General features: G+C 41.9%; 15 non-coding genes across 15 annotated transcripts; 11 read left to right on the forward strand and 4 right to left on the reverse strand.

Annotated features, from left to right (window-relative positions):
- Nucleotides 1-7,636: 7,636 nt before the first annotated feature.
- LOC132897032 (U2 spliceosomal RNA) lies at nt 7,637-7,827 on the forward strand. The gene has a single exon (XR_009656224.1). It is a non-coding gene; the product is annotated as a U2 spliceosomal RNA (small nuclear RNA).
- Nucleotides 7,828-9,344: 1,517 nt separating this feature from the next.
- LOC132896307 (U5 spliceosomal RNA) lies at nt 9,345-9,458 on the forward strand. Its single transcript, XR_009655995.1, has one exon. It is a non-coding gene; the product is annotated as a U5 spliceosomal RNA (small nuclear RNA).
- Nucleotides 9,459-9,696: 238 nt separating this feature from the next.
- Nucleotides 9,697-9,887, reverse strand: LOC132897155 (U2 spliceosomal RNA). Its single transcript, XR_009656255.1, has one exon. It is a non-coding gene; the product is annotated as a U2 spliceosomal RNA (small nuclear RNA).
- Nucleotides 9,888-16,368: 6,481 nt separating this feature from the next.
- On the forward strand, nt 16,369-16,532 carry LOC132896801 (U1 spliceosomal RNA). Its single transcript, XR_009656173.1, has one exon. It is a non-coding gene; the product is annotated as a U1 spliceosomal RNA (small nuclear RNA).
- A 4,610-nt stretch (nt 16,533-21,142) lies between these two features.
- trnat-agu (transfer RNA threonine (anticodon AGU)) lies at nt 21,143-21,215 on the reverse strand. The gene has a single exon. It is a non-coding gene; the product is annotated as a tRNA-Thr (tRNA).
- A 9,015-nt stretch (nt 21,216-30,230) lies between these two features.
- Nucleotides 30,231-30,302, reverse strand: trnaq-uug (transfer RNA glutamine (anticodon UUG)). The gene has a single exon. It is a non-coding gene; the product is annotated as a tRNA-Gln (tRNA).
- Nucleotides 30,303-33,589: 3,287 nt separating this feature from the next.
- Nucleotides 33,590-33,777, reverse strand: LOC132898168 (U2 spliceosomal RNA). Its single transcript, XR_009656461.1, has one exon. It is a non-coding gene; the product is annotated as a U2 spliceosomal RNA (small nuclear RNA).
- Nucleotides 33,778-36,864: 3,087 nt separating this feature from the next.
- On the forward strand, nt 36,865-36,937 carry trnaf-gaa (transfer RNA phenylalanine (anticodon GAA)). The gene has a single exon. It is a non-coding gene; the product is annotated as a tRNA-Phe (tRNA).
- Nucleotides 36,938-44,191: 7,254 nt separating this feature from the next.
- Nucleotides 44,192-44,264, forward strand: trnaa-ugc (transfer RNA alanine (anticodon UGC)). The gene has a single exon. It is a non-coding gene; the product is annotated as a tRNA-Ala (tRNA).
- A 2,651-nt stretch (nt 44,265-46,915) lies between these two features.
- On the forward strand, nt 46,916-46,988 carry trnaa-ugc (transfer RNA alanine (anticodon UGC)). The gene has a single exon. It is a non-coding gene; the product is annotated as a tRNA-Ala (tRNA).
- An 835-nt stretch (nt 46,989-47,823) lies between these two features.
- Nucleotides 47,824-47,896, forward strand: trnaa-ugc (transfer RNA alanine (anticodon UGC)). The gene has a single exon. It is a non-coding gene; the product is annotated as a tRNA-Ala (tRNA).
- Nucleotides 47,897-48,731: 835 nt separating this feature from the next.
- trnaa-ugc (transfer RNA alanine (anticodon UGC)) lies at nt 48,732-48,804 on the forward strand. The gene has a single exon. It is a non-coding gene; the product is annotated as a tRNA-Ala (tRNA).
- An 835-nt stretch (nt 48,805-49,639) lies between these two features.
- trnaa-ugc (transfer RNA alanine (anticodon UGC)) lies at nt 49,640-49,712 on the forward strand. The gene has a single exon. It is a non-coding gene; the product is annotated as a tRNA-Ala (tRNA).
- Nucleotides 49,713-52,363: 2,651 nt separating this feature from the next.
- trnaa-ugc (transfer RNA alanine (anticodon UGC)) lies at nt 52,364-52,436 on the forward strand. The gene has a single exon. It is a non-coding gene; the product is annotated as a tRNA-Ala (tRNA).
- Nucleotides 52,437-55,087: 2,651 nt separating this feature from the next.
- trnaa-ugc (transfer RNA alanine (anticodon UGC)) lies at nt 55,088-55,160 on the forward strand. The gene has a single exon. It is a non-coding gene; the product is annotated as a tRNA-Ala (tRNA).
- The last annotated feature ends 16,929 nt before the right edge of the window (nt 55,161-72,089 follow it).

Genomic DNA, 72,089 nt, shown 5'->3' on the forward strand with positions numbered 1-72,089 from the left:
CCCGCCTTTCGCCCGTAGTCAGCTGGGATAGGCTCCAGCTTGCCTGTGACCCTTTAGAACAGGATAAAGCGGCTAGAGATAATGAGATGAGATGAGATGAGATGAGATGAGATGACAGAGGTGCTTGTGTCTGAAGTTGCTACAAAAAAAGTCTTCTTTTGTGAAGTTTCAAAAAATGTTGAAATAAAATCAAGATAAGTCCTGCCTCTTACCCAGTGTTTTCAGGCAAGTCTCCAGATCCACTTACTAAAGGTGAAGGAATGTACAGTCCTGTGCAAAAGTCTTAGGCCCATGTAAAGAAATGCTGTAGACCAAAAATGGCTTAAAAATAATGAAATTAAATGTTTCAACATTAAATAGATACAATAAAGAGCAGTAAGCCATAATAAATGAAACAAAGTCAATATTTGGTGTGAGACTACTCTTTGCTTAAAAAGAAAATAGTAGTCTCAGATCCAGTGAGTGCAGTTTTATAAGGAAATGAGCTGTAGGTTTTACTGAGCATCTTACAGAACCAGCCACAGTTCTTCTGGACACTTTGACTGTCACACTCACTTCTTCATTTTGCAGCAAAACCCAGCAGCCTTCATTATGTTTACTTTTTTAATCTAAAAAGTGGTCTCTTATGTAACATCTGCTCAGACACAAACTTTTCTTTTTACTGTAATATTTAATTTTGTGCTGGAAAACGAACATTTGGAACTCTAACATGTCTTTGTACTGACTTGATATAAGTCATAAAATAGAAATCTAACAAAGTTTGTATGAAAAAAATAGGGTGCCCAAGACCTTTGCACAGTACTGTACCGGTATGTAGGTGGAGATATTCAGTTATGGATGTGTGCTGTTTTTTATAATGCTTTTTAAGAGCAAAATCATGATCATGCATTAATTTCATGGATAAAATCATCATGAACTGCAATTGCTATGAAAAAAAAAATCAGATGCTTTGGGTTGATCAGCAGCAGGACTTGTTCTGTGTTGTACTGGTGACTCAGTTCACTGTCACTGATGCTGTGAAGTGATGATCTGTGCAAAGTTCTGCTACAACAGCTGCACTTCCTGGGTGTGGCCGTCTAGAGACACATGTTCCCTCATGTGTAAACCTTGTTTCAACTTCAGCTTCAGCACATACAGCACTATTATACAGAATCCTCACAGAGCTGTGCTCAGAAATGGCTCAACTATACAACTTACTGTACACAGTGAGATACATCCCACTGATTCTCACTGTAGCAACAGGTAATTAACCTTCATCAGCTCATTCACTGTATTAACTAATACTCGTGTGTGTATTAATCTATTAATTTCTTAATTTTGTAAGTCAGTATTTTGTTTACAGAAATATTTCACAGATCTATTTCTTTATATTCTTCTTTGCAAACAGGCAGTTTTGCAGATAACATTGGGCCGATGGACAAAGATACCAACATTGTGGGGAAAGAAACAGACACTGTTACTCTGAAATGTTCATATCAGTCAAGCAGCAATAACATTTGGCTTTTCTGGTACAAGCAATATCCTAACAGCGCACCACAGTTTTTACTGCTTAAAGGTGCAAAGTCAGCAAGTTCTGCTGACTACAACCCTTCTGGCCCTCGATTCAATTCAGAAACATCCTCAGACTCGACTAAACTTACTATTAAAGATCTCCAGATCTCAGATTCTGCACTCTATCACTGCGCTCTTCAAGCAGCAGCACAGTAATACAGAGTCAATGAGAGGCTGTACAAAAACCTAAAAACAGTACATACGAAGTTAAATGGTTTGGATCAAAGATACTTCCTTTACCAACTTGTTATCAGTTAACCACAGATACAAACAACATTTGTGGTAACAGATGCAGCTGAAGAAACAGAAAATAAAAATAAAGATGGAGTGTGTCAGGTGTTACTGCTGCATCCTGTTTTAAATTCAATTCATTGTAGACTACTTTGTTTCCCACTTTACCCCATGATTTATTCCCATCAATTTTCATTCATGTCTATGTACAAAAACATATGAAGAATTGTCATATATTCTACAGAAAAGGCACAATATTGTATGACTTTTTTGGAGAAATATCACCAACAATTTAGAACATTCAGAAGCGTCTGTGCTAAGAGATGTAGTATAATCTTGGGAAAGTGAATAATATGGTACAAGTTGTTATGGAGCAACATTGTTGACCATGCAGGGGTAGGTTTCTCGATAACGTTGCACTTTAGGGCTAAAGAGCAGGTTTGAAGTGTTAAAATATGTTAATATTGTATCATCATTAAGCATTGCATATATAGTGTGGTAATTAATAATTTTAACTATTTTACATTTTTGGACAATAACATATTTATTCCAAGCGTGTTTTTTTAAATTAAATTAATCTCATTATCTCTAGCTGCTTTAACCTGTTCTACAGGGTCGCAGGCAAGCTGGAGCCTATCCCAGCTGACTGACTACGGGTGAAAGGCGGGGTACACCCTGTACAAGTCGCCAGGTCATCACAGGGCTGACACATAGACACAGACAACCATTCACACTCACATTCACACCTACGGTCAATTTAGAGTCACCAGTTAACCTAACCTGCATGTCTTTGGACTGTGGGGGAAACCGGAGCACCCGGAGGAAACCCACGCGGGCACGGGGAGAACATGCAAACTCCACACAGAAAGGCCCTCGTCGGCCACGGGGCTTGAACCCGGACTTTCTTGCTGTAAGGTGACAGCGCTAACCACCGCGCCGCCCAATTAAATTAATAATAAGCTAAATAATTATATAAATGTTTTCCCTGTGCCCACTCATTTCATCATTACCCAGTCATGCAGTCGTGATTATTTCAACTGTTATGCCAAGTTGGCAATGTTCTCCTATATACAGTATATATATACACACACAATGTTACAGGTGCAGAAATTTGTCTCGTTTATGCCACTAAATTAGATAATCACTTGCCTAATTGAGTTTAATGTGATTAAATTGTGGCGATATCAAAGTAACATTATATCATATGTAATTCCATAGCTTACTGAAATATATTCATAATGTTTTGTGTATATTTATTTCTTTAATAATTAACTCAAATTACTTGCAATGTACAAGAAAAATGTAACACTGGCAGCAGATTTAACGCCACTTTACGCCCATTGATTGTGAGAGCTCTTCAGAAGCGCATGCGAATTCTGTGTTTTTGGATGCGAGAAGATGTTCTTTGTTGTGAAAGAGTGGTCCAGGTCCATCGTAAATTAAAAGCAAACTAAACTACTACTTTGATTATGACATTGTTCGGGAAAACCATGTTAGTTTAACGATGGATCTTAAGAGGCAGCTAAATATACTCTTAGCCTTTAGAGGCTTTCGGGACACCTAGCCCTGAACATTTCACATTGAGATGAGATCAGGAAACAATTTATCATATAATTGCAAATATCCAGCCCTTTACATTAAAATGATCATTTTCTATTTCTCTATCAGTATCAATTACAATTAATTATAATTATTAAAAAATCCATTACATTTTCATTACAAACGTGAGGTTAAGTGGTTAAAGGTGATTTTTGTTGTTACAACTCATTTTGGAGCAAATGAACTTGTTCTAATAATACTACCTAATTCATTCCTCCTCAAAATTCAGCGAATAACGTTGGCAATAAAAGGTTAGAGTGGCTCCTATGCAGGAAGACACTGGAGAAATCAGGTCTTCTTCTTCTCGGGTCACCACCGCAGTCTGCTACACTCTCCTGCTCCAGTACTCCGCACACGCCCTTCCGCTGGGGGTCAGAGCTTCCAGATCTTCCTTGGTGCAAGGTTCAGGCAGGAGGGGACAGACAAGAAGGTGATTCCTTATGTCAAACATTTAGCAATTTATTTTTAACCACGTTAGCTGTGGTCCCTAATATTTCAGTGACACATTTCCTCAGAGAGAGAAAATGTTTTACAAATGCTGGGGTCTGGAATAAATGGGCAAAGTTGGATCTCCTTTGATATCATATTCAAAATATGTAGTTTTATAATAGTTTGGCATGTTGTTCGTGCACTATCGACCAGAAGAAATTAACTTTCCCCAGTAAAAGAGACACAGTGTCACCCAACTTTGCATCAGACCTCTATGTGTTTCACAGAACAGACACTATGGATTGTTAACAGGCAGCAACGTGGCTGAAAAAAAGGCATAAACAAGCTACTTCAAATGACTTTACCCTTAAAGAAGTTCACTTTTTAAAGTACCTTTTTTGAGCTCCAATATCACATTTTCTATTATCTGACATGATGCTAAGTAATATCAAAAGGTATATTCACGTGACTGCAGCTGTGTGAGCTTTGAACCCTGACATTACAAAAGTATAAGTTTAGAAACACAAGCCAAATGTGACCAACATACAAATAAACAACTCAAAGCACGTTTCAATGAAGTATTAAACTTGGATGAGCCAGCAGCAATATTTCTTTAAAAATATTCTGATCACTGGACTGAAAACGGGTGGCACGGTGGTGTAGTGGTTAGCGCTGTTGCCTCACAGCAAGAAGGTCCGGGTTCGAGCCCTATGGCCGGCGAGGGCCTTTCTGTGCGGAATTTGCATGTTGTGTCTGTGTTTCCTCCGGGTGCTCTGGTTTCCCCCACAGTCCAAAGACATGCAGGTTAGGTTAACTAGTGACTCTAAATTGACTGTAGGTGTGAATGGTTGTCTATGTGTCAGCCCTGTGATGACCTGGTGACTTGTCCAGGGTGTACCCCGCCTTTCGCCCGTAGTCAGCTGGGATAGGCTACAGCTTGCCTGCGACCCTGTAGAACAGGATAAAGTGGCTAGAGATAATGAGATGAATGGACTGAAAACCAAAATAATTACTGACAACTTTTTCCTGGGGCTCAAGGCAAAAATATTCGCTTGTGCTACATCCTAAAGCAAAGTTAAATTTTATAACATTGAGAGCATCATTATTAGATCATAGATGCCTCTAAACTTTAAACTAACACTATTTGTTACTGTATCTCTAGAAATTTATTTTCATCTGCGAACGGCTGCTTATATTGTTTCTATGGTAGACTGGGTCTGTATGTGATTATATATGACACTGTAATATAGGAGACCTGACCAGTCTGATGAGTTTGTTGAACATCCCATTCCAAAACCATAAGCATGAGGTAAAGAATAACACACAACAGACCGCGCTGTTATACCACAATAATGCACACAGTGGAAAAGTAAACTGAAATCATTGGACTCTGATTATTGTAAATCTTGCATTATGTTAAGTGTCTACAATAATGTATTAGAACAAACATGTTGATATTAATATCTCATTCATATTGCAGCCAGAATTACTGTCCGAGCTCAAAATACACATTTCCTCAATATTGTAGATGAACCATTTTATTCCCCTAATCTCAGGGGATATGTACGCTTAAAATTGGGCTCAATAACCCAATTAACATGTGAATTTTCTTTCTTCATCAGCTGTATTTAGTACAACATTGATTTATTTTAGAAGCATTAGATTTTAAAGATGGTTAAAGCTTGAGAGAAATGGCTCTTTCAGTATTTCCTCTGTAGTCTCAGGGAAGTAAAGCTGGTAAACACAAACAGAAAGTGATTATATCTGATTGTGGAGAAAACATCTGAGCACCTCTACCTGAGTGTGTTTGTAGAACGTGTGTCTTGAATCCCAGTGTGCAGTGGCGATCCTAGAGTGATTTACTCCCCGGGCAAACCCCCTGCTGGCGCCCCCCGGCCCAACCCGACAACCACCTCCCACCCACCACCTAAGAAAACACTAACTTCATCCAGAACACACACGACCCCATACACAAACTCACAACAGCTATTTTCAAGAACAAATTTCCAGTTTTAATGACTAGTGCAATAAAAAATACAAAGATAAACAATAAAAGATAAACAATAAACAAAAAGACTCAATGACTTCGCATTACAGCTATCCACAGCTATTTAAGAAAGCACAACTGCACTACAGCACCACCTGATGGTCAAAATATTGCACAAGTCAGTCAGTTTTACCAACAGAGTGCACAATGAATTATCATAGAGTACCATTCACCATTATTATTAACAAGAAGACTTAAACCTCCATTAAAGTCGCACCATATAAATAACAAAAGAAGCTAAACAGTTAAACAATCACAATTACAGAATAACATGAAGTGACAAAAGATCTAAAAATACTATACATTAAAAGTGGCAAAAATGGTAAAACGCAATCATGTATCATAAATAAATGAACTAACGACAGAGAAGAGGTAAATCCTATACATATTACTGTACACATAAGAAGAAATAACATGAAGTAACAAATGAAGAAGTTAACACTCTTTAAAGTGGCAAAAATGGCAAACCATTATAATTTGTCATGAATAAGACGTGCAAAAGAAGTAAGAGGAAAACAGTCTATATACATTTAAGTGGCAATTATATTCAGGATGCAAAAGTGAGAGCACAACCTATAAGTTGGCTTTTCTGGATGCAAATTCTTCCACAATGTCTTCATATGAGATTTGTTCCCCTAAGGCAGGGGTGTCCAAACTGATCCATAAAGGGCCATGTGGCTGCAGGTTTTCATTCCAGCCATGCAGCAGCACACCTGACTTGGCTCATTCAATCAACTGAACTGTCTTCACACAGTCAAATACTTGCAGCCACACCCACCCTTGATTAAAGGGTGGGTGTGTCAGTTGATTGAATAAGCCAAATCAGGGTGCTGCTGCATGGCTGGAATGAAAACCTGCAGCCACACGGCCCTTTATGGATCACTTGGACACCCCTGCCCTAAGGCGTGGTTTATGCTGATCACAGCAAGGCCACTGAACCGTTTCTGTGACATTGTTGACCTTAGGTAAGTTTTGATCAGTTTTAGCTTCGAGAAGCTCCTCTCTGCCTGAGCCACAGTGACAGGCAGAGTGGCAGCAATTCTGAGTCCAGTCCAGAAATTGGGGTAGATCTCTGATAGCTCCTTCTCGTGCATGAATGTGATCAGCTCAAGGGGGGGTCACAGTTGCTGACGGCAAGTCAGGAAAGTTCCTGATCTCCTGCACGAGCTCTTTTTTTGGGGGGGACCGTTTTTTTTTTTTTTTTTTTCCGCGCCCGCGCTCGTGCCGCCCCCCCGCGATGGCGCCCCGGGCGGCTGCCCGGTCGGACCGCCCCCAGGACCGCCCCTGCGTGGAACAAATCCCGGATCCAGGAACATCTGCTGAAAATCTGGGCAATTTGATAGATAATTCTTTTTCAATATTCCTTACAGCAGTGGAAGAAAAAGAAATTGTTTAAGGCTCCGGATGGGTTTTACTTCCGTTTATGAGGGAAACGAACATACAACCTCCCGACAGTCAATAAAACACATTTGTAAATTGGTAGAATGAGTTAATCATCACATGCAAGATTTGCAATTAATCAAATGAATTTATTATTATTATTATTATTATTATTAATGAATTGCTACAGTTCTAAACTTCACATTTTAAAAGTCTGGGCTTTGGAGAGATGATGGATCTCTTTTGGTGGAACACAACGGAGCAGAATATTGTGACCCCCCAAGCCGATGTCTCTCTTCAAAAGGATCCAGCTGTTGGGGGCGGAGTCTAGCTGTGTTTACCTTTCTGGAGTTTAATATTTGGAAGTGGTTTATTTAAAGCTGTTCACTACAGTAAGATATCGCTTTTCGGCCTTTTGGCTAAGATCAAGTGTAGTATCTGTTCTTATCAGTTTAATATCTGATATGTTCTCTAAATGAGAATGTTATATTAAACAGATTTTTAGAACAAGGAGCTGAAATAAGGGCTTGCTCTTTCTGCTCCATGCATCAACCTGGTATTGCAGTATTTCCAGGAATGGTGCCCTTGTTTAAAAACTAAAAAAAAAAAGACAAGCTGCTTTTTTTTTTTTTTTCCAGAAAATCAATTTAATGTTTATGTTCCTGAAATAAGAGTAATAAATGCATGTTTAAAAGTATACAGCTAGAATTGGGGTTTGTTTCTTTTATTCTATGTGTCTATATAACATTATAGTAGTTCTAGAAATAGTTGCTTTGTTTAAAAGGGAGATGTATATATTTTTTTGCTTGATCTGGTCTGATTCTTCCCCCATTTCCTGGTTTTCTTCCTGCTTAACAAACAACTGGACTGCGAGTCTGTAGTAATTCTTTAACTTTTTCATGAGAGAGATCACACATCACCTATCTTTTTTCTTTTTATTTACTTGTTGGCTTATTTATTTCTCTGCCTGTTTGCAATGGCTAAGAAAGCTGTAAAGGTACAAGAGATTGGCCCAGGCCATCTGACCCTATACCAGCTTTCTGGACCTCCAATAGTGTTTTCACCAACATCACCAAAACACAAAAGTTCTGGATGTGTGCCATGTTGGTGGTTTTGATTTCCGTAAACAGTGCTTGCATTTCATCCAGGAAAAAAAAAATCACATCTTTTGTAATGGTATCGGTTAAAGAAACTTGCAATAAGAAGACAGAAGGTGCTAGAAAGCATGTACCGGTAGAAGGCCTAGAGCCCAGTGTAAGAGCCTACTATCTGGGGAAACTGCAGTTAATCAACAGCCTGGAACCATATGAAATGGGAGAGGAACTGAGTAAAGACAATGCATTGCTGCCCGCTGTAATATACCCAGACATCATCAACTATTTAATTTATTTTTTGCCAAGTCCATACACTGCTGAGGATCTGAAGTGTTTCAAGGGACTAGAAGCTTATAACCAGATGTGCTGTGACTGAGTCAGGGAATGAAAAGCACGGAAATTTGGTGACAAATGTCTGGTGAAAGCAAAGGTGTGTACTGTGTACATTACATGTACAGTGATATACTGTAGATCATGAATCACATCCCCTGTGGGCCTACCTCAGCTGACAGCAGATGGCTGATTGTGATTTTTAACTTTAGCTTACTCTCAAGAGAACATACAGAAGCACCATCACGGCTACACAGTAGAAATATGGTGTCATGCTTAATTTTAAGACATTGATTAAAACTTAAAAAAAAAAACCTCATACCTGATACAAAGTGAACTGAACACACTCTTATGTTGTGCGGATTTTTGTAGGTCAGATCCTGGTTTAGTTTGGCAAGCCAGAGATGATGACGCTCCTCTGACAATTTTCTGGTTTCCTCCCCCTGATTTTTGATTATTTAAGGTAATCGGTAGAAGTGCAAATGTTTCTCAAGATCTGAGCAATTGTGGCAACCCAAAACTGTGCAGTAATTCACCATTATTTGGTTTGTTTATCAAAAAATTCACAAAGCTTGCTTTGCTGTTCATGTGCCCAATGCCTCTTATATGGCCGACTTTCGGTTTGATGATGTCACGTGAAAATACTCTATACAGTGCCACTAGCCTGATCCAGTGTTAAGTGTAGCTCAGGTTTCTCTCCACTGACACATAAATATTTTACCTTTTACTAAAGATTTCTGTGGAGAGGAATGTTAATGAGATCAACTTATTTTTACAGGCTTTGCTCTGGGGGAGCTGAACATTTTTGGTGGTCAAAGATGAGAAATATCAAGCTTTTGGTATAGCTCCAAAACTTTTCCCCATTTCCTGGTTTTCTCCATGCTCAACAAGCAGCTGGACCATTAGCCTGCAGTAATTCTTTCCCATGCATGCCTAAAATGATGTCTCTTTTCAAAAGGATACAGCTGTAATCATCATCATTCAGAAAACACATCAAACATGAAAGTGACATAGGATTTTTTTTTTTTTTTTTCCAAGAGCAGCACTATTCCTGGAGGTACTGTAATACCAGGTTGATGCATGGAGCAGAAAGAGCAAGCTCCTATTCAAACTCTATGTTCTAAAAATCTGTTTAATATAACGTTCTCATTTAAAAAATATATCAGATATTAAACTGATAAGAACAGATACTACACTTGATCTTAGCCAAAAGGCAGAGAAGCAATAACTAGCTGCAGTTAACAGCTTTAAATGTACCACTTCCAAATATTAAAATCCAGAAAGGTAAACACAGCTGAATCCTTCTGAAGAGAGATATTATCTCAGGGGTGCACCAAATGGTTGGAGGAGATTCTTTGTAAGAAACTTGATATTTCTAATATTTGATCGCCAAAAAACATACAACTCAGCCAGAGCAGAACCTACAAAAAAAAAAAAAAAAAAACACAGTTGAACTTACTAATATGCCTCTCTCCAGCAATCTTTAAAAAACCACAAAAGCTTTATATGTTAATGAAGAGAAACCTAAGCTACCTTTAACACTGGATCAGGTTAGTGAAACTGTATTGGAGGTCCAGAAAGCTGGTATAGGGTAATTTGGCCTTGGCCAATCTCTTACACCTTTACAGCTTTATTATCCATTGCAAACAGGCAGGGAAATGTCTGACCAACGAACCTTTTTTGATAGATAGATAGATAGATAGATAGGTAACATTTTTGGTGGTCAAATATTAGAAATATTGAGCTTTTTGCATGGACCCCCCCCACACATGCCCCCAAGACAATGTCTTTTTTCAAAAGGATTCAGCTGTTGGGTAGCACAGTGGTGTAGTGGTTAGCACTGTTGTCTCACAGCAAGAAGGTCTGGGTTCGAGCCCCATGGCCGGTGAGGGCCTTTCTGTGTGGAGTTAGCATGTTCTCCCTGTGTCTGTGTGGGTTTCCCCTAAAGGTATACAGGTTAGGTTAAGTGGTGACTCTAAACTGACCGTAGGTGTGAATGGTTGTTTGTGTCTATGTGATGACCTGGTGACTTGTCCAGGGTGTACCCAGCCTTTTGCCTGTAGTCAGCTGGGATAGGCTCCAGCTTGCCTGTGACCCTGTAGAACAGGATAAAGCGGCTAGATACTGGAGGCTCTGAAATTCAAGTGCGACAAAAAACCTTCTTTGAGCACTTTTTTTTTTTTTCTTTTGCAAAGGCACACCAGCCAAAGCCTCCGTTTTCACACCAAGCACAGGCCACAAGGCCCATCAACAACCAGCTGCAGCAAGTGTCAGAAGTGGGATTCAAACACACACCTCCAGAAGAGGCTGCAACTTGAATGCAGCACCTTAGACCACTCGGCCACCCTGACTCACCACACCTAGCCTGAATCCGGCGTGGAACATGCTGAGGTCTCATGCTGCTCTCACACGTGGGCCATGCGCTTGGCTCACTATTGCAATACTCTGGGCAGTGCTTTTACAAGTTTGCAGAAAACACGGACTTTCCGGCAAACGTTTTACGACAGTACTTTGACTCGACCTGTCCGGGAGAGAAGCCCTTTCCATTCAGGACAGATACCTGGACTTGGAACCGCTCCCTCTTTTGCCGGACAAGCTCGGGTAAAAGCCGCCACAGAACAAGGCTCCGGCTGCCTTTCAACAAACCCATTTTCAGATGGCGTCGGCAGCACACTCAAAGCAGCGTGGGAGACGTCGAGCGGACGTCGAGGACATCGCTTTAACCAGGTGGCCACGACTGCACACGGGGCCTCGGGACAGCGTGGACAAATGATCAGGAGATGCTTCAGTGCACTTTGTTTCAAAACGCATGCGCTTCAGGGAGGCGAAATCCTCAGGTTGGACGTGAACGAGTCTACGGCCTAGCCTCGTTGATTCACTGGATGTACAACCGTCTATGGGCAGGGCTGCTAAATAAAACCAGGGTTGTAAAATGAAACCCTAGAATGGACTGCAATGACCAGTATTCACCCATCGTATGGCAAACAGAATCTCAAACTTACTCGTAAGCATGCTAAATTACGTAGGGAAACATCAAGGCATCCGTTTCAGCACCTTAAGATGCAAAACTGCATTTCGGCATGGTATCAGCACACCATCCCGAACATCAGTAAACAGGACGTAACAGACATCAGGACGGAGATTGAAGAATGCACCTCCGTTGGATACCGCTAGCCGAACACTGCTCCTTAGTCCGCTCGGGCACACACCAAAGCGAGACACATCGTTGACCACACGCAGATCTTGTGCTGACCACGTGAGTTGGCAATGCACTTGGGTCACTGCTCAAATACCTATGTGCGGTGATCAAAAGAAGACCGCCATCCTGTTTCACACCGAGAGCACAGGGGCTCTGGCGAAACCGATCCACCGCCAGCCAGACCGACACGGGTAGCACTTGATGCGCCTCAAGTTTCACGCTGCACGTCGACAGCAGGGTTCGAACCTGTGCGGGGAAACCCCAATGGATTTCAAGTCCGCCGCCATGACTACAGGAGGTGCCCAAATTCGTGAGCGACAAAAAAAAAAAACAAGAGACTCCGACCGCTTATTTTCGCAAAGCCACACCAGCTGAAGCCTACAATGGCCAACTCCCAGGCTGCTTGCACCAAGCACAAGCCCCATCAGCAAACCACTGCAAGAAATGTCAGAAGTGGGATTCAAACCCACAGAGGAGACTGCAACCTAAACACAGCACCTTAGACTACTCGGCCACTCTGACACAGCACACCTGCTCAGAATCCGGCGTGGAACATGCCGAGGTCTCATGTCGACCTCACGCGTGGGCCATGCGCTTCGCCAACTATTGCAATACTCTGGGCAGTGCTTTTACAAGCAACCTCTGCACACTTTTTACGACAGTGCTTTGACTCGACCTGTCCGGGAGAGAAGCCCTTTCCATTTCGGACAGATTCCTGGATTTGGAACCGCTCCGTCTTTTGCCAGACAAGCTCGGGTAAGAGCCGCCACAGAACAAGGCTCCGGCTGCCTTTCAACAAACCAAATTTCAGATGGCATCAGCAGCATACTCAAAGCAGTGTGGGAGACGTCGAGTGGACGTCGAGGACATCGCTTTAACCAGGTGGCCACGACTGCCCACTGGGCCTCGGGACAGCGTGGACAAATTATCAGGAGATGCTTCGGTGCACTTTGTTTCAAAACGCATGCGCTTCAGGGAGGCAAAATCCTCAGGTTGGACGTGAACGAGTCTACGGCCTAGCCTTGTTGATTCACTGGATGTACAACCGTCTATGGGCAGCGCTGCTAAATAAAGCCAGGGTAACCATTCCTAAATCTAGTATAATACCACATGAGCATATAGAATAAAAGAACCAAATTCCTATTTTTATTCTCTACTCTAAAAAAACCATTTATCAACTTCATTTAAAGAGTGTGTTAAATAAGGGAAAAAAAACTTTTCCTAAAACCACGGGCGATTGCTCTAAGACAACGAGGGAGGCTCAGCCTCCTCTAAAAATGACGAACATCGTGTAGGATGAATTGCGCTAGGCTTATGTTATAGCCGACCTTATAACATTGCTATTTCAGATCCAGAATCATAGAAATATATGTGCTCAACCCAACTACAGTGCAAAATCATTCCGTTATAACTTTAATGTGTGCATGGGGGGGGGTTCCCCCTCGTGACAGCGCGATGCAGCCCAACCTCAGTGGACTTCAATGGCATTTGGGAGCTATGCGCTTTTCAATCTCAAAATGCAAGACGATTATTGGACAAATACTGCAAAAACGCCCGCCCACGGAGTCTCACGGACTCCCAGCCTCAGTGGACTTCAGTGGCATTTGGGAGCGATGCGCTTTTCAATCTCAAAATGCAAGACGATTATTGGACAAATACTGCGAAAACGCCCGCCCCACGGACTCCCAGCCTCACAGTGGGAGGGACATGGCAAAGCTTTCCGCGAGGAGACTGGTGATTGGTGAAAGCGGCCGGATATTTTCTTTGATTGACAGCTCGTTTCAAATATAGACAGGCAGCGGTGAATTTCAGTTCAGTCCCATGCGGATTTGCAAGTGCTGTGGTGTATTGTAAGAGATCAGCTTACATTTTGATTTCATTCATTACATACGGTTTCTACCAGCTTTTTTAGTTTGTATATATTTTCATTGTAAATAAAGTGTAAATATAGTGTTGTCAAGTTTGCTATCTTAGTTCCAGAAATTTTGTTTATTTGAGTGACTGAACTTGAACTTGAGGGGGCTAGTCAGCTAGCAAGAAAGCTGCGCACGGATGCCAAGCATTGCTGATTTAATTTTGGCGAAGCCATTTGCCAGTCTTCCTTTTGAGGAAAAAATTAAAATTAAAGAGCAGGGTAGACCAACGCCTCAAATTGACTTGGTGAAAAAGGTAGGGAATAATACTCGTTCCTTTCAGATCTCCCGCCCCAGATCCCCGTCGAGCCGAGGCTCGAACCAGGGACCGTTCGCTTGGCCACCTGCGCTCCATTAGCCATTGCACACAGACAGAGAAATGTCTGACCAACGAGCATTTTTGAAAGAAAGATAGATAAGCGGGTGTGGGGGTGTTGAATTTTGAAAAGGAACAGTTGAGTGCTGTGTGATCTGTCCAATATCACGGATGTTGGCCTATAAATTAAATATGAAAACATCAGCTGGAGTTTGATTATTGACAGGAACGCTGTTGACCCCCGCAGTAAGTGCTTTCCATACCGCATTTTTTATTGATAAATGAGCGCTATTACATCATCCTTGTTAGAATAGTGGACAGTATCTCCGCCTGTCACACGGAAGACCGGGGTTCGATTCCCTGAGGGGGAGACTTCATCTCATCTCATCTCCTCTAGCTGCTTTATCCTTCTACAGGGTCGCAGGCAAGCTGGAGCCTATCCCAGCTGACTACAGGCGAAAGGCAGGGTACACCCTGGACAAGTCGCCAGGTCATCACAGGGCTGACACATAGACACAGACAACCATTCACACCTACGGTCAATTTAGAGTCACCAGTTAACCTAACCTGCATGTCTTTGGATTGTGGGGGAAACCAGAGCACCCAGAGGAAACCCACGGGGAGAACATGCAAACTCCACACAGAAAGGCCCTCGCCGGCCCCGGGGCTCAAACCCAGGACCTTCTTGCTGTGAGGCGACAGCGCTAACCACTACACCACCGTGCCACCACAGGGAGACTTTAAAAATGTATTAACTTGTGCAGCAGGGGGATGGAGTGGTTTGCACTGTCGCCTCACAGCAAGAAGGTTCTGGGTTTGAGCCCAGCGGCTGGTGGGGGCTTTTTGTGTGGAGTTTGCGTGTTCTCCCTGTGTCAGCTCTGGTTAACCCCACAGTTCAAAGACATGTAGTTCAGTTAACATGGGGTGGTGTTCGGCGGAAGTGCCCTTGAGCATATGTATATAAAGTGTGTATGTATGAAAAACCACATCTTGTGTCAATTAAATCTTATTAATGGTAACAGATCTAGATAAATCCAGTGACTATAGACCATACTTTAATATGCCTAAAGTCAATGTTTATGACTATTATGAATTGCCAATGGTAGACCCTCTGATGATGTTCTTTTAATAATATTCTATTTCTAAGTCTAGTAAAAGTCAGACAAAAAAAAAAGTTTTCTGTGTTTTTAGCTTTTAGGTAAATATCAGAAAATTGAGTTAGCTAATTTAATGGATGCCTGCTAACCTATCTTTGCGCATGGAGCGTTAGCAAACCTCCCTCGTGATAGTGAGAACTGGCAGCCTGGATTTTTCCATGGGCTCGCGCGCTCGACCCCCAATCCAATGTTGCTTTGGTTGGCCAAAGTTATGAGGTTGCTGTGGGGTACTAAGACTAGACTAAATAACAAAATTAAACAATTCAGACATCCCTAGTCCCCCGGACGATCTGGGAGTCTCCCCGGGAGCATGTAGACAGAGACAGGAAAGGCAGGAGAAACTTGATCTAAGTCTTATTTGGAAAGTTGTAAATTAAATTGGAATGATTGGCTATTGCTGATATGTGGTTTGATGTTGTGACATGTCAGTAAGTTTAGCAAACAATTGATTTGATTGATGTAGATTTATGGTGTGAGATGTAAAGAACTATTGTTAATATGTGAATTGATGGTGTGAGATGTAAACAAGTAATGCAAATAATACGGTAGATTGATGAGATGTAAAGAACTATTGCTAATATGTGAATTGGTGATGTATATTGTGAATAGGTTTTACAAATTACAGTGTAGATTGATGGTGAAACATAGGCTTAATAAGTTACCAATATGTGCATTGATGTGAGATATAAATAACTAGGCCATAAGCTGATAAAATATGTATTAAACTGATGGTGCGATAAATAAAAATGTTTTGAGAGATATTGACCACTGTGAGTGAAGAAGGGCTCCCCCTCCTTACAAAAGCCAATTTAACCACTGTCCGAACCAATGGATTTTTGACCAAAATGCTCTGAACGGATCAAACTTTGGTGCGCGAACCAGAACGGAACCCGTTCCCTGTTGGTGGAAAAGGGCTACGTGCCGGTCGGTGCAAAGTCTTGTCGGGTCCATATCTTGTCTGACTAGTAGAGGGAGCGCACATGAAATCACCACCAGTGTCTCGTGCTGAATTGGAAGAGGAGGGGCCAAAAATTATGCAAAACTCTGTTCAGACGCTTTGCCCACCCTCATGGAGCAGCCTACACCCTTGCAGGGTTACATCTCAGCCAGGTAAAGAAGCTCATACTTACCTGGCAGGAGCAACACCATGATCAAGAAGGTGGTTTGCCCAAAGTGAGGCCCAGCCATTGCACTCAGGTTGTGCTGACCTTTGTGAATTTCTCAAATGCAAGAATCTCAACTGCTTAAGTTCTGGTAGTAGGGGACTGCGTTCGTGCTCTCCCCTTTTGCCTAATTCTGTAGGAGTCAAAAATAGAGCTGTTTGTTTTTCTGAAGTTTTTCTTTTCTTTGTGTTCAGATGTTTAATATCAAGAGCTACTAGCTGTTTTAAATCTTTGAGGAGCTGGAACGGTTATGCTCTTAAGAATAACATGTGGAAAAAATCTCTCTGGTTTTGTGTATTGCTGCATTTCTGAGCAGTAGGAAACAGGTTTTGTTCAGGCTTCTTTTATCCTTAGTACCCAGCTAGAGTTTCCATGAGTTTTGAACAGAAAATGGTTGTTGAGAATGCACCGTGGACGGAGAGAATTTCACCGGGGTCGTGCAGACCTTTGCGAATTCCTCAAATGCGGGAATATCGACTGCATAATTTCTGAAAGTGGGTGAATGCGTTCCTGCTCTCTCCTCTTTCCCATAACCCTGACAGTCAAAAATAGAGCTGGTGGCTTTTCTATCTATCTATCTATCTATCTATCTCCTTCCTTCCTTCTTTGCCCTCCCCTGACGTTGTGTGCTGGAGTGCAAGTTGCACGATGTGTTTGAAGTCTTATGAAGACAAGTGGGCTCAGGGACCAAAGTGCAGCATGTGGAGAAAATGTAGCTGGCTCCGCATGTTGCTGTTATTTTCGCTCTGCTCGCACGGCTTTCCGACCACCAGGGAACGTGTTCTTGAATGGGTTTAGGTCAGGCTTCTGGGAACCTTGGCACGACCAAGGGTCTCGATCAGGGGCGTCACTAGGAATTAAGCTTTACTGGGGCACTGCACCTTAACGTTCCTGTCCCCAACCTATGCAAAGTGGATAATTCTCATGCTCTCGTGGATGAAGTTATGCGAGGAATAGGTCAACGAGACGGAAAACACATCCCAGTCCCCAAAAAAATTATTGTTGGCATTTGGGCTTTTAATGCATGCTGATGCTAAACGTGTCACCTCAACTCTCATGATTCACGAACTTAGCTGGTTAGTTATGACTGACTAGCACATAGCCTACAACCTTAATCTTACCTCTCTCACCCTCCTCCTCATCTGTCACTGTTTCCCTGCCCCTGTCTCTGCTTCGTGAGAAGAATTGTCTGATATCCATCTGGAAAAGTAATTTAATATCGTTTAATTCAATGTAGTTTAATGGGTTTGTTAGAATATGGTTTGCTTAGTTTTGTTGCAAAAACTTTGCGCTACCTTAACTCATCCAGAGCCCGTTCTCTGACTCATCCAAAGAGTAGACTCATCTCTCCAGTAGGCTAAATGGACTCATGGCACGCCGCATGCACGCTATGTTTACAGTGAGAATCTCCCAGACCAATCAGAAAATTAGTTAGAAAGAAGAGGCGATAGAAGTTTGAAACACACTCTGTCCTACAGCTTACAGTAGATAAATGATCTGCCAAAGAAACTAGTTTGTTACAAAAATCTTTCAACATTTCCTTACTGGGGCACAGCTGATTTTTACTGGGGCACGTACCCCAGTAAAAAAGGCCTAGTGATGCCCTTGGTCTCCATGAGTTTTCAACAGAAATTTGTCATCAAGAATGCGTCATCGACAGAAGGCATTGCACAGTGCACAGCAGAAGTAAACAGTAGTCCGGAGATGGTGGATCGCATCGCTTGCCCGCAAGCTTTGTTCTTTTATTTCTTCCCTGGTGGTCAGAAAGCCGTGCGAGCAGAACGAAAACACCAGCAACATGCGGAGCCAGGTACATTTTCTCCACACACTGCGCTTTGGTGCCTGAGCCTCCTTGTCTTCATAAGACTTGCAGACATAGCAGATATTTGCTTTCTTCCAAAATACGAGCACAGACCAACTAGTAATCATAAGAAGATGTAGAAACTTATCCTAAACTAAAAACACGCCCTCTGATGTCGTCACGGTTCGCACCAGGAAAAAAACAAAAAACAAAACTTCTATCCGGAAGGGGACCGACTTTTCAGGTTCCAAACCCAGAGATTAAATTGGGCCGGAGCCCTCCGGAGCTCAGTTCTGCCTCCTCACCTCGGCAGTACAACCAGCAGGAGCTGAGCTCCCTCTGCTTTAGTGTTTACTATAATATAATACTTTTATTCATTTTCATCTATTCTAAAAACACCATCAATATGAGAGTTCATCAATAATGATTTAGACAACAAAAAATAAGCTAAAGTGAATTACACCCATCAATTTAAAAAAAAACCCTTTTCATTGGAATTATCATTGAATGTGCATGCGCTGTGAGAATGCGTGACATCACACAGCATCATCATATGTTTAATCTCATCTCATTATCTCTAGCCGCTTTATCCTGTTCTACAGGGTCGCAGGCAAGCTGGAGCCTATCCCAGCTGACTACGGGCGAAAGGCGGGGTACACCCTGGACAAGTCGCCAGGTCATCACAGGGCTGACACATAGACACAGACAACCATTCACACTCACATTCACACCTACGGTCAATTTAGAGTCACCAGTTAACCTAACCTGCATGTCTTTGGACTGTGGGGGAAATCGGAGCACCTGGAGGAAACCCACGCAGACACAGGGAAAACATGCAAACTCTGCACAGAAAGGCCCTCGCCGGCCACGGGGCTCAAACCCAGGACCTTCTTGCTGTGAGGTGACAGCGCTAACCACTACGCCGCCAGTAAGTTTACTATAAAATACTTTATATTTTATGAGGATTTGTGTCGTATGAAGTTGTAACTATCTGCTAAACATGATGCCTTAGCAAATTAGACAGAGGTAAGTCATGGTTCTTTTGTTTATTTTGTCTTTAGTTGAGAAACTTTCTCAGGCAAAATATACTAGTGCAGCAGATGACATAAGTAGCGTTAGCTAACACTGACAGACAGGATGCTAGTCGAAAAATTCACACATCCATTTGCTAAAGTTCAGATTTTTTTGTCTGTAGTTCTGTCATATTTTATCTTCATTTACTAAGTTGTAGCTGTTTTCTGTGTTTTTAGCTTTTAGGTAAATATCAGAAAATTGAGTTAGCTAATTTAATGGATGCCTTAAATGGTCGACCTGAACTGCTGGCGACATGGATTTCTCTTGGCTGCATTGTTCTGAAAGTGCTTGTTTCATGAAAGGTATATCAGAAAATACCTGGTTTTCTGTGTGTGATGTGCTCAAGTACACTGTAAAGTTGGCGAATAAATAAAAAACTCATCTCATCTCATTATCTGTAGCCGCTTTATCCTTCTACAGGGTCGCAGGCAAGCTGGAGCCTATCCCAGCTGACTACGGGCGAAAGGCGGGGTACACCCTGGACAAGTCGCCAGGTCATCACAGGGCTGACACATAGACACAGACAACCATTCACACTCACATTCACACCTACGGTCAATTTAGAGTCACCAGTCAACCTAACCTGCATGTCTTTGGACTGTGGGGGAAACCGGAGCACCCGGAGGAAACCCACGCGGACACGGGGAGAACATGCAAACTCCACACAGAAAGGTCCTCGCCGGCCACAGGGCTCGAACCTGGACCTTCTTGCTGTGAGGCAACAGCGCTAACCACTACACCACCGTGCCGCCCTAAATAAAAAACTGTTTCGAAAAATGCTTTTTTGCATCTGAATCCTGTTCCAAAAATTACTAAAAGCTTGTCCGCCATTATTAGATCGCAGCGACTGACGGGTAGGCGGATTTCACTTGGCTGCATCGTTCTTAACGTGCTAGTGTAATGAAAGTTACGTCAGAAAACCCCTAGTTTTCTGTGTGTGCTGTGCTCAATTACACTGTAAAGTTGGCGAATAAATAAAAAACTGTTTCGAAAAATGCTTTTTTGCATCTGAATCCTGTTCCAAAAATCACTAAAAGCTTGCCCGCCATTATTAGATTGCAGCGATTTACAGCTTGGCGGCGCTGTACGCTTGACGTTATTTGCACCAGGACCTTCTTTTGTTTCCACACGGACTCTATAATATTCTCCTCAGTGGTGTGAATTCTTGATACCGAATCTTTTGAAAAAGACACGAAAGCTCTTCAAATTCGTCCTCAATCTTTGTTTTTTTGTTTGAGGATGATTTGGAACCGATAGCCGAGCAAGCAGACTCAAAAGAGAACCCATCCTCATCTGGGTCACACCAGATAGTGAGATTATAAAGAACTCTTCTATAACTTTGTGCCACATTGTCAAAATTTGCAACAGACCCCTTGCACTGATCTCACACTTACATTAGCAACCGTTACTGCCATTATCCTGGGGGACAAGCGAACTTTGTTTACATACTGAAGGCAAGCAATATTGAAGATGTCAGATGTCTGCAGTTCAAAGAAAGCTACCACTAGAAAAGCTTTACTACCAGATTGCTTGGATAATCTAAGTCAGAGAGAAGCAAAGGATAGATACAGACAGAAGTTAGCTTATTTATGATGTGTGCAAAATTGCTTGAAATTTTTGGAGTGACGATATCCATTTTTGGCCTGGGTTTACCTACATGGATGTTGGAATGTGCCTTCTCACTGCATTTTCCCTGTTTTAATAAATTAAAAAAAAAAACAACTTATCGTTTACTGAAAGGGAAGGGCAGGGAGGATTGAGAATCCATCAGCTGTGGTTTGTTTACACTTGATACTAAAACTGGTAGCGTCCTAGCCAATAAAAGTAAGATTCAGAGACAGTTTCACTAACTCTTTACAGGCTCCAGTGAGAATTGAACTCACAACCCCTGGTTTACTAAACCAGTGCTCTCACCACTGAGCTATGGAGCCTTAACTTGTTTGCAGTTGCTGAAGATTGAGGCCAAGTTTACATTAGACCGTATCTGTCTCGTTTTCTTCGCGGATGCACTGTCCGTTTACATTAAAACACCTGGAAACGCCGGGAAACGGGAATCCGCCAGGGTCCACGTATTCAATCCAGATCATGTCTGGTCCGGTGCTGTGTAAACATTGAGAATACACGGATACGCGGATACGCTGTGCTGAGCTCTAACTGGCATCGTCATTGGACAATGTCACTGTGACATCCACCTTCCTGATTTGCTGGCGTTGGTCATGTGACACGACTGCTGAAAAACGGCGCGGACTTCCGCCTTGTATCACCTTTCATTGAAGAGTATAAAAGTATGAAAATACTGCAAATACTGATGCAAATACTGCCCATTGTGTAGTTATGATTGTCTTTAGGCTTGCCATCCTTCCACTTGCAAGTGGTAAGTGACGCGCATGCCTGATATGCACTGAGATCACACACACAGCGGCTCAGTCCCGCATCACTGCTCGTACGCTTCACTCGCACGCTCTGTGAGCTGCGCAGGGCCGGAGTGCGCACCCTCCAGAGGGCACTCGCTGTTCAGGGCGGAGTGATTTGGAGCGCAGGATGCCTGCGGAGCCGAGCGTATCTGTGTATTGGTGTTGCTGTGTGCACGCTAATCGTTTTAAAAACGTTAATCTGATGATCCGCTGATACGGTCTAATGTAAACCCCACCTGAGGCCACAGCAGAACCTTGAAGACCCTCCGCTGATCCCCAAAACAGCCCCCAGAAACTGCTGTAACGTCACTCACAACTTTAGTTCCTAGCTGCAGTTAGCTTCTGCTTACTATTTGCCTCGCAAAAAATGGACACACATTTTAAATAATGCAGTGTGTCAATCGTAGAGTGGACTGTGGGCTGTGCATTCTGGCTACTTTCTCATCTGAGCTAACAAAAACACTGGACAGGCCAAGACCTCAAGAGACAAACCATAAGCACCATGAGTGACCTCACTGACCTCCAGGCTCTTCATGTGGGGCCATCCTCAGCAGAAGCCAGTGGTTTTCAGGTGATGAGAACTGCAACCCAAAAAAAAATCAACCAGTATTTTTGGTTCTTTTTTGATCGCCTGCCCAAATGAATTTTGGCGGGGATATAGAAATGGGTTCTGTCTGGCCAGCTGTCTGTCCGGTCACATTTTCGTTTCTGGGCCATATCTTTAAAACTACTGAAGATATCTTCATGAAACTTTGTATACATATCAAGCAACATGTGAACTGGTGCCTTTTGCTTTTTTGGATTTTTGAAAAAAGTATTTTTCAAAATTTACATAAAAATACATTTTGACTTAGTTTCTAAGAGCAATGTTTGTTTCCAGAGCATATATCCAAAACTATTCATGATCCAGATTTGAAACTTGGTATGCATGTTAACAAGGTGATGTTACGGGTTCCTAATTTTTTATTTATCTTTTTTGACACTTCAACGTTTAGGGTGGCACAGTGGTGTAGTGGTTATCACTGTCTCCTCACAGCAAGAAGGTCCTGGGTTTGAGCCCAGTGGCTGACAGGGGCCTTTCTATGTGGAGTTTGCATGATCTCCCTGAGTCTGTCTGGGTTTCTTCCAGGTGCTCTAGTTTCCCCCACAGTTCAAAGACATGGTTAGGTATATAGGAGCCATGGCCTGAGGTTGGGCTGAGGTGCCCCTCAGCAAGGCACCTTACCCCCAACTGCTCCCTGGGCGCTGTAGAATAGCTGACCACTGCTGTGGGTATGTGTGTGTGTGCTCATTGCTCACTTGTGTGTGTTCACTGCTTCAGATGGGTTAAATGCAGAGGAGAAATTTCACTGTGTGATTCAGTCGGTGCTTGAGTGTATGTGAAACAAATAAAGGCTTCTTCTTCTTAAATCTACTTGGCTAGATAATGCATGTTCAGTACTGACACAGATACTAGTAAACAATCCTGCTGCCATCGCAGTGTGATTCTTGCCGTCTAAAAAGATCTCTTTTCTCCATGAATAAAAACAAAAGCATGTCACATAAAATGATCAGTGATCTGGTTTATTTTACAGCCAAATGCTTGACACTCAGCATCTTTAGGGTTATTAACAACAATTTAGAAGCAATGTGTTCACGAGCTCCACTAGCCTCGGTAAATCATGTTTGGAGCACTGATCTCTACGTAAAAATCTGGAAAGCTCAGAGGCTCGTCAGAGTGAAACCATCTGACCGCCATCTTACCACTCACATCGTTGAGCAGAATGGTCATTTAGGCTACTGGAAGCTAAACAAAACTGGTCAAGTTATTGATCTAGTTGGTGAGAAAAATTACAAGAAAAATGCCTGCATGTGCAGCAGTGAACTGTACAAACTGTCAAGTCAAAGGTTGTGGACGGACATTTCACCTGTGAGTATTGATAGTGTGTGATCATTTTTACATGTGTGTGCGCAGTGCCATTTGCATGGACCCACCTACAGCATTTTATGATGGTTTGCAAGAGCAAAAGAAAAAAAAAATCGGTCTCATCATTTTGTCTGGTTTTGTTGAAAATCTGACAGTGATATCTGGGATGAACACTGTGACTGTGTCAGATTTTTGATGGAAATGTCCCAGACTAGATCAAAGCCAAAGTCTAGACATGTTTGATATTGAATGTGAGAGCTCAAGCTCAACAGATCAAACTCAAAAAGAAAAATGAACTGAGTAAATTAGCCTCAGTAGCCTAAATGAAAGAAGGACCATAGCCTTAGGCAGAAATGGCAGTGAGGGATGCAAATAAAAAGAGATGTTGTTGTTCTAGTTTGGTCAGTAGTTATTTTCATTTACCTCAGGCTAAGCACAAATGACAATGTTGATCATCTACACACGTCACACCTACTTGCACAAATTGACAAAATGGGCATGATTGTCTGTTTTAACATGATTTTAGTTTAAATTGAGTCCAAGTATATTGATAAGTACTCTTAAATCAGGGTTGGTCATATTTCCCGGTCAATGGCTTATTTCCCGGACGGCGTCCAATATATGATTTCCTGTACAAAGAAAAACTGAAATAATCTCTGTAAAAATAATTATAGTAGTAAAAGAGCCGTTCAAAAAAATGATCAGAGACTGAACTGGAAAAGGAAAAAAAAACGAACAATAACAGTGAAGGGGAGTGCTATAAAGATATGTAAGGAATGTGGGTAAAGTTGAGAAAATAAGAAGAGGTAATGAAAGGAAAAAAGTCAGGAGACACTTTTCTTGGGGCAAATTTGATCGGACATGACAGTTTAACACAGAAGCCAAATACACGCGATTTGAGTGGTAAGATGGCAGCCAGCTGGCTTCACTCGTCTCAACAGCAGGGAATAGGCTATGAACGCTCCAGATTTTTACGGAGAGCTCAGTGGTTTGGAGTCGGTGACGTCACGATTTGTCCTCAGAATGTGATATTTGAACCTTGGAGAGAGGAAGATGGCGGTGCACAGGAACACTGTTTTCCTTTTAAAATAAAATCTGTACACAGTATACAGGTACAAATATGAACAAGTGAACACTCAAACACGTCTGATATGGATATTATCTATCAGTATAAAGGAATTTACTTTTTGGGTTTTGTTTGGCTTTAATTCAAGGCATTTAACAAAAATATTCTTTTAACCATTTAGGAATTATAGCAGTTCATCGTTGTGGTGCAAGGACCTGATTGAATCCACATTGCAACCGTAAGGACTACTATTAGGGCCCAAGAACCAGAGGTGCAGGCTGAGGGCCTGAGGGTCTGTTCCTCCAGTGACACATGCATCTTTGGCTCAGGCCTCATACTTGTGAAAAATCAAAAATGTACATTGTATGTGGGTTTTGGCATGATTGAGGAGCTCCATAGCGTCCCCGAATGCAAGCAATGTTTAGATTTTTGAATGTGTTTATTTCTGTAGTTGTCACAAAGTTTGTTCAATCTCCATGGTTTTTGGTGGGGACACTGTCATCACCATGACAGACATATTTCACACTGGCTTATATTTGCTCCACTCAACAGGAAGTCAGCTATTTTGAAAGTTTTGCATTTTAAAAAAAATAATTTTTATGTACTCTTTCAAACTCATTGGATTCGCTTGAAATTTGGCTGGTATAAACTCCAGATATATGAAAATTAATTGAGACGGTATAGTAGATATGGCCTATTTAAAAAACAAAAAAAATGGCTCACTGAGTGTGACAAAAGGGTGAAAAATCTAAACTCCACTCAAATTACATTTTGTGTTTGCTGTGTACTACAAAATCCACATTTTCTGAAATGGATGTCCATTTAACTCATGTAGCACTAGTTTTGCTGTGAGGCAGGCAAATAGCTTTCAAAAAGAGGATAGACCTTGATGGCTATAAATACTGTATGTAGGAACTTGAAAATCATAGCACTCCTGACACGTGCCACTTCTCCATTGTGTACTGAGAAAAAGCACATCCAACAACATATCCTGGTACAGACTGCATGTCCTTCAGGTAAACTACATAGCCAAGTCCCCAAAATGCAAAGCACATGCACAGTAGGGCAATAAGTAATTTTACTGTAACACTCCTGACAGTTTTGAAGTGCTTTGAAAAGCTTTCAGCCCACCGCCACTGTGTTAGCGACATAAATGGTTTGTAGCAGAACAGAAGAACAAATGAAGAATTGAGAAAATGGTCACAGGTTTATTATTTAGGGCAATTTTCAAGCAACAGTGATGCTGTATTTGGTAAAAAAGATAAATTAATTCCAAGTCAACACATTCGGTGCCAGCTGGTGTAACAACAAGGCTGTCAACAGTAACTGTGAAACACCTGTCGCTCTCAGATTTGAACCACCAGTTGGATATCGAACATCAATGATCAGCCATCAGAGTACCTGTAAAATTAAGCAGATTACTGTTGAATTAAAAGTTTTGTCACAGCAAATGCATAACAATCCTGGCGTTTGTGACACTTTCAAGGTAGCAACACCAAATTTGCAACAGATTCTCTTTGACATAAGGACTTTCTGGAGAATTGCTGACTTCATCTGCAATAGATGAACATGGTTCCTGCTACCAGGGGCGCTGCCAGAAATTTTGGGCCCCATGAAAGATTAGAATTTTGGGCCCCCCAACTTTGCCCACCCTCGTCACAATTGCACTATTGTCATTATTTGACTTTTGATAGCCCATGGACCTTGAGTTTGTGACTTTGTTATTGCATTTTATGCATTAACCTACCAGGGACTAGATGAAAACTGGTCAGTGACAAATTCTGGTGCATTTACAATCACAAATGAAAATTCAAGATTTTGCCACATGCCTTCTTGTGCTAGGACAATTGGTAGTGAAATGTGTGATGTGACTGCTAATAAATCATAGAAAAAGTTTTCTACCCAGCATCAAAATATCTATGGAAATCCCATGGCAATTTAGCAAACTGTATATGGCGCTCGCTCATTAAAAACTTCAATCCTAAAGCATTTATGGGTTGTATTGCTGCTTACCTCCTTCTCCAAAGGGGGGTTCAGTGGTTTGGTCAGGCGGAGGTCCCCCTGAGGCTGAATCTGTGCATATTTAGGGCACCCCATTAGTTATGAAACTGGTTATTAGCACTAGCTATTAGCACCAGCATAACGTAATATTTCATCTTGTTTATCACACAAGTCAGTTCAGTTATTAAAATGGAAAAAATGTCACTGTACAAACTGTAAAAGTGTTCTCTTGATAGGCTAATCCAACCACGTTCATACTGTTCATTTACCACTCGCTAATATTTTGAACACACGTGAGCGATAGCTACCTTTCTTTGGGAAAAACTGAGTGACCAGTTGCCTGCCTCTCCGGTCCCTCTCAGCTTTCAGCTGTCTTTCTTTACGTTTTTGACAGCCACTCTTCATATTTAGTGATCATAGACTGTACGCACTCCACTGCTGGCTGGCTGGCTGCTGCACCGCGACACAGCAGCAAGTAGCGTTGCACTGATCAGCACACAGATTTAACGCATCGCGCTTCTACCAGAACTGGACCGTACCATTTCGCAAAAGGGGGAGGGTTAAATGACAATATGTTGAAGAACTCAAGAAATAGACAACCTTGTTCAATTAGCTCATTTTACCAGATGGAATATTGCATTGTTGTTATTTCAAAAGTCTTATTAAAATCATTAAAAGCATATTATCAGCCCCTTAAAGGGCCCCATGGCAGTGCTGGGCCCCTAGAATTGTTCTAACCTTTCCCCCCCGGCGGCGCCCGTGCCTGTTACACAGCATTTGGACCTGAACAAACAGGTAAAGGAATCATCTTTAAGTCTTCTCATTTATTTCAGAACAATAATTAGAACAATTTTTACAATAGAACTGCATTCCTGTTTTTTTTTTGTAGTACTGGTATACTGCCCAATATAATGGTAAGGGATACACTGTGTTTTTTGCAAAAATGAGCCTTTTTTTTTTTTTTTTTAATGTCCTCAAATGAGGACATAATGGGAGACAATCAATTTGCTTGAGATGTGACATGAAATCAGATGCACGGGTCTTCATGGTCAGGACACAGTTACTTTGATATCCATTAAATTTGGTACGAGTGGAAGTTTTTAACATTGGGTTGAGTGATGTCGCCCATTTTGGATTTTGTGTATTTTTCACATATTTTTTACAATATTTTTTTTTACTTCCTTCTCCAGAGTTCATTGGATTTCTTTGAAACTTGCTTGGAATAAACTTCACACATATTTAATGATAAATTGCAAAGGAATAGTGGATATCTCGAACAAAGACACAGTCGTGGGAAATTGATTTCCACGAGATGCCAATCCAAAAGAGGAAGCAGACATTACTTGGTGATACTTGGTTTGATCAGCCTCAAATTGTGAGCATGGCACTGCATTTTCACATGGAGCATTGTTCAAATGTATCATGTTTCACATTTACTATTTTATATTTTGCACTTTCATATGTGCTGTAAATAGATATTTTTCCTCCTAAATTCATTGGGACAGCAGTGCTGACAATGTTTTCCCACCTTGAAATCCACCTTGTCAGCACTTTCACTCACTGTTAGCAAGGTAGATTTAATGATGATTGAAAGACTGTTGTACCTGCTGGAGCAATATTCCCTCAATGTTGGTCAAGTGGATTTAAATGTATTGTAACCAGGGTTTCCACTGGCACTCGTCACGCTTGTCACCGATGAACATAATCCATCAATGACAAAGAGAAAATTACTAGCAGTCATCACCATGATGAATGTATTTGTCATCATTATCATATTTCATCTTTTCTAGAACTCCCTCCACAAATCCGTCCGTTTGCCAAAATCCAACCCCAGTGAAGAGACGGCAGGAAGCCAGAGTGTAAACAATGAGCACATGCTTGTGACCAATAAAAATCGACAACACATAATGCCCAAATAAGCTCCAAGCTTTTGACCAATTGCAGTGTGTCTTAATCGGTCTGGTGATTTGGTGGAATTATCTCTGCGTGAACCAAACAATGGCATAGTCTAAGCTGGCAAAGTTTTTTGGGTGGGCTTCTTTAAGCACTGAAGATGATTTAAGGACTAAAACAGCCGTGAGGGAGGCACACTTGGAGCCCCTACTGTCCCCAAGCACATCAGACAGTGTCAGTAATAGAGGAGTCAGTTAAAAAAATGCCAAAGTAAAATTGATGTCAGCTGCAGCAAGAGACTGGAGGGAGCTACATTTTGGGGTGGCATGGCGTGTTGAGCTCGCGTGGGCCATGCGCTTGGCTAACTATTGCAATACTCTGTATTGGCAGTGCTTTTACAAGCAACCTCTGCAAACATTTTATGACAGTGCTTTGACTCGACCTGCCAACCGTCTGTAGGCAGTGCTGCTAAATAAAGCCAGTGTTGTAAAATGAACTGCAATGACCAGTTTTCACCCATCGTATGGCAAAGAGAATCTCAAACTTACTCGTAAGCATTCTAAATTACGTAGGGGAACATCAAGGCATCTGCTTCAGTACCTTAAGATGCAAAACTGGAGTTCAGCATGGTATCAGCACACCATCCCAAACATCAGTAAACAGGACTCAACAAACATCAGGATCAACACTGAAGAACGCATCTCCACTGGATACCACGAGCCGAACACTGCTCCTTAGTCCGCTCGGCTAGACCGACAGCCGGGCACCAAAGTGAGACGCATCGTTGACCATACGCAGGTCTTATGCTGACCACATGAGTTGGCAATGCACTTGGGTCACTGTTCAAATACCTATCTACAGTGACCAAAAGAAGACCACCACCCTGCTTATCCTCACCAAGAGCGACAGGCTAAACGCAAGCTTGACACTTACTGTGCGGTGAGCTCTTTGGGATGGCACGTCTGACTTTTGTTTCCAGATCGTTGGAACTGCTCCATGTACTGGACATCGCTCAAATCCTTCTATGTGAATCCGCCTCACAAATGTATCTTTTTCAAAATGTATGGAGCAGACACCAAACCATCCTGTCGGCTTGAAGTTACCTCTCTTTGTCAGTACAAATCAAACCCATTTTTTCCGCAAGTGTCCTGCCAACTTTTGGGCTACAATGGATCAAAATTCTGCTTTTTTTAATGGCTACACTTGAACAGCCTTGAAGGACACACCCCTTAGGAGGCATGCTTTGGTTTTAGTTTTGTTGCAGAATAAATTTTAAAAAAATCATTAAAAATGTGCTCCAATTCGCAAAACAGATGAAGCCAGAAATGCCAACGAACTTTTAAGCATTTCGCATATGATGTCACTTCTTTGAACAAACAGTAACTTACCAGGAACGCGTTCGTGTAATGGTGGACTCAAAGAGCCAAACTTTACCAAATAAACAGAACATGTTCCTGGTCTCGTATTAAAATACAATTTAGACAGTAAACTATTAAACATGTCTAGTTTTATCGGGTATAATTCCCAGGGGTAATGTAATTTTCGGAAGACTGGCACTTTAACGGAAACAAAGGGTTTGGGACATGACAGCTTGCTTGACCAAAAGGAGCATGCAGTTGAGATAGTCTGTGCATGTGAGTTCAGAAGCCACAAACAAAGGCTTCAGAGGTTCCACTGAGATTTGAACTCAGATCACTGGAGTCAAAGTCCAGGGTGCTAGCCATTACACCATGGAACCAAGACATAGCTAAAGGGTTGTTTTCACTGTCAAACCTTTGAATGATATAATGAAATTCCAGCAGCACATGAACACGATTGAAGGTTTTACCTGAAATCATCAACCTGCTGGAAAAAAAAAAAAATTCTAGAAACCCTGACTGTTGGCTACATGGTTAATCATTCATTGTTGTTTGTATTAATTTCTAGTTTTGTAGTTTATCAATCAATGTCAACAGGCAATTTATATTATAACCATATGAAAATCCAGGTCAAAGGTCGCATGTCGTTCCATGAACTAAAACTTTATATTTTTACATCTAGAAACATAAAATACCTAATGATATTGTAATATGTGGCAGATATTCACAAGAAACTGAAAAAAAAAACTTATCTGAAAAGAATTTAAAAATCTGAATATTTCAAGCATGCAATTTTTTACAGGCTAAGAAATTAATTCTGATCTAATTTTATTTATTGCAGTAGGACTCCAAATACTCTCGAAGCATTCTATTCCAAAAGTTTCTCAAGCTTATTTTTGCGAAGGCATGCTAGCTGAAGCTTCCATTTTCACTCACATGCAGGCAAAACTCCCAACAAGCATTCAACAAACACAAACCATGAGCATAAAACCAATGGCCCGTTAATAACCCGCGATAGCAAATATCAGAAATGGAATTCAAACCCACACCTCCAGAAAAGACTGCAACCTAAACACAGCGCCTTAAACCACTCAAAATCTAGGTTATACTTAACCAGGTTAGTGACACTGTATTGGAGGTGCAGAAAGCTGGTAGAGAGTAAGGTGGCCTGGGCCAATCTCTTACACCTTTACAGCTTTATTAGCCATTGCACACAGGCAGAGAAATGTCTGACCAACGAGAGTTTTTGATAGAAAGAAAGAAAGAAAGAAAGAAAGAAGGGGTTGGGGTGTTGTGTGATCTGTCTAATGAGAAAGTAGGGGAAAGAATTACTGCAGACTAATGGTCCAGTAGCTTGTTGAACATGGAGAAAACCAGGCAATGGGGAAAAGGTCGACCCAGCAAAGAAAGAAAGAACTTTTTTCTTTACTTATTTTTTTAACAAGACAATATCTAGATCTACTACAATGCCATATGAACAGATAGAATAGAAAAAGTTCTATTCCCACTCATTATTTTAGAAAACTCATTTATTATCTTTATTTAAAGAATATATCAAATAAGAAAGCTGCTTCTTCGTATTTAGAACAAGGCACTATTCCTGGAGATACTCAGAGTGCGAATTACCCCACCATAATTGGGGGTACCATCATGGTCCACTATCATATCAATCGCCCCCCCGGTCCTGTCCCGTCTCATCTATGAAAGTCGGTGTCAGTAACTCAACACAATAACTCTGAACAATAATTTTTAATGTCATTAAGAAGCATGACAAACCATACAGTACTACCACAGAAGAAAAACAGCAGTACAACCTGATAACCTTCTTTGTCAGAACAAACTGGGTATCAACACTACAAATGAGTCACATACAGTGCATATACACACATGCAGAACAGTCCTGCTGAGTGTCTTACTCTCTTTCGTCCTGCTGTGCCTCTCCTGTCTGCTGCTGGGAACCCATTTTCTTTATTCACATGAACAGTGTATAAAACCTAACTGCACCTACACTTGTACTGTAATTGTCTGTAGATCTTAGTGCTAATATTTACTACTTACTCTTTTAGCACCAAAAAAATGCCTGATGTCTGGCCCTTTTCTTTTCCTCATGTTTGGCCTGCTGTCTCTGTGAATAAACTCAAACAGGGGACTCAGATGAAACTATGAGTATCTTAAAAATAATACAAAAGGAATGTAAGTAAAAACAATAGAAAACATTCATGTACTAGGCTATTTTGCCTAGGCTAGCCTACTACCTGGCTCTTTTTATGTTGCCCCCAGTCCCCAGAGGTTCTGATTGTAATTTTACATAGGCTTAGCTAGGCCTACATCAGAACTTCTTGTGCCTAATCACACACACAGGATGGGCCTATGTGCCAAATGAATTTCAGAAGGGCACAATTTATTCATGATAAAATGAGAATGGAAACATATGGAGTTCTTCTCCTTTGAAATGAGAATCGTTTCTATACCACACTGTAATAAGCTTGATTTAAATAGAGACTTAGCTTATCTTGCTAACTAACATTGGTAACTAACGTTAACGTCCGTCCACTGTAGCCTACTGGCCTCAGTGGGTAAGTAATTCAACGTATAAAGATGTGACATGAGCTGAAAGAACAAATGACTTTAATAAATGAAAGTTGTAAAATAACACATTTTCAACAGGCTAAAAGTTGGTTAGCAACTAACATTACCAATGCACGTCTTCTGCTGCAAACCACAGACTGTATAAATTGCTGCAAACCCATGGACTGTATCTGATGAATCAACTGAATACGGTGTGGACTAGAAGCTATTGCTTCTAGCGCAGGGCTTTTCAAAGTGTGGGGCACGTCTCCCCTGGGGGCGCCAGAGTTCTTCAGGGGGGCGCAACGTGAGGAAAAATAAACCAGAATAAGTTACTATTGCGGACATTTAGCGAACTTCAGCTAGCCTTTACCAGAGACAAAATGGATTGATTTTTAGTACCTAAAGCTACAGTGAGTGAGGAGACAGAGTCTGGGCCAAGCAAAAAAAGAAGGAAGTATGACCACGATTATTTAAAGTTTGGCTTTTCATAGACTGGATCTGAAGATGCTCCACTGCCACAGTGTGTTGTCTGCCAAGAGGTGCTAGCTAATGATGCTATGAGATGTTTAAAACGTGTAAAACAAGATGTTTAAAAAAAGCACAGATGTTTAAAATGTGTAAAAAAAAAGAGGTTTTGAAAAAGCAGAGATGTTTAAAATGTGTAAAAAAAAAGATGTTTTAATAAAGCTCATATGTTTTAAATGTGTAAAAAAAAAAAGATGTTTTCAAAAAGCACATGTTTAAAATGTGTAAAAGAAAATGGAACATTAAGTATAGCAACAACAAAAATTGTAGGGGGGGGGGGCGCTGTTGTTTATTTGCTCTCTGCGGGGGGGCTGACTCTCCCACACTTTGAGAACCCCTGCTCTAGCGCGTTCTAGCGCTGCGGTGACTAAAAATGGTACGGTCCACAATAGGGGTGTCTGTCTGAAATCAATTTACATTAAAATCTTCCTACAATAAGAATGCCGAATGGGAGTTGGTTTGAATTATATATTTCCTTTTCACAATATCAAAAAAAAATCGGACCCCCCCAAAACTTATATTTTTGTCTCCTTGGGGAGCACTGGGTCTTCATTTGGGGGTATAGTACCCGCTGTAATTCAAACTATGGAGATACTATAATACCAGGTTGAGGTAGAGCAAAAGAAGCAAATCCTAACTCCAGCTCTCTGGTCTAAAAATCTATTTACTAATAATATTGTCAATTAAAGAATATATCAGATATTAAAGTGATAAAAACAAACACTACACTTGATCTTAAACAAAAGGCCAAGAAACAACAACTTACTTCTGTCAATGGCTTTAAATATACCACTTCCAAATGTTAAAATCCAGAAAGGTAAACACAGCTAGACTCCGCCCCCAACAGCTGGATCCTTTTGAAGAGAGACATCACTTTGTGTGTGTGTGTGTGTGGTTTCCATGCAAAAAGCTCGATATTTCTAACATTTGACCACCAAAAATTTTCAGCTCTACCAGAGCAAAGCCTGCAAAAATAAACTGAACTCATTAACATTCCTCTCCCCGGAAATCTGTAATCTCTAGATTGAGGCACTGTCTAAAAGCGGAGCTCCATCTGTTTCTGGGTTGTAGAATTTTCTTATATCATAGCCAGACTCTTCTGTTTTATTTCTTTACCATTATAGTTACTATACTGTTTCCTTATGTTGTACAAAACATACACAGAAAGAGAATAGCTCTGGCCTGATGAGTAGAGTCAGGGCACTGATTTTATTTACAAATTCGATTTCACCATTGCTGAGCCAAGAATACAAAAAAAACATATTGGAAAAATAATATCATCTCATCGTCTCTAGCCGCTTTATCCTGTTCTACAGGGTCGCAGGCAAGCTGGAGCCTATCCCAGCTGACTACGGGCGAAAGGTGGGGTACACCCTGGACAAGTCACCAAGTCACAGGGCTGACAAATAGACACAGACAACCATTCACACTCATGGTCAATTTAGAGTCTCCAGTTAACCTAATCTACGTGTTTTTAGACTGTGGGGGAAACCAGAGCACTCAGAGGAAACGCACATGGACAACATGCAAACTCCACACAGAAAGGTCTTCGCCAGCCACGGGGCTTGAACCCAGACCTTCTTGCTGTGAGGTGATAGCGCTAACCACCGTGCCACCCCAAAATAATATCATATTGAAAACAAAATATAATACAATACTGCCTGGTACGAAACCCCGGGATAAAACCCCAGTGGGATTGGAACCTCCTAGAAAGTCTGGCTATCAAAATCTCTCTGTGTGTGTGTGTGTGTGTGTGTGCACTTATAAGGGAGATCATTACCCACTTGACACTGTGGATAATAGTGAAATAATCAAGACTGCATGATTGGGGGGTAACAGTGAAATGAGCGAGCACAGAGAATACATTTACCTCATTATTTACCTTATTATTTGCTCATTCTTTCATGTGAACTTTTGTTCATTTAATTAAAAACACGCTTGGAATCAGTACACCATCCTGAACATTAGTAAGCAGGACTTAACAGACCTCAGGATCAAGATAGAAGAAGGCTTCTCCACTGGATACCACTAGCCGAACACTGCTTCTAGTCCGCTTGGCCAGACACCAAAGCAAGACGCATCGTTGACCACACCCAGGTCTTGTGCTGACCACGTGAGTTGGCAATGCACTTGGGTCACTGCTCAAATGTCTATGTGCAGTGATCAAAAGGAGACCGCTGCGCAGGAAAACCCCAATGGATTTCAAATACATTGCCTTCACCACTCAGCCATGACTACTGGAGGTGTTGAAACTCAAGTGCGACAAAAAATTACTTTGAGCACTTTTTTTGCGCAAAGGCACACAAGCCAAAGCCTCCATTTTCACACCAAGCACAGGCCACAAGGCCTGTCAACAGCCCACTGCAGTAAATGTCAGAAATGGGATTCGAATCCACACCCCCAAAGGGGACAACAACTTGAACACAGCACGTCAGACCTGTTGGCCACCCTGATTTGCTACTCCAAGTGCGAATCCAGCATAGAACATGCTGAGGTCTCATGTTGCTCTCACGTGTGGGCCATGCGCTTGGCCAACTATTGCAATACTCTGGGCAGTGCTTTTACAAGTTTGCAGAAAAGACAGACTTTTCTGCAAACATTTTATGACTGTGCTTTGGCTCAACCTGTCCAGGAGAGAAGCCCTTTCCGTTGAGGACAGATACCTGGATTTGGAACCACTCCCTCTTTTGCCAGACAAGCTCGGGTAAAAGCCACCACAAACCAAGGCTTTGGCTGCCTTTCGGCAAACCAAATTTCAGATGGAGTCGGCAGCACATTCAAAGCAGCGTGAGAGACATTGAGTGGACATCAAGGACATCGCTTTAACCAGGTGGCCACCACTGCACACGGGGCCTCGTGACAGCATGGACAAATGTCAGGAGATGCTTTGCTGCACTTCGTTTCAAAACGCATACACTTCAGGGAGGCAAAATCCTCAGGTTGGACGTGAACGAGTCTACGACCTAGCGTACTTGATTCACTGGATGTACAACCGTCTAAGGGCAGCACTGCTAAATAAAGCCAGCGCTGTAAAATGAAATCCTACAATGGACTGCAATGACCAGTTTTCACCCATCGTATGGCAAAGAGAATCTCAAACTTACTCATAAGCATGCTGAATTGCATAGGGAATCATCAAGGCATCCGTTTCAGTACCTTAAGATGCAAAACTGGATTTCAGCATGGTATCAGTACACCATCCCGAACATCAGTCAGCAGGACTTAACAGACCTCAGGATCAAGATAGAAGAACGCTTCTCCACTGGATACCGCTAGCCGAACACTGCTCCGTAGTCCGCTCGACCAGACACCAAAGCGAGACGCATTGTTGACCACACGCAGGTCTTGTGCTGACCATGTGAGTTGGCGATGCACTTGGGTCACTGCTCAAATACCTATGTGCGGTGATCAAAAGAAGACCACCACCCTGTTTCACACCAAGAGCACAGGGGCCCTGGTGAAAACAATCTACCAGCAGCCAGATCAATACGGATAGCACTTGACAGGCCTCAAACATCATGCCGCACATAACCAGCAGGATTCAAACTTTGTGCAGGGAAGCCCCAACAGATTTCAAGTCTATTGCCTTCACCACTCAGCCACGACTAACGGAGGGGCTAAGGGTCATGTGCGACAAAAAAAAAATCATTTGCAGTGCTTACTTTCACAAAGCCACGTCAGCCAAAGCCTCCGTTTTCACCCACGTTCGCTGCTTGCGGCAAGCACGGGCCACGAGGCCCGTCGACAACCCACTGCAACAAATGTCAGATAAGGCCGCTGCTTACGCCGCCCTGATGTGCCACGCCTAGCCTGAATCTGGCACAATGAGTGACTGGCAACGGGCTTGCTTAAATAGCTCAGTAGGGAGAGCGTTAGACTGAAGATCTAAAGGTCCCTGGTTCAATCCCTGGTTTCAGCATTGAAGAGTGTGGTTTATGTATATCAAAGGGTGTGTTTGGTTTTTTTTGCCTGGGCAATGTTAGTATATGGCGGTAATTTGGTGCTGAAAACAATTCTACAGCTACGTTTTGGTTCCATGGTGTAAGGGTTAGCACTCTGAACTTTGACTCCAGTAATGTGAGGTCAACTCTCAGTGGAAATTCCGAAGACTTTCTTTGCAGTATCTGAGCTAACATGCCCAGATATTTTCAATTGCATGCTCCTTTTGGTCGATCACAAGTTCTACTCACGATCGGGTCATACCATCATAAAAATGGTACCTACTGCCGTCTGGCAAGGCACGTTGCAATACAGATGCGAGTTGGGAGACAAACTTTTGCGGTTCCCAGAGGACTAGCCCCCCACTGTAACCTGAGCTATGTACCGTAATAGGCGAGAGGCCGAGGGCTACAGAGATCGGTGCTGCCCTTTGCGCCGCATGGTATGGGAAGGACTTTGATTTGCAGGTCAGCGGTGCTGCACAGGTGATGTCATTTGCACCAATGCCTTCTTTTGTGTCCACACGGACTCTATACTATTATCTGCATTGGTGTGCGTTCTTGATCCGCGTGAGTGGAGCCCCATAGACATAGAGTGTGGATGGATAAAGAAACTCATCAAGTTGTTTTCTGATGGTTTCGGTCCCGTGCGTGCCTGCCACCATACCAGTGTTATAGAAATTACCAGTCATACACACCGCCTAGTGGCCAGTGTTAGTAATTACCAGTCATACACACTGCCTCGTGGCCAGTGTTATAATAGTAATTGCCAGTCATGCACACCACCTCGTGGCCTGTTAGTCTGGAGGATAAAAATGGTATTATAACCCCCCCCCGCACATCTCATCTCATCTCATCTCATTATCTCTAGCCGCTTTATCCTGCTCTACAGGGTCGCAGGCAAGCTGGAGCCTATCCCAGCTGACTACGGGCGAAAGCCCCCCGTACATCTAGGGGTAAAAGCTGCCAACCATGTTTTTTAGTTAAAATGGTTCCTAAGAGACAGAAATATGGTGGTTGGCATCTTTGGAAATGCCTCTGACTATCCCTTGGCAGCCATTTTGAAACTGACTATGGGACAGTCTTGAATACCTAAATGTATGGACTCCTGGAGCAATCTACACCATAAAAGTTGTGGTTAAACCTAAGTTTTTTGTTCAATAGATGTTCTGGTATCTACCAACAAGGATTTTATCTGGTGGCCCTCTTGGAATTCAATATGGCTGCCAGAAATGTAATAAAAACATGTAATTTTACCTTCCAGGAAGATACAAACATGATCTTAGTGTCAAAAATTATATGTCTTTGATGGTTAGAAATAATGTGGTTATATTAAATAACATCCACACATCATTAATGAAGCATTTCCAATATAAAATAATGCTAAATTCCAAATTATATATATATATATATATATATATATATATATATCAGATTTGGTCCACCATTCACCTCAAGCATACTGAAAAAAAAAACTACAAATAGAATGTTTTAAAATATTTCAAAAGTCATGGAAAAGCAGAAAAATATAATAATTTAACAACTTTAAATAACCAAAATAACAAATGTAAGCAAGCGGCCCAGTGGTGTAGTGGTTAGTGCTGTTGTCTCACAGCAAGAAGGTCTGGGTTCGAGCCCCATGGCTGGCAAGGGCCTTTCTGTGTGGAGTTTGCATGTTCTGTCTGTGTGTTCACCTGTTAAGAACAACTAGTAAAATGAGGTAAAGAAAAAAAGAGAGAAATAAAATGAGATCATGGGATGATCAGTAAATAAACACAGATTTGCATAATTTAAAACAAAATATCCATACAGAGAATAACTATGGAAAAACACACCAGTTTCCCCACAGTTTTTCTCCCAGCTCTTTTTGGAACCGTATGGAGTAAGTCATCTGTTGAAGAAGGTGTAGTTGTTGAACAATATTGACAAAGAAGCCAACAGTAGGACAATTTTTTTTCTCAAGCCAGTATTATGTAATGGCTTTTTTACTTGCATCCAACACTGTCTTTTGGAGGAAAGTGTCATCTTTACTTTATCCATCAGCAATATGTCCAAGACAGAGGGATGGGAAAGTTGTACTGATATAAAAAACCCAATGTTTTTTTCAAATGGTTGCTGCCATTTCCTTCCATCAAGTCTGAAAATAGGGACAAGACAAGAAAACATGAGCATTCAACCTTTTTCCTGATTCAGTTTTTACTTTTCACAGCAGTCCTACAATGTACAATTTTTTGTCAAGAATAATATACCATAAATAGTTGGAAAGAAAAAAAAATGCAGCTTACACAGAAACACAGTGGTTAGAAAAATTATGTGAAACCTGTGGAATTCCACTCAGTGGTCACAAGTATAAACAAAAATAATGTTTTTTTTACTCATTTACTCATTTTTTACTCATTTACTAATCAAACATAGAAACCAGGTCCAAGTGTTGAAATCAGAATACAAGAGTGTTCATGTATGATTCATGAAACATTCCTATCTGACCAATTACGGCAGAAGAATGATCGGCCATTGATAAATGTGGCATCTGAAAATCATCATCATTTAAATATCACACCCCTAAATATACTCGGTTTAGAGGCTGTGCCCAAGACTTTCCAACATGGAGAGGTGTGATACGTTCAAGAAGAAACATTTCTCCACCCTCCAAATGGAAGCTCAAATGTCCAATTGAAGAAATTATTTCTATTTGGCAGCCAAAAAAGTAGCATCATAGAAAGTCAGAAAAATGCAGCATTGAAATCCCTGCTGCAGTCAACAGCATTGCCATCGACAATTGAAATCCAGCTGTTTGATCATTTAATTTATATATCCATAAGATGTATAGCCTATATTCTGTCCATAATAATAAGGATATAATAGCTTATATAGCAAATCTTTAGATGTGGGTGAAGAAATAATTGTCAGATCTCAAACATGCAACAAAGATTACACAGTTGTGGATTTTCTTATTTCCTCATTTTCATGATGTTTCAGGCAGCAGTGGTGTTCAGCCTTCAGCTAGAGAAACTGGTCTGGAGCCACCCACAGAGCCAAGCAACCAGAAGCTGTGAGAGAGAGCATGTGCCTGGTCAACTTCATTTCATTTGTTAATATACATCAATTCCTGCATTTCACGTCTGCAACACATTCCAAGAAAAGTTGGGATGGGGAAATTTAGGGCTAGTGATGAGGTAAAACAATTAAACAATGATGTAATTTGAAACACATGATGCCAACAGGTGATTGTTGTTAGAACTGGGACTGTTTTGGCCTCTAGAGGCCGCTGTTATTTCATTTTCTTGTCGTGTTTGTTTTGGCCTCTAGAGGCCGCCACTGTTTCTGTGTTTTATGTTTATTGTTTTCCATGTGTCTTGTGCCCCGCCTAGTCCTCATTAGTGTCACCTGTGGCCTATTTTAGTTTGTGTATTTATACCCCTGAGTTAAGTCCTCTTGTCACGGAGTCTTTGTGCTGTTATGTTTAGCTCCAGTTACCTCTGTTCTGTGTTCCTTGCCATTGTCTCTTTGGTTTTGCACTTTGCTTTGCTTTTTGGACTTTGTGTTTACTGTTTTTTGATCTTCTGAGCGTTGGTATTTTGCCTTTTCTTTTCTAGTTTTTTGCTTTTGTATTTAACTTTGACCTTTTGGATATTTTATTTTTCCCTTCATCTTCTGAGCGTTTTTTGGATTATATTTTTGTTTGGACTGTAAATATTGTAAATAAACTTTTTGATACTTTTCTACTTCCGCCTCACGCCTCTGCATTTGAGTCATCCCCCTGGTGGCCTAGTGGGGGTTTGCTGGATTATCACACCAATGAACCAGGTTTGAATCCCAGCAAAACCCTAACAATTGTAATCATGATTTGGTACAAAATTGATATCCAGGAAAGGCCTAGTCTTTGAGGAGCAAAGGTGGGCTGAGGATTTCCAGTTTGTCAACAAATGCATGAGAGAAATGTTGAAAAACAAATGTTCCTCAAAGAAAGGAAGGGATTTGAATATTTCACTCTCTAGATTGCATAATATCATTAAATGATTCAAGGAATATGGAGGGGGTGGCACGGTGGTGTAGTGGTTAGTGCTGTTGCCTCACAGCAAGAAGGTCTGGGTTTGAGCCCCATGGCTGGCAAGGGCCTTTCTGTGTGGAGTTTGCATGTTCTCCCTGTGTCTGTGTGGGCCCCCTCTGGGTGCTCTGGTTTCCCCCACAGTCCAAAGACATGCAGGTTAGGTTAACTGGTGACTAAATATATATGGCTCTATATATGACTGGTGACTCTAAATTGACTGTAGGTGTGAATGGTTGTCTATGTGTCAGCCCTGTGATGACCTGGTGACTTGTCCAGGGTGTACCCTGCCTTTCGCCCATAGTCAGCTGGGATAGGCTCCAGCTTGCCTGTGACCCTGTAGAACAGGATAAAGTGGTGAGAGATAAGGAGATGAGACAAGTGTAAGCCATAGTTCATAACTGCCTATAGGTTGACCATTGAAGCATTATGGGTATCAAAGAAATTTCACTCCATTACCTGCAATATATATTGTTTTTTATGAGTGTGCAACATATGTTACGTTGTCCAATCAGAGACCTGCTTTTATTCACTTAAAAATATGATACTTCAAACATTTTGGTTTGATTTTTCTTGGAAGAACTGGAAAAAGCAGCCAATAAGGTCACTTGTTCCAGATGCAGCAATCTAGAAGATCCTAGAAGGTGTGGCAGTGTACCTGAAAACAGAGAAAATCAGTGGCTTTATTCAACACGAAAGTAGTTTTCCTCTGCCAATTAAACATTGATGTGTTTTGTAACATGATGCATAAAATGGGAGACAAGGTACCGATGTGATATTGTACAAGACAGTACAAGACAGCCTTACAAGACAGTGTAAACTAGACAGATTGCCTGCTTGACAGTTTTTAACACAGTCTGGATGAAGACACCTTGGAGCTGGAACAAAGACAAGGACACGTGAATTTGGTGAAGACATATATATTTTATATAAAGTAGTAGGTCTCTATAGGAATGGAGCTAACGGATCCAAAGCTACATTAAGTATGAGTTTTTGCACTCATTTCTAAGTCTCACATTTTTAAAAACTGTACACTGAGACACTACTATTTGTGTTGTGGATCCCTTGTTTTTTAGTCAGTCATGGAACCCTTATTCAGCTCCAAGAAGAGAAAAAGAGGAGGGGATATTGACTTCCAGAAGTGCTTCATATGTCAATGAGACTGTGGAAGGAACAAGAATGACAAAACTTTACGTCAAGCAAGTGAATCAGGAATGATGACTTTAAAGACCAAAGCTGAAGAACGCATAAGATATAAAGATGAGGAATATTTTGAGTTTTTTGAATATTTACAAAAGCACATGAATCTGGACCCCAATAGCATCAAGTGGCATAAAACATGCTATTCTCAATTCACAAATGCAACAGAAATAACAAGACTGAAAAAGCGGTTTGAAGCAACAAGGTCAAAACCCATGGTGGATGTGAATGGTCCGCCAACTGCATAAACAATTGTGACCCTGAGGATGAGTAGGGTATCTAACGAAGAACATGCTCTTGGGTCAGTGATAATTAAGTGTTAACTGTATAAAATGTACATTACTGAAGCTGTTTAAAAGCATATATTAGTGTTATTAATCTTCAGCCCTGTTAATATTGAAGACATTGCTATGATGTTCTCAATAAACATTTCATATTTTGCAGAAATAAATGTTCTTGTATGTTCCTTAATTCTTAATTGTTGTCTATACTGTTGATGTCACCGGTAAATTTATTAGCTGTTGAAACATGTGTTTAAACAACAAAATTCTTTATCTCTTTAAAAAATTAATTTCATAATATCGTTATTCAGCAGCCATATTGGAATACTAACATGGCTGACATTTCATGAAAATGTAAAAACTGTACAATTTTGTCCTCTGTACAAGAAGGATTGTGCTTTGCAACATATTAATTGTTCTTCATTGCTCCCAAGATCTTATTTTGTTAAATATCTATGGCAGTTTCCAAAATGGCTGCCAAAGCAGGGTCATAGGCATTTGCAAAGATGCCAACCACTCTATTTCTACTTGTTAGGACCCTTTCTGACTAAAAAAAAACGGTTGGCAGCTTTTACCCCTAGATGTGCATGAAAGTGTTATGGAGTGCCCTAATGAGAAATAACTACCAGACTATGTGTTAGCGGAGCTCCGGCCCGCGTGAGGGGAGCCCCATAGGCATAGAGTGTGGATACATAAAGAAACCCATTGAGTTGTTTTCTGATGATTTCAGTCCTGTGTGTGCCTGCCACCACAGGAAACCCAACAACTAGTGGAGTGAGTAGTGAAGTGTGAAGTAGAGTAGTAGTCGGGACAGTATAGTAGTGAGTAACTTGAATAACCAAATATATAAATAAATAACCAAAAATACCGTATTTTGAATTGACTGTGAGATTACATTGCAGACTTTCAGTTTGAAATTGTGTCTATTTAGAGGAGGGTTTCTCTTTCTATCTGCCCGAAGGTCAAATTTCTTTCGCCACATTCAAAGCAGCACATCTGTGAAAACAGCCACTGTTTGGATTAAACCCACAACCTTGGCACTGTTTGCAACAATGACCAAATCAACTAACTGCACACTGCTTTTCTGCTGATATGCTCCTCTGATGAGCTCCGAAGGTGAGCTATCACAGATTCCTTTCAGTTTGCTTGGCTTTATTTCTTAAATTGCCCACTGACCTCAGAATCTCCAACTCACATTTTTCAACAGGCTTGTCATAGTCCCACCATCCACTATGAAATTCTAGCTCTCGCTCGAGTGCAAAGTCAGCTGAGACAGCTTTTACAAACTGAAAATATGATGCTTACCTGCTTGTATTCTTAAAGCTGCTGGTGAAAAGCAAGCTGCTGTCATGAAAAGGCACTTTTCACCACCTTCCAGCCAACTGCTCTCATTGAACAATGAAGCAACAAATGCTTCCTGAGGCATGCCCCAAAAGTGTGAGAAGCATGCCAGGGACTCCATGTGAGGAGATTGGGTTGTTTTAGGGGCAAAACCCGTGAAGCTTACCACCTGGTATTCATGAAAATGGGAGTCAGAATACACTCCCCCAGAACAAAAGTCTGCTTCTGGGCAGTCGCTCACTTGAAAATAAACAACCAACCAACCAATGGAAACTCAGGCATGGTTCCAGAGAGCAACGAGCAGGCCAGGAAGGGCAGTTTGGGGAGCTTGCGGTAGTTAGTTGGTCAAACGCTCCAACACAGCAGGGGAATTAGCTCAAGTGGTAGAGCGCTTGCTTTGCATGTAAGAGGTAGTGGGATCGATGCCCACATTCTCCAAAGCCACCAGCTTGCATGCATTTTACAGAGAAAAACATTCTTGTCATCTTGCAAACCAGCCGAATCATCTGCACTTTCAGCCAAGTCAAGATCAAATTTCTTTCGCCACATTCAAAGCAGCACATCTGTGAAAACAGCCACTGTTTGGATTAAACCCACAACCTTGGCACTGTTTGCAACAATGACCAAATCAACTAACTGCACACTGCTTTTCTGCTGATATGCTCCTCTGATGAGCTCCGAAGGTGAGCTATCACAGATTCCTTTCAGTTTGCTTGGCTTTATTTCTTGAATTGCCCACTGACCTCAGAATCTCCAACTCACATTTTTCAACAGGCTTGTCATAGTCCCACCATCCACTATGAAATTCTAGCTCTCGCTCGAGTGCAAAGTCAGCTGAGACAGCTTTTACAAACTGAAAATATGATGCTTACCTGCTTGTATTCTTAAAGCTGCTGGTGAAAAGCAAGCTGCTGTCGTGAAAAGGCACTTTTCACCACCTTCCAACCAACTGCTCTCATTGAACAATGAAGCAACAAATGCTTCCTGAGGCATGCCCCAAAAGTGTGAGAAGCATGCCAGGGACTCCATGTGAGGAGATTGGGTTGTTTTAGGGGCAAAACCCGTGAAGCTTACCACCTGGTATTCATGCAAATGGGAGTCAGAATACACTCCCCCAGAACAAAAGTCTGCTTCTGGGCAGTCGCTCACTTGAAAACAAACAACCAACCAACCAATGGAAATTCAGGCATGGTTCCAGAGAGCAACGAGCAAGCCAGGAAGGGCAGTTTGGGGAGCTTGCGGTAGTTAGTTGGTCAAACGCTCAAACACAGTAGGGGAATTAGCTCAAGTGGTAGAGCGCTTGCTTTGCGTGTAAGAGATAGTGGGATCGATGCCCACATTCTCGAAAGCTGCCAGCTTACTTGCATTTTACAGAGAAAAACATTCTTGTCATCTTGCAAACCAGCCGAATCATCTGCACTTTCAGCCAAGTCAAGATCAAATTTCTTTCGCCACATTCAAAGCAGCACATCTGTGAAAACAGCCACTATTTGGATTAAACCCACAACCTTGGCACTGTTTGCAACAATGACCAAATCAACTAACTGCACACTGCTTTTCTGCTGATATGCTCCTCTGATGAGCTCCGAAGGGGAGCTATCACAGATTCCTTTCAGTTTGCTTGGCTTTATTTCTTGAATTGCCCACTGACCTCAGAATCTCCAACTCACATTTTTCAACAGGCTTGTCATAGTCCCACCATCCACTATGAAACTCTAGCTCTCGCTCGAGTGCAAAGTCAGCTGAGACAGCTTTTACAAACTGAAAATATGATGCTTACCTGCTTGTATTCTTAAAGCTGCTGGTGAAAAGCAAGCTGCTGTCGTGAAAAGGCACTTTTCACCACCTTCCAGCCAACTGCTCTCATTGAACAATGAAGCAACAAATGCTTCCTGAGGCATGCCCCAAAAGTGTGAGAAGCATGCCAGGGACTCCATGTGAGGAGATTGGGTTGTTTTAGGGGCAAAACCCGTGAAGCTTACCACCTGGTATTCATGCAAATGGGAGTCAGAATACACTCCCCCAGAACAAAAGTCTGCTTCTGGGCAGTCGCTCACTTGAAAATAAACAACCAACCAACCAATGGAAACTCAGGCATGGTTCCAGAGAGCAACGAGCAGGCCAGGAAGGGCAGTTTGGGGAGCTTGCGGTAGTTAGTTGGTCAAACGCTCCAACACAGCAGGGGAATTAGCTCAAGTGGTAGAGCGCTTGCTTTGCATGTAAGAGGTAGTGGGATCGATGCCCACGTTCTCCAAAGCCACCAGCTTACATGCATTTTACAGAGAAAAACATTCTTGTCATCTTGCAAACCAGCCAAATCATCTGCACTTTCAGCCAAGTCAAGATCAAATTTCTTTCGCCACATTCAAAGCAGCACATCTGTGAAAACAGCCACTGTTTGGATTAAACCCACAACCTTGGCACTGTTTGCAACAATGACCAAATCAACTAACTGCACACTGCTTTTCTGCTGATATGCTCCTCTGATGAGCTCCGAAGGTGAGCTATCACAGATTCCTTTCAGTTTGCTTGGCTTTATTTCTTGAATTGCCCACTGACCTCAGAATCTCCAACTCACATTTTTCAACAGGCTTGTCATAGTCCCACCATCCACTATGAAATTCTAGCTCTCGCTCGAGTGCAAAGTCAGCTGAGACAGCTTTGACAAACTGAAAATATGATGCTTACCTGCTTGTATTCTTAAAGCTGCTGGTGAAAAGCAAGCTGCTGTCGTGAAAAGGCACTTTTCACCACCTTCCAGCCAACTGCTCTCATTGAACAATGAAGCAACAAATGCTTCCTGAGGCATGCCCCAAAAGTGTGAGAAGCATGCCAGGGACTCCATGTGAGGAGATTGGGTTGTTTTAGGGGCAAAACCCGTGAAGCTTACCACCTGGTATTCATGCAAATGGGAGTCAGAATACACTCCCCCAGAACAAAAGTCTGCTTCTGGGCAGTCGCTCACTTGAAAATAAACAACCAACCAACCAATGGAAACTCAGGCATGGTTCCAGAGAGCAACGAGCAGGCCAGGAAGGGCAGTTTGGGGAGCTTGCGGTAGTTAGTTGGTCAAACGCTCCAACACAGCAGGGGAATTAGCTCAAGTGGTAGAGCGCTTGCTTTGCATGTAAGAGGTAGTGGGATCGATGCCCACATTCTCCAAAGCCACCAGCTTACATGCATTTTACAGAGAAAAACATTCTTGTCATCTTGCAAACCAGCCGAATCATCTGCACTTTCAGCCAAGTCAAGATCAAATGTCTTTCGCCACATTCAAAGCAGCACATCTGTGAAAACAGCCACTGTTTGGATTAAACCCACAACCTTGGCACTGTTTGCAACAATGACCAAATCAACTAACTGCACACTGCTTTTCTGCTGATATGCTCCTCTGATGAGCTCCGAAGGTGAGCTATCACAGATTCCTTTCAGTTTGCTTGGCTTTATTTCTTGAATTGCCCACTGACCTCAGAATCTCCAACTCACATTTTTCAACAGGCTTGTCATAGTCCCACCATCCACTATGAAATTCTAGCTCTCGCTCGAGTGCAAAGTCAGCTGAGACAGCTTTGACAAACTGAAAATATGATGCTTACCTGCTTGTATTCTTAAAGCTGCTGGTGAAAAGCAAGCTGCTGTCGTGAAAAGGCACTTTTCACCACCTTCCAGCCAACTGCTCTCATTGAACAATGAAGCAACAAATGCTTCCTGAGGCATGCCCCAAAAATGTGAGAAGCATGCCAGGGACTCCATGTGAGGAGATTGGGTTGTTTTAGGGGCAAAACCCGTGAAGCTTACCACCTGGTATTCATGCAAATGGGAGTCAGAATACACTCCCCCAGAACAAAAGTCTGCTTCTGGGCAGTCGCTCACTTGAAAATAAACAACCAACCAACCAATGGAAACTCAGGCATGGTTCCAGAGAGCAACGAGCAGGCCAGGAAGGGCAGTTTGGGGAGCTTGCGGTAGTTAGTTGGTCAAACGCTCCAACACAGCAGGGGAATTAGCTCAAGTGGTAGAGCGCTTGCTTTGCATGTAAGAGGTAGTGGGATCGATGCCCACATTCTCCAAAGCCACCAGCTTACATGCATTTTACAGAGAAAAACATTCTTGTCATCTTGCAAACCAGCCGAATCATCTGCACTTTCAGCCAAGTCAAGATCAAATGTCTTTCGCCACATTCAAAGCAGCACATCTGTGAAAACAGCCACTGTTTGGATTAAACCCACAACCTTGGCACTGTTTGCAACAATGACCAAATCAACTAACTGCACACTGCTTTTCTGCTGATATGCTCCTCTGATGAGCTCCGAAGGTGAGCTATCACAGATTCCTTTCAGTTTGCTTGGCTTTATTTCTTGAATTGCCCACTGACCTCAGAATCTCCAACTCACATTTTTCAACAGGCTTGTCATAGTCCCACCATCCACTATGAAATTCTAGCTCTCGCTCGAGTGCAAAGTCAGCTGAGACAGCTTTGACAAACTGAAAATATGATGCTTACCTGCTTGTATTCTTAAAGCTGCTGGTGAAAAGCAAGCTGCTGTCGTGAAAAGGCACTTTTCACCACCTTCCAGCCAACTGCTCTCATTGAACAATGAAGCAACAAATGCTTCCTGAGGCATGCCCCAAAAGTGTGAGAAGCATGCCAGGGACACCATGTGAGGAGATTGGGTTGTTTTAGGGGCAAAACCCGTGAAGCTTACCACCTGGTATTCATGCAAATGGGACTCAGAATACACTCCCCCAGAACAAAAGTCTGCTTCTGGGCAGTCGCTCACTTGAAAATAAACAACCAACCAACCAATGGAAACTCAGGCATGGTTCCAGAGAGCAACGAGCAGGCCAGGAAGGGCAGTTTGGGGAGCTTGCGGTAGTTAGTTGGTCAAACGCTCCAACACAGCAGGGGAATTAGCTCAAGTGGTAGAGCGCTTGCTTTGCATGTAAGAGGTAGTGGGATCGATGCCCACATTCTCCAAAGCCACCAGCTTACATGCATTTTACAGAGAAAAACATTCTTGTCATCTTGCAAACCAGCCGAATCATCTGCACTTTCAGCCAAGTCAAGATCAAATGTCTTTCGCCACATTCAAAGCAGCACATCTGTGAAAACAGCCACTGTTTGGATTAAACCCACAACCTTGGCACTGTTTGCAACAATGACCAAATCAACTAACTGCACACTGCTTTTCTGCTGATATGCTCCTCTGATGAGCTCCGAAGGTGAGCTATCACAGATTCCTTTCAGTTTGCTTGGCTTTATTTCTTGAATTGCCCACTGACCTCAGAATCTCCAACTCACATTTTTCAACAGGCTTGTCATAGTCCCACCATCCACTATGAAATTCTAGCTCTCGCTCGAGTGCAAAGTCAGCTGAGACAGCTTTGACAAACTGAAAATATGATGCTTACCTGCTTGTATTCTTAAAGCTGCTGGTGAAAAGCAAGCTGCTGTCGTGAAAAGGCACTTTTCACCACCTTCCAGCCAACTGCTCTCATTGAACAATGAAGCAACAAATGCTTCCTGAGGCATGCCCCAAAAGTGTGAGAAGCATGCCAGGGACTCCATGTGAGGAGATTGGGTTGTTTTAGGGGCAAAACCCGTGAAGCTTACCACCTGGTATTCATGCAAATGGGAGTCAGAATACACTCCCCCAGAACAAAAGTCTGCTTCTGGGCAGTCGCTCACTTGAAAATAAACAACCAACCAACCAATGGAAACTCAGGCATGGTTCCAGAGAGCAACGAGCAGGCCAGGAAGGGCAGTTTGGGGAGCTTGCGGTAGTTAGTTGGTCAAACGCTCCAACACAGCAGGGGAATTAGCTCAAGTGGTAGAGCGCTTGCTTTGCATGTAAGAGGTAGTGGGATCGATGCCCACATTCTCCAAAGCCACCAGCTTACATGCATTTTACAGAGAAAAACATTCTTGTCATCTTGCAAACCAGCCAAATCATCTGCACTTTCAGCCAAGTCAAGATCAAATTTCTTTCGCCACATTCAAAGCAGCACATCTGTGAAAACAGCCACTGTTTGGATTAAACCCACAACCTTGGCACTGTTTGCAACAATGACCAAATCAACTAACTGCACACTGCTTTTCTGCTGATATGCTCCTCTGATGAGCTCCGAAGGTGAGCTATCACAGATTCCTTTCAGTTTGCTTGGCTTTATTTCTTGAATTGCCCACTGACCTCAGAATCTCCAACTCACATTTTTCAACAGGCTTGTCATAGTCCCACCATCCACTATGAAATTCTAGCTCTCGCTCGAGTGCAAAGTCAGCTGAGACAGCTTTGACAAACTGAAAATATGATGCTTACCTGCTTGTATTCTTAAAGCTGCTGGTGAAAAGCAAGCTGCTGTCGTGAAAAGGCACTTTTCACCACCTTCCAGCCAACTGCTCTCATTGAACAATGAAGCAACAAATGCTTCCTGAGGCATGCCCCAAAAGTGTGAGAAGCATGCCAGGGACTCCATGTGAGGAGATTGGGTTGTTTTAGGGGCAAAACCCGTGAAGCTTACCACCTGGTATTCATGCAAATGGGAGTCAGAATACACTCCCCCAGAACAAAAGTCTGCTTCTGGGCAGTCGCTCACTTGAAAATAAACAACCAACCAACCAATGGAAACTCAGGCATGGTTCCAGAGAGCAACGAGCAGGCCAGGAAGGGCAGTTTGGGGAGCTTGCGGTAGTTAGTTGGTCAAACGCTCCAACACAGCAGGGGAATTAGCTCAAGTGGTAGAGCGCTTGCTTTGCATGTAAGAGGTAGTGGGATCGATGCCCACGTTCTCCAAAGCCACCAGCTTACATGCATTTTACAGAGAAAAACATTCTTGTCATCTTGCAAACCAGCCAAATCATCTGCACTTTCAGCCAAGTCAAGATCAAATTTCTTTCGCCACATTCAAAGCAGCACATCTGTGAAAACAGCCACTGTTTGGATTAAACCCACAACCTTGGCACTGTTTGCAACAATGACCAAATCAACTAACTGCACACTGCTTTTCTGCTGATATGCTCCTCTGATGAGCTCCGAAGGTGAGCTATCACAGATTCCTTTCAGTTTGCTTGGCTTTATTTCTTGAATTGCCCACTGACCTCAGAATCTCCAACTCACATTTTTCAACAGGCTTGTCATAGTCCCACCATCCACTATGAAATTCTAGCTCTCGCTCGAGTGCAAAGTCAGCTGAGACAGCTTTGACAAACTGAAAATATGATGCTTACCTGCTTGTATTCTTAAAGCTGCTGGTGAAAAGCAAGCTGCTGTCGTGAAAAGGCACTTTTCACCACCTTCCAGCCAACTGCTCTCATTGAACAATGAAGCAACAAATGCTTCCTGAGGCATGCCCCAAAAGTGTGAGAAGCATGCCAGGGACTCCATGTGAGGAGATTGGGTTGTTTTAGGGGCAAAACCCGTGAAGCTTACCACCTGGTATTCATGCAAATGGGAGTCAGAATACACTCCCCCAGAACAAAAGTCTGCTTCTGGGCAGTCGCTCACTTGAAAATAAACAACCAACCAACCAATGGAAACTCAGGCATGGTTCCAGAGAGCAACGAGCAGGCCAGGAAGGGCAGTTTGGGGAGCTTGCGGTAGTTAGTTGGTCAAACGCTCCAACACAGCAGGGGAATTAGCTCAAGTGGTAGAGCGCTTGCTTTGCATGTAAGAGGTAGTGGGATCGATGCCCACGTTCTCCAAAGCCACCAGCTTACATACATTTTACAGAGAAAAACATTCTTGTCATCTTGCAAACCAGCCAAATCATCTGCACTTTCAGCCAAGTCAAGATCAAATTTCTTTCGCCACATTCAAAGCAGCACATCTGTGAAAACAGCCACTGTTTGGATTAAACCCACAACCTTGGCACTGTTTGCAACAATGACCAAATCAACTAACTGCACACTGCTTTTCTGCTGATATGCTCCTCTGATGAGCTCCGAAGGTGAGCTATCACAGATTCCTTTCAGTTTGCTTGGCTTTATTTCTTGAATTGCCCACTGACCTCAGAATCTCCAACTCACATTTTTCAACAGGCTTGTCATAGTCCCACCATCCACTATGAAATTCTAGCTCTCGCTCGAGTGCAAAGTCAGCTGAGACAGCTTTGACAAACTGAAAATATGATGCTTACCTGCTTGTATTCTTAAAGCTGCTGGTGAAAAGCAAGCTGCTGTCGTGAAAAGGCACTTTTCACCACCTTCCAGCCAACTGCTCTCATTGAACAATGAAGCAACAAATGCTTCCTGAGGCATGCCCCAAAAGTGTGAGAAGCATGCCAGGGACTCCATGTGAGGAGATTGGGTTGTTTTAGGGGCAAAACCCGTGAAGCTTACCACCTGGTATTCATGAAAATGGGAGTCAGAATACACTCCCCCAGAACAAAAGTCTGCTTCTGGGCAGTCGCTCACTTGAAAATAAACAACCAACCAACCAATGGAAACTCAGGCATGGTTCCAGAGAGCAACGAGCAGGCCAGGAAGGGCAGTTTGGGGAGCTTGCGGTAGTTAGTTGGTCAAACGCTCCAACACAGCAGGGGAATTAGCTCAAGTGGTAGAGCGCTTGCTTTGCATGTAAGAGGTAGTGGGATCGATGCCCACATTCTCCAAAGCCACCAGCTTACATGCATTTTACAGAGAAAAACATTCTTGTCATCTTGCAAACCAGCCGAATCATCTGCACTTTCAGCCAAGTCAAGATCAAATGTCTTTCGCCACATTCAAAGCAGCACATCTGTGAAAACAGCCACTGTTTGGATTAAACCCACAACCTTGGCACTGTTTGCAACAATGACCAAATCAACTAACTGCACACTGCTTTTCTGCTGATATGCTCCTCTGATGAGCTCCGAAGGTGAGCTATCACAGATTCCTTTCAGTTTGCTTGGCTTTATTTCTTGAATTGCCCACTGACCTCAGAATCTCCAACTCACATTTTTCAACAGGCTTGTCATAGTCCCACCATCCACTATGAAATTCTAGCTCTCGCTCGAGTGCAAAGTCAGCTGAGACAGCTTTGACAAACTGAAAATATGATGCTTACCTGCTTGTATTCTTAAAGCTGCTGGTGAAAAGCAAGCTGCTGTCGTGAAAAGGCACTTTTCACCACCTTCCAGCCAACTGCTCTCATTGAACAATGAAGCAACAAATGCTTCCTGAGGCATGCCCCAAAAGTGTGAGAAGCATGCCAGGGACTCCATGTGAGGAGATTGGGTTGTTTTAGGGGCAAAACCCGTGAAGCTTACCACCTGGTATTCATGCAAATGGGAGTCAGAATACACTCCCCCAGAACAAAAGTCTGCTTCTGGGCAGTCGCTCACTTGAAAATAAACAACCAACCAACCAATGGAAACTCAGGCATGGTTCCAGAGAGCAACGAGCAGGCCAGGAAGGGCAGTTTGGGGAGCTTGCGGTAGTTAGTTGGTCAAACGCTCCAACACAGCAGGGGAATTAGCTCAAGTGGTGGAGCGCTTGCTTTGCATGTAAGAGGTAGTGGGATCGATGCCCACATTCTCCAAAGCCACCAGCTTACATGCATTTTACAGAGAAAAACATTCTTGTCATCTTGCAAACCAGCCGAATCATCTGCACTTTCAGCCAAGTCAAGATCAAATGTCTTTCGCCACATTCAAAGCAGCACATCTGTGAAAACAGCCACTGTTTGGATTAAACCCACAACCTTGGCACTGTTTGCAACAATGACCAAATCAACTAACTGCACACTGCTTTTCTGCTGATATGCTCCTCTGATGAGCTCCGAAGGTGAGCTATCACAGATTCCTTTCAGTTTGCTTGGCTTTATTTCTTGAATTGCCCACTGACCTCAGAATCTCCAACTCACATTTTTCAACAGGCTTGTCATAGTCCCACCATCCACTATGAAATTCTAGCTCTCGCTCGAGTGCAAAGTCAGCTGAGACAGCTTTTACAAACTGAAAATATGATGCTTACCTGCTTGTATTCTTAAAGCTGCTGGTGAAAAGCAAGCTGCTGTCGTGAAAAGGCACTTTTCACCACCTTCCAGCCAACTGCTCTCATTGAACAATGAAGCAACAAATGCTTCCTGAGGCATGCCCCAAAAGTGTGAGAAGCATGCCAGGGACTCCATGTGAGGAGATTGGGTTGTTTTAGGGGCAAAACCCGTGAAGCTTACCACCTGGTATTCATGCAAATGGGAGTCAGAATACACTCCCCCAGAACAAAAGTCTGCTTCTGGGCAGTCGCTCACTTGAAAATAAACAACCAACCAACCAATGGAAACTCAGGCATGGTTCCAGAGAGCAACGAGCAGGCCAGGAAGGGCAGTTTGGGGAGCTTGCGGTAGTTAGTTGGTCAAACGCTCCAACACAGCAGGGGAATTAGCTCAAGTGGTAGAGCGCTTGCTTTGCATGTAAGAGGTAGTAGGATCGATGCCCACGTTCTCCAAAGCCACCAGCTTACATGCATTTTACAGAGAAAAACATTCTTGTCATCTTGCAAACCAGCCGAATCATCTGCACTTTCAGCCAAGTCAAGATCAAATGTCTTTCGCCACATTCAAAGCAGCACATCTGTGAAAACAGCCACTGTTTGGATTAAACCCACAACCTTGGCACTGTTTGCAACAATGACCAAATCAACTAACTGCACACTGCTTTTCTGCTGATATGCTCCTCTGATGAGCTCCGAAGGTGAGCTATCACAGATTCCTTTCAGTTTGCTTGGCTTTATTTCTTGAATTGCCCACTGACCTCAGAATCTCCAACTCACATTTTTCAACAGGCTTGTCATAGTCCCACCATCCACTATGAAATTCTAGCTCTCGCTCGAGTGCAAAGTCAGCTGAGACAGCTTTTACAAACTGAAAATATGATGCTTACCTGCTTGTATTCTTAAAGCTGCTGGTGAAAAGCAAGCTGCTGTCGTGAAAAGGCACTTTTCACCACCTTCCAGCCAACTGCTCTCATTGAACAATGAAGCAACAAATGCTTCCTGAGGCATGCCCCAAAAGTGTGAGAAGCATGCCAGGGACTCCATGTGAGGAGATTGGGTTGTTTTAGGGGCAAAACCCGTGAAGCTTACCACCTGGTATTCATGCAAATGGGAGTCAGAATACACTCCCCCAGAACAAAAGTCTGCTTCTGGGCAGTCGCTCACTTGAAAATAAACAACCAACCAACCAATGGAAACTCAGGCATGGTTCCAGAGAGCAACGAGCAGGCCAGGAAGGGCAGTTTGGGGAGCTTGCGGTAGTTAGTTGGTCAAACGCTCCAACACAGCAGGGGAATTAGCTCAAGTGGTAGAGCGCTTGCTTTGCATGTAAGAGGTAGTGGGATCGATGCCCACATTCTCCAAAGCCACCAGCTTACATGCATTTTACAGAGAAAAACATTCTTGTCATCTTGCAAACCAGCCAAATCATCTGCACTTTCAGCCAAGTCAAGATCAAATTTCTTTCGCCACATTCAAAGCAGCACATCTGTGAAAACAGCCACTGTTTGGATTAAACCCACAACCTTGGCACTGTTTGCAACAATGACCAAATCAACTAACTGCACACTGCTTTTCTGCTGATATGCTCCTCTGATGAGCTCCGAAGGTGAGCTATCACAGATTCCTTTCAGTTTGCTTGGCTTTATTTCTTGAATTGCCCACTGACCTCAGTATCTGTTGGACTTCACCCAGTCGGAAACGGTCAACTTACTTCTCGGGACCCCCGCCCTCATGTCACCCAGAGCTCTGGGGGGGTTAGTCGCCAAGAAAGACAGGAACCCCAATGTAGTTTATTCGCAAGTTCCCCCCATTGGACAAGAATACAGAGGGTTATTATATGTGAGTGTTATCTGTGTGTAAATGACATCAATGATATCTATGTGCGTGTGTGCATGAATGTGTGTATGTGTGTGTCTATGGGGGGGTGTGAGTGAGTGACATCATTTTGATATCTGTGTTTATGTGTGTGTGAGCAGGTCACATTTTAATTACATCACTGTTCTGATGGAATGTTCAGATGTATGTGTGTGTGTTTGACTTGCGTGCAAGTGAGCAGCTTGATCTTGGGGCAGGTCAAATAATCTCCATCAGTGTGTGTGTAAATCATAACACAATGACATATTTCTGATGATATGACATGATAGCAAGATACAGACAGATTTTAAAGGTCATTGCCGACGTACACCCCTTTAGGTCAGATATAACATAGGGCCATATGTACTTAAGATGGTGATGGAATTTTTAAACACATATATTATAAGAAAGTAAACAAAAAATAAGAATATGTCTAGTCTACGAAGGTCAAATGCATCAGAAATTAATGCCAAGTTAAATAGTTTAAAGGATCTAAAAGCTAAAGGATGAAAAGCTAAAATATTAAAATTATAATTTCTTAACACATGAACGTGTGCTAAGTCAGCAAATTACATCTTGATTTCATCAGTATGTAGTAAGACAATCATAAGCAAAATAACAAATAAGAATATGTCTTTAACAATCCTAAATTATATTCTGTAATTATAAAACTAACTTAAAACTATAAAACTAACTTAAATCATTGAATGCATCTTTGATCTAACAATTAAGTCTAAATCACTGCCATAGTATATGCAAAAGTCCAAAATAATAAAGGATCTTAAAAAGCTCTCCCATATAAAGTCTTAACACTTTGTGCAGCAATAAGGCTAATACAAAACTATAAAACTAACATGAATCATGGCTTTAAATTTAACTTTAATCCCAAATACACGTTGCGCTATGCAGCTGCTGGTGTGTCTGACATCACTGCAGACCTTGGCGCCGTTCTCTGATCAATAATACACATTTCATATCAAAATAAACAAAATTTTCCCAAACAATGTCCAGCCGAGACATAAGGTCATTTTAACTGAACAGAAATTCATCCTTAATTTTGTCACAAATATAAATTGCTGCCTTCTTGGTCAAGAATAATACTTATATAAACCTACATATAAACCTACATAATAATAAAACCTAACAATCCCCCCCTTTGATAATAGTATCACTATTATCAAATCCTAGGATCATATATGATCATTATCACCTCACGATCATATATGTGATTACATCGAGAATTAATCTTGAGTTAATCTTTGCCCTTCTTGACGTATATTGGTGCTCAGAGGGCGGGCATGCCCGATCAGCCCTCGTCCCACCTCACCGGAGCTTAGAGAAACTCAAAACCTCTTAATTCGTCCCAAATACACGCTACTTCCTTCAGAGTAATTTGTTCTAAAACAGTGAGGGAAAGTGAAATTAGAAGGCATATTGACCTATAGTGAGAACAGAGTCCTGTAAGAATACAGAGTTTCAGAGCATAGAGATGTGTAATAATAGTAGAAAACGGCATCAGATGAAAGACATAACACATTCGTGTGGTGTGCGCTTGTGCAGTCCAGTTAGCGAATTGCCAGAAGATGTTGTCCAGCTCGAGCGGGTAACCCTGCTCCAAGCAATGAAGTGGTCCAGAAGGCTCGGGCGGGTAACCCTGCCCCGAGCAAAGATGAAGCAGTCACAAAGGCTCGGGCGGGTAGCCCTGCCCCGAGCAACAATGAAGCAGTCACGAAACCCGTGATGAGGACTGTCATGGTTGTAGTGAGGATGACTGGTTCCAAACGGAGCGCAAGATCTCTTCCCCTCTTTGTTCACAACGTCCTGCAGGCAGCAACCCGAGGATTCTCAGTCGGCCAGGGCTGCACACAGATCACGTCAAATCTGTGTAGAGCTCAGAAATAGAGAGACAGAGAGAGAGAACAGAGACTGGAAAGGGACACAGAGAAAACGTTAGTAGCAAACTTGTCATTGTAACACAACTTTGTTATGGAGCCTTCTTCAATCGCGTGGCATGGATCCACTATGGAAAAAGATCAGTTAAAACAGAAAAGTAATGGCGACTATGTCTGCAGGCCCACCATATCTAGGTTTTCCCAATTGTCCAAATCGTTACTTTAAAAAGTCACACCAGCACTTGTCTCCCACGTGAAAGGGGTGTGTGGTGGAGATAATATTGTACTATTGACCTTGGTACAAATTTTATACAACTTATCTATAAGGGCTGCAGAATACTCATCCATATGCATTTTCACATCAGAGGTACCCGGAGCCGGAGTTCCCTTCTTCCAGGGGAGAGGGAAAGGTCTTCCAAAAATAATTTCTTGGTGTCACACAAATTTCAGCCAGAATGAATTATGGATTACAGAGCCAAACCTGTGTCCTGCATGGCCTTAATTAATTTGTCTTTCAATGTTCGATTAGTACGTTCTACGATACCAGAGGATTGAGGAATGTGAAAACACCAGTTTAGTTTAGAGATACTTACAAAGGTTTTGTGTGACTTTTGAGGTGAAAGGGGTACCTTTGTCTGAGTCTATGGCGTCTGGAACCCCATAACTATAACAATAATTATTATTATTGATTTCTTATTATTTTACTGTTGTTATTTTATTGTTCTGCTTTTATTGTTTGTTTTTCTTTTTTACCGTCCAGTGTCCTTAGGTACCTTGAAAGGCACTTATAAATAAAATGTATTAGTATTATTATTATAACTAGGTACTATTTCTTTTGCCAGAGTACGAGTAACTACCTTCGTGTTCTCTCGAGAACAGGAAAAAACTTCTACCCATTTAGAGAATTTGTCCACAATCAAGATGACAAAAATCAAATGAGAAAGGAAGAGCGTATGCCTCATGCAGAATATCAGGCAGTGAACACACAGAGTAACCACAGAGGTATGATAAATATTATAAATTATAAATATTATACACCGTTTGAGGGTTTAGAACAAGAACCATCAACAAAGAGTACTTCCCCCATCCCTAGAGGGCTGGAGGAGAGATCAGACCTGATACTAGTAGTATGTACGATTTTTAGACAGACAATATCAATGTCATCCCAAGTATCATCCTGAGAATTAAGGAAGCGTGCGAGAGCGTGACCTACATTATCAAAAGGGGATGTGACACGAATTTCGAGATTGTTAGTAGAACAGAGAATAAACAGTCATATGTTAATTTAATTATCAATTAAATTACTGATAAATTAATTTAATGGGTCTGTAAATTTTGCAACACCTGTTTAACTTGATGTGACGAGTGCAAGATCAGTGGGTGAGACAAGACCAATTTTTCTGCATCTAAAACCATCAAAGCACATGCGGAGACAGCTCCCAGACACGCAGGTAAGCCTTGAGCAACAATGTCTAATGTTTTGGATAAAAACGCACAATGATGCATCTTCCCCCTTCATGCTCCCGGCCAACAGCTGTGCCTTGGTGTTCATAGGCATAGAGGTGGAAGGGCTTGAAGTGATCAGATAAATCCAGGGGCGGAACAAAGGGTGCTTTTGAGGGAGTGATAAGCAACCACCATAGTGTCAGTCCAGGTCAAAGGATGTTGCAGTGGATCGTGATGAGAGATTGCAGAACGGAGAAGCTTGTCATATAAAGAGCAGTCAGGGATCCATTTTCTGACCCAGAAAAGACATCAGTGCATGTTTAGTTGCAGGGCGTTTTGTGTCTAGAATGACAGCCTTGAGAAAGTTCAAACTTCAAAAGTTCAAATACTTAAGTGTCCATTGGTCCTGGAAACCTTAAAGCCCTTGTGCACCAGATGTTGGAGCAGGCGCAAGTGTCAATGTCTTGGCAGAATTCTGGTGACTCAGCAGATACCAGAACACACAGACCACAGAGTCCTGAGGGAGGGAGAGGTCACAGAGTGCGTTATGAATTTGAATTACAGCTGAAAAAAACAGCAGGAGAGTCAATGAAACCTTGAGTCCAAACACTATCTCCTCATGTGCGTGAAAAAAGGCAGAACAGAGATCATTAATGGAAAAACAGCAATGATGAGCAGGAACCTGTGACATTACAGAAGAAACAATCAATTCATTAATCTTACGTAAATCTTGTGTAAAACGCCAGGTACCATCGGGTTTAGGTACTGGATTGACAGGTGTATTGTGCGAGCTGGTGCACGATCTCACCACGCCTTGCTCGAGAAGAGACTGTAGGATGACATCGATCCAGAGAGAGAGGTACTGCTTAACATAAACAGGATGCACATGAATATTGAATCATATTTTGTTTAGTTTCATGTCAATTTAAGTTCCAGGTTGCAGTGCAACAAAATGCGGAAAGGTTCAAGGACAATGAATACTTATACAAGCCAATGTATCATAATCATGATAATTTATGATGTTTTTTTTCTTAATGGTTAAATAAAGATAAACCCAAGTCTCCGATTTATAAACACCACTGGAAGGAAAAAAATTTTCTCCTTTTTTTTCTCAACATTCTTCAAGTAAACGTTTGTTAACTCTGTTTCTTGCTGAAAAAAATTATGGTTAACTAAATACATTAAAGGCCTATCCATTCCATATCATCTGTGGTTTTTAAAGGCAAAAGTATGTAGGTTTAAAACTCAGCAAACAGTTAATCAGAACATTTCATATCAATAGTTCGAAATTAGAAGGAACATGTTTAAGCTTAGCCTCATAAGGAGCAATAAGTTTAAAGAAAGAAATATAAAACAGAGCAAATTGAAATGACAAACAATTTCACTGAATGTAATTTGAATAAAATTGAATAGCTGATAAGCACTCTTTGTTGGATTCAATATGTGACAGAGACTCAAAATACATTTTTAATTCAATTAAAAATAATGGGAATGAGAATCGGTTATCTTGGACATTTTGACTTTATGTATATGGAATTTACCTAGTAATATAAAGAGATTACTTATTAAATTTCTTATTGTGTGAGAAAGTCTCATCTCATCATCTCTAGCCGCTTTATCCTTCTACAGGGTCGCAGGCAAGCTGGAGCCTATCCCAGCTGACTACGGGCGAAAGGCGGGGTACACCCTGGACAAGTCGCCAGGTCATCACAGGGCTGACACATAGACACAGACAACCATTCACACTCACATTCACACCTACGGTCAATTTAGAGTCACCAGTTAACCTAACCTGCATGTCTTTGGACTGTGGGGGAAACCGGAGCACCCGGAGGAAACCCACGCGGGTGTGAGAAAGTGCCAAAAATAATGATTTTCTCTGCCCATTGCAGATTTCTGTGTGTCCTTGTCTGCTGTTCTTGCATGGGTTGGTTGTTTATATTATAGCTCTGTAACAGTCTGGGAGTCTCATCTCAATGTTGACTGAGAAAAGAGACAGAGCATATTGCTACGGAACAATTATTCAAAATATTATATTTATAATACGACGACAATTATTCAAAAAATGTCAAAAATGAAGTAAAGAGCAGGTTAGCTCGCTGTTGATCGAACTGCATGTTTCCCAGACAAGACAAGTCCACATTTCGCTAAAACGCGTTAGAAACAGGAGTATATAGGATATTTAAAGGTTAGAATTACATATGATTAATAAAAATACCACTACACGATCAGTTTTAAAATGTTTTAGATCAACATTAAACATTAGGTTAAACATTAAACTTTTCGGCATTTCCATTCACAAGTAGGGTAAATATATTTGATGCCTTTTATTACACCTTTTCCATATCTGTTCTCTCCCATCTAGTGCGCATGCCTAGCTCACAAGCATTATGGGAACTGGAGTTCTAATGTTATTAACACATAATCATCACAATTTTGCCGTCACATACTTCTGTCTTAGTTTTAACTACTTCGTATTCATCATTTATAAGATCTAGACATGAAACTGCATTAATCGATGCACTATTAATTATTAAAACACATTAATAGTCTTGTAGACTGCTCGCGGACCACTCGTGAATTTCCAGTTACAAGTTTCGGACTATCGACACACAATGAATATAAAATACAGATGATCTACTCACCAAACGTTGAAACTAATTGATTAAGAAGCAGATTTTCTCTGCTGAGGGAAGAGGATCTCTTCTCTCCTCCCGTAACAGTGATGAGATTCACAAACGATTCGGATCTTTTTCGGGACGAAACATAAAAATGACTCGATCGAGCGAATCGATACAGACGCATGGACTGCATTTGTTTGAGTTCATGCACACGTCATGGTTTGAGGAAAGTTCATCCTTTAATTTCATGCAGCATGAAAGTGTGATTATTGTTTACAATTTAAAAGCAGGAATACAAATAAGGTTTCCGTAGTTTCTGAGTCAAGAATCAAGTAAATTGATTCACACGCATGCGAGTTTGTTCTAAAGAATCGATTCAGTGAAGCTTTCGTTGAGATCATAATGAATATACAGAATGTCCGTATTTTATACGGATTTGATTCAATAAACATAGTATACGGGCGTACAAATAAAGTTATACGGATTCTTTTTAACAAAAAAAACCTTCACTATTTATTTAGAGCTATAATAAATTCCCACGATGATAAAGAGCACATAACATTTACACTTTGTTTTTTTTTTTTGTCAAACATTGAAGCCTTGTATTCATTCTTAAAGTTTATTGTTATTAATATTGAATAAAAAGTAACCGGGATATATCATTGTTAATTATCATTCAAATTTTAGGTAAATTATTTTAATTTGCATCTTATAAGGATTTTATAAGGGAAATAAGGATTTTGGAAGTTGGTTATACAGGTTTGATTGACCAAAGGTTTGACATTTATGCACACCAGGAACACAGTTCTGACTGTTCATGTCCAGAGTACTGATTTGTTGTTTCATTATTTTGTGCATATCCAGTAATGCCTTATCTACAATGGTGCTTGAAAGTTTGTGAAACCTTTAGAATTTTCTATATTTCTGCATAAATATGACCTAAAACATCATCAGATTTCCACACAAGTCCTAAAAGTAGATAAAGAGAACCCAGTTAAACAAATGAGACAAAAATATTATACTTGGTCATTTATTTATTGAGGAAAATGATCCAACATTACATATCTGTGAGTGGCAAAAGTATGTGAACCTTTGCTTTCAATATCTGGTGTGACCCCCATGTGCAGCAATAACTGCAACTAAACGTTTCCAGTAACTGTTGATCAGTCCTGCACACCGGCTTGGAGGAATTTGAGCCCATTCGTCCATACAGAACAGCTTCAACTCTGGGATGTTGGTGGGTTTCCTCACATGAACTGCTCACTTCAGGTCCTTCCATAACATTTTGATTGGATTAAGGTCAGGACTTTGACTTGGCCATTCCAAAACATTAACTTTATTCTTCTTTAACCATTCTTTGGTAGAACGACTTGTGTGCTTAGGGTCGTTGTCTTGCTGCATGACCCACCTTCTCTTGATATTCAGTTCATGGACAGATGTCCTGACATTTTCCTTTAGAACTTGCTGGTATAATTCAGAATTCATTGTTCCATCAATAATGTCAAGCTGTCCTGGCCCAGATGCAGCAAAACAGGCCCAAACCATGACACTATCACCACCATGTTTCACAGATGGGATAAGGTTCTTATGCTGGAATGCAGTGTTTTCCTTTCTCCAAACATAACGCTTCTCATTTAAACCAAAAAGTTCTATTTTGGTCTCATCCATCCACAAAACATTTTTCCAATAGCCTTCTGGCTTGTCCACGTGATCTTTAGCAAACTGCAGACAAGCAGCAATGTTCTTCTTGGAGAGCAGTAGCTTTCTCCTTGCAACCCTGCCATGCACACCATTGTTGTTCAGTGTTCTCCTGATAGTGGACTCATGAACATTAACATTAGCCAATGTGAGAGAGGCCTTTAGTTGCTTAGAAGTTACCCTGGGATCCTTTGTGACCGCGCCGACTATTACACACCTTGCTCTTGGAGTGATCTTTGTTGGTCGACCACTCCTGGGGAGGGTAACAATAGTCTTGAATTTCCTCCATTTGTACACAATCTGTCTGACTGTGGATTGGTGGAGTCCAAACTCTTTAGAGATGGTTTTGTAACCTTTTCCAGCCTGATGAGCATCAACAACGCTTTTTCTGAGGTCCTCAGAAATCTCCTTTGTTCTTGCCATGATACACTTCCACAAACATGTGTTGTGAAGCTCAGACTTTGATAGATCCCTGTTCTTTAAATAAAACAGGGGGCCCACTCACACCTGATTGTCATCCCATTGATTGTAAACACCTGACTCGAATTTCACCTTCAAATTAACTGCTAATTCTAGAGGTTCACATACTTTTGCCACTCACAGATATGTAATATTGGATCATTTTCCTCAATAAATAAATGACCAAGTATAATATTTTTGTCTCATTTGTTTAACTGGGTTCTCTTTATCTACTTTTAGAAGTTGTGTGAAAATCTGATGATGTTTTAGGTCATATTTATGCAGAAATACAGAAAATTCTAAAGGGTTCACAAACTTTCAAGCACCACTGTAAATGCTGAAACAATAAAAGATATATTATACAGCTACTAGAGATTGCAAATACCTGAATGAGGATAAATCAAAACTGAGCTGGCCAAATTGTCTAGAATTTGTGTAGAATGCTAAACCCCAGCAATTCATCCAATCCCGTGGGTTTTTTCTCGGGGTCCGGGGACCTTAATACAATACAATTTTCCCCCCATTGTGGCACGAAGGAATCAGTCCCGAGATTAATTAGGGTAATTATTATGGGTTTAACATAAAAAGCGCGTTCTTCCCATGACAGCTCCTTCACTTCACGAGGATCACCTTCCCGTAAACAAATTACGAGGATAGCCTTCCCGTGCTTTTACACGAGGTTTAACCAATCTTCCCGTGGCTCTTCCACGAGGTTCACCAAAAAACATCCCGTAAACAAAAGTCTACGAGGATCCCCAAAATAAAAACATCCTGTAAACAAAAGTCTACGAGGTTCAACAAAATAAAAACATCTCGTGCCTATACACGAGGATTACCAATAACATAACCAAAATAATAAACAACTGGGTTTTTTTCTGATACTACCAACCAGGCAGAAGTCCCCCCCCAACTAATCAATTAAATGAGACCCCTTACCTGATTGGAAGTATCCCACTTCTGACACCAAATTCTTAGGGTTCACCCAGTCGGAAATGGTCAACTTACTTCTCGGGACCCCCGCCCTCGTGCCACCCAGAGCTCTGGGGGGGTTAGTCGCAAAGAAAGACAGGAACCCCATGTAGTTCACATCTTTATTCGCAAGTTCCCCCCAATTGGACAAGAATACAGAGGGTTATTATATACGAGTGTTATCTGTGTGTAAATGACATCACTGTTTGATATCTATGTGTATGTGTGCATGAATGTGTGTATGTGTGTGTCTATGGGGGGGTGTGAGTGAGTGACATCATTTTGATATCTGTGTCTATGTGTGTGTGTGTCACATCTTAATTACATCACTGTTCTGATGGAATGTTCAGGTGTGTGTGTGTGTGTGTGTGTGTGTGTAAATCATAACATAATGACATATTTCTGATGATATGACATGATAGCAAGGTACCAACAGATTTTAAAGGTCATTGCCTATATACACCCCTTCAGGTCAGATATAACATAGGGCAATATGTACTTAAGATGGTGATGGAATTTTTCAACAAAGATATGTTATAAGAAAGTAAACAAAAAATAAGAACAAACCTAAACAAAGACAGTCATATGAAACATAAACAAAGAAGTGCTACATCAGGAAGGTCAAACAGGATTCAGGATTAAACTCATAAAGTCTTAACATTAGAATCATAAAGTCTTAACAATCCTGAATTATATTCTGTAATTATAAAACTAACTTAAAACTATAAAACTAACTTAAATCATTGAATGCATCTTAGATCTAACAATTAAATCTAAATCACTGCCATAGTATATGCAATAGTCCAAAATAATAAAGGATCTTAAAAAGCTCTCCCATATACAGTCTTAACACTTTGTGCAGCAATAAGGCTAATACAAAACTATAAACTATAAAACTAACATGAATCATGGCTTTAAATTTAACTTTAATCCCAAATACACGTTGGATATGCAGCTGTGTGTGTGTGTGGCATCATTGCAGACCTTGGCGCCGTTCAGACACATCTCTGATCAAAAATACACATTTCATATCAAAATAAACAAAATGTTCCCAAACAATGTCCAGCCGAGACATAAGGTCATTTTAACTGAACAGAAATTAATCCTTAATTTTGTCACAAATATAAATTGCTGCCTTCTTGGTCAAGAATAATGCCGCTTTTCCACTACAAACGCGGCTGAGCCGTGCCGTGCCGAGTCGAGCTGAGTCGAGCTGAGCGGGTCTGTTGGAGTTGCATTTCGACTACAACCGCGCTGAACCGTGCTGGCTGGAAGTGGGTGGACACATTGGGTGGAGTTAGTGAAAGTGGGTGGACGTCATGTGATGCCGTTAAGCAGCGCAAACAGTGACATCAGTGACAGTGGCGGAACAAGTCAGAGCCGGGCCGGGGGCGGGGCAAATGACCGGGCCCTTTATTAAAGCTTATCATAACATCATTTTAGGCTACAAAATGTTCGCAACTGCGGTGTTTACCAATTTCAACACTACCGGGTGCAACTATGTTATTTAGTACATCAAGTCCTTCAAACGAACATGTAACTCAGAAACAAAAAACATTAGGATACTGTACATGGCTCATAATAAAACATCAATAGCCTACTGCGCGCATTATTTGAAGGGCATACGAATGAGCGCTCAGAGGTTGCAACGCTGACAGGAAGAGTCAGAAATAAAAGGAGGGCGGTGCAAACCTCACTGAATGCACTGTGTTTACCAATTTCAACACTCCGGGGTGCAACTATGTTAGTTTGTACATTAAGTCCTTCAAACGAACATGTAACTCAGAAACAAAAAAAAACATTAGGCGACATACTGTACATGGCTCATAATAAAACATCAATAGCCTACTGCGCGCATTATTTGAAGGGCATACGGCGAGCCTTGCGCTCCGCGAACTCGTGCACGATGCTCTGTATGTCACTGATTCAGTGAGCTTTTCAGCGGTAGTCTCACGACCCGAATAGTAAACAATAAACATGGAGGACATGGAGTCGTTAGTGTTGCTGGTGTTGGTGTTGTGGCTTGTTGTCACCGACAACGCGGACAGATACTGGCAAGAGCGTATAGATGAGGCGAGGCGCATAAGGCTTCAGAAATTCTCGTAATTCATAATTATTCTTCTTCCGGGTTTGCGGTGTTTACAGATCCCAGCGCGCTCGCGGGGCGTGTGTGGGCATGTGAGGACACTCCTCCTCACCAATCAGTGCACAGGGGAGTGTCTGCTCACGCCCCCAACCTCACTCGGCACGGCTTGGCTCGCTTCAGCCCCACTCCAAAACCGTGCGAGTTTTAGGGGCTACCAGGGCTGAAGCGAGCTGAGTCGTGCTGGTTTTTGGTAGTCGAAACGCGAGCCGTGTCGGGCTGAAGTGAGCTGAAGCGAGCTGAAGTGAGCTGAAAAAGGGTAGTGGAAAAGGGCCATAATACTTATATAAACCTACATAATAATAAAACCTAACAAAACTCATGATGTCATCCTCGTTAGTATAGTGGACAGTATCTCCGCCTGTCATGTGGAAGACCGGGTTTCGATTCCCCGACGGGGAAGCTTTAAAAACTTATTAACTTTTGCAGCAGGGGGATGTAGTGGTTCACACTGCAAGAAGGTTCTGGGTTTGAGCCCATCGGCTGGTGAGGGCCTTTCTGTGTGGAGTTTGCATGTTCTCCCTGTGTCAACTCTGGTTAACCCCATAGTTCAAAGTACTTATAGGTTAACATGGGGTGGTGTTGGGCTGAAATGCCCTTGAGCGAGATTTCAGAACCATGGCCTCACTTTATCTTCAGTCAGAAATATTGGTAGGGACACGCCCATGCCATCCATACCCAGTTCTACACCTATGTTGTTGTTTCTGGAGAAAACCAGAAAATAGGGAAAAAGTTAGGGCAGGCAAAATAACTTCTAGCTGCATGTGGTCCTAGTACAAGTACATCTGTCTTGTCAGAGTTCAGGGTGGTGCAGTGGTTAGCACTGTCCCCTCATAGTAAGAAGGTTCTGGGTTTGAGCCCAGCAGCTGACGAGGGCCTTTCTATGTGGAGTCTGCATATTCTCCCTGTGTTTGCATAGGTTTCCTCCAGGTGCTCCAGTGTCCCCCACAGTTCAAAGACATGCAGTCTTTCGGTTAACATGGGGTGGCCATGAGGTTTGGCTGAAGTGCAGGTGAGCAAAACACCTAATGCCCAACTGCTCCTTGGGTGCTGTAGCATGGCTGCCCACTGCTCTGTGTGTGTGCTCACTTGTGTGTGTTAACTGCATCAGATGGGTTAAATTTCACTGTGTGCTTAAGTCTGTCCTTGAGTGTATGTGTGACAAATAAAGGCTTGGTTTCTTAAGGAGAAGGAAGGTAATAAGCATCCAGTATCTAATTTCCTTCACACATTCCTCAATTTTATTAAACTGGTGTCTCTCATCTGGATTTGCAGAAACATACAACTTTGTGTCATCAGCATAACAAAGAAAAAAGCAGTGGGCCTCAGACAGAACCTTGTGGAACACCAAAATTTATCTTAGTGTGCATAGAAAAATCACCATTTACATCAACAAACTAATAACGATCAGTTTAATAAGACCTGAGCCAGGAGAGGGCTGTTCCCTTGAAATAACATGTTCTCGTCTATCAAGGAGAATGGTATGATCAGTGATGTCAAAGGCTGCACTAAGGTCAAGCAATACAAGCAGGGAGACACAGCCCTGATCAGAGGCCAAAGTGGTGTCACATACAAAGTGGTGTCACACACACCAGAGTGGTGTCCTTTCCTGGGTGAATTCTTCACACGTAGTGTTAGGCTCCAGATCCACAGCAGTCAGACCAGGATAAAGCACTTACTGAAGACAAATGAATAAATTAAGGGATGTGCTCAGAAAACCTTATATTAACGAACAGTGTAATATTATCAAATTCAGCAAAGTCAACATAAACACAATTAACAACACAAAGCATCATTAACTACATTATCAGGATTTTAATTAATTACTTTCTTTAATGGATTTGTTGCACCACATAAGCAATATCAGATAAAATGAGGTTTGAGTTTACAATATTGTTAGTTAAGGGACTGATAACACAATCTGTAAGACTCCATCTAATCCTCAGTGGGTGGAGCGAGATGTGTAAGATACAGTTTACACAGTTTCACAGAGACAACACTCCCATTCATATCGACTGCAAGAGACACACTCGGAACAACCATGTTACTCTTCCTCTCTGTTTTCATGGTTGTTATCAATGTTGGTAAGTCATTTAGTATTATTTTAGGTAATTTTATTTGCATAACAAAAGGTTTATTTGAAATGTTGAATGTAGATGTAGGAGGTAACGATACAGACACAGAGACAAATCTGCCATTTATACAAGAGAGATCCAAACTGACACTCAGGAAAACCGTTATTTATCCAGCTGTTACCACAGCTGTAATTAATATCAATGTCTATATTAAACATGACATACAATATACAAATATGTACCATTTTACTGTTCTTAAATTAGTACTATTCAGTGGTTATTAAAGTATATTACAATGTGTTTTCAGCAGAAGCTGTTGATGAACGCATGAAACCAGACCAAACAATCATAACTTCAACTGAAGGCAGCAAAACCACACTGAGCTGCACATATGAAGAATCAGCTTTCTATCTACACTGGTATCGACAAAAACCTCAATCAGGACCAGAGTTTCTTCTGATGATTCAAAAATCTACAGACATTGTTACTAATCCTCACCCAAGACTATCCATCAAACTTTATAAAACTGAAAGGAAAGTAGTTTTGGAGCTCTCCTCTGCTTCAGTATCAGACTCCTCACTGTACTACTGCGCCATGGAGCCCACAGTAACAGGAAACCCAGCTACACTGTACAAAAACCCCTTCATATGAGAAAAGTGAATTGTTTTTCTTTTTTGTCAGGAGGGGGCGCTATTTAGCTAGTTAGTTCAAATAAATTTCCCTGTTTCAATTTCCAGTCTTTGATGTAGAGTATTTGACTTTCTGTGCTGATTGTGCTTAAATAATCTTTATAAAAATGTAAAATCACCTTTCTTGTTATTTCTTTAAATACTTCTTAATTTATCCCCAATACCCAAAATGGACCAACAAATATATCAGTTGTTTGTGGTCACTTTATTTTTGTTGTTGTTGAATAAGATTGTGTTTATTTATTAGACCAACCATGTCACGTCAGTGCTGAAAATGGGGCCCCTTGTTTCACACATTAGTCACGTTAGTAAAGTTGCAGGTTTTGTTGGTATTATTGTTAAGCGTCTGTCGTGTTTATCTTGTGTTGTGTTTTGTTTCACTGTATGCTCATGTTTATGTTATTGCTCGTACTCCTGGTCTTATTTTTTTAAAAATCTGCACTTGCATTACATGACGAACTACTGGAATATTTCACTCATTTATGCATGCTAAACTGTGTTCAAATAAAATGGGTGAGTGAAAATAAAAAGTAACAGTAACCTTTTACACTATGAAAAAGAAAACATGGTTGATTCTGTCAAGTTAGTATTCTGAATTGTTCAGACAGGAAAATGAAAAATTATTATGGATGAGGGGTGGCACGGTGGTGTAGTGGTTAGCGCTGTCACCTCACAGTAAGAAAGGCTGGGTTCGAGCCCCATAGCCAACGAGGGCCTTTCAGTGTGGAGTTTGCATGTTGTCCGTGTGGGTTTCCTCCGGGTGCTCCGGTTTCCCCCACAGTCCAAAGACATGCAGGTTAGGTTAACTGGTGACTCTAAATTGACCGTAGGTGTGAATGTGAGTGTGAATGGTTGTCTGTGTCTATGTGTCAGCCCTGTGATGACCTGGCGACTTGTCCAGGGTGTACCCCGCCTTTCGCCCGTAGTCAGCTGGGATAGGCTCCAGCTTGCCTGCGACCCTGTAGAACAGGATAAAGCGGCTAGAGATGATGAGATTGGGCGGCACGGTGGTGGTTAGCGCTGTCGCCTCACAGCAAGAAGGTCTGGGTTTGAGCCCTGTGGTCGGCGAGGGCCTTTCTGTGTGGAGTTTGCATGTTGTCTGCATGGGTTTCTTCCGGGTGCTCCGGTTTCCCCCACAGTCCAAAGACATGCAGGTTAGGTTAACTGGTGACTCTAAATTGACCGTAGGTGTGAATGTGAATGGTTGTCTGTGTCTATGTGTCAGCCCTGTGATGGCCTGACGACTTGTCCAGGGTGTACCCCGCCTTTCGCCTGTAGTCAGCTGGGATAGGCTCCAGCTTGCCTGCGACCCTGTAGAACAGGATAAAGTGGCTAGACATAATGAGATGAGAACTATAATATGATTTGGCAATGGGCACATAGGAAAGTGTAAAGTTTCTGTCAATATGGTTATCATGCTTGCATGATAAAAACTCGCAAATATATTTATCTAAATACATGACCTACTCATTCTAAACCTGACGGGCTTCGCCAGAGAAGCTCTCGACCCCAGAGGGTTAAAATACGATGGAAAAAACCCCCCACTTTGTCAGGGTCCAAAACCTGTAGTATTCTATTTTCTTTGAATGTTAGTGGCATACCTACCCAGCTGATAACAGCATCACATGATGTCATGACAGAATGCACTACTACTCACTGATGAGAGGTAACTTGTCATTCATCGAGAACTTCTGCGATTGGCCAATCACAGGTCATATTACAATGTAATTATTCACCCAGTGTTACATTTGGAAGAAAATTAAAAGTAGATTAGACCCATATACGTATTTACAATTTTTCATGGGCCATCCGGTTTGGTGCTTTTGAATTACAGACGGACAAATGCAAAAATTACTCGTCAATATCCGCCGGTCCAACCTTATTTCCACACAGTTATTATGTCAATGCACAAAGTTCCTGTGCCCTGTTAAACTCCAACAGGACTCACCCAGCTCGTTTTTCACTCCATTCATATCATGAAAAAACCTAAGCTAGGACCGACTATTAAAGATAAATTTATACCATTAACTCTTCAGCTCAATCCCACATAATGATTGATTTTGTTAATTTTTTTAAAACCTTATTAATAAGTAAAAATGGCAGGCATATCTTGGTATCTGCATTACTAAAACTATTTTTTAGTGCACCCCCCTTAAATCCGTGCCAGTGTGGATGCAGTGGAAGCGCATTTTCCACATCTCGATGGTCTGCTTCACCACATTCCGGGCCTCAGCATGAGTGGTGTTGTATCTCTCCTCTAGTTCATTTTGTGGGTTGCTAAAAGGGGTGAGCAGGAAGGAACAAAAGGGGAGTAACAACTGTCACCAAGTAATCATTCACCTCCAAATTCCCCATTGTTGGCCAAGGTGCAGAGAGAGGAGTTTGCCCATATGAATGAATTGTGTGTGCTGCTAGGGCATTTGGCAACGACATCAGTGATCACA

Source organism: Neoarius graeffei, chromosome 1 (assembly GCF_027579695.1).
Source record: "Neoarius graeffei isolate fNeoGra1 chromosome 1, fNeoGra1.pri, whole genome shotgun sequence".
Lineage (NCBI taxonomy): Eukaryota > Metazoa > Chordata > Actinopteri > Siluriformes > Ariidae > Neoarius > Neoarius graeffei.